This window comes from Mus musculus, chromosome 4, assembly GCF_000001635.26.
Source record: "Mus musculus strain C57BL/6J chromosome 4, GRCm38.p6 C57BL/6J".
In the NCBI taxonomy this organism is placed as follows: domain Eukaryota; kingdom Metazoa; phylum Chordata; class Mammalia; order Rodentia; family Muridae; genus Mus; species Mus musculus.
Window position 1 is genome coordinate 39,931,647 of NC_000070.6, and position 72,089 is coordinate 40,003,735.

Genomic DNA, 72,089 nt, shown 5'->3' on the forward strand with positions numbered 1-72,089 from the left:
TTTTTTATGACTGCTTTGTAACTTCTCCCCCCTGGTCAGTTTGATCATTTTAAATAAAGTGATGGTAAATTTTAGTGATCATTTTATTGTTTCTATTTGTAAGCATCTGGGTTATTTTACTTATAGTTCTATGACTTTTCTACAGTGGTTCATTCTATATGATGCCATAATTTCAGTAAGAGATCACCTCTACACATAATTCTCCATTAATTTGTGGGTAGAGAGAAATTTTAATGGAGCAACACAACTGCTCTGGCAAGGGGTCATTATCTAAGGACCTAGGTTGTGTGATCCAGCTGGAAAGTAGGCACACTACACACCTTTAATCCCTCTCGCTGAAATACAGACATGCCCTTTGTATGTACCTTTAAGATAAAATTAGATTATAGAAAGCAGCCATGTTTTAAAGTGACACCTAACTGAGGGCAGACAAAATGATAAATCAGAGAAAGATTTGATAGAATGAATCAGAGCTAGGATACACCCAACTCTCGTGAGAAAAGACAGCAAAGAGAGGCTACTTAAGAGGACCGCACAGGAAAGAGATGCTAGTTAAGAGCATCACAAGGAGAGAGTCAATTGCGAGTCAGAGAGTCCAATACAGTGGAGCTGAGTTGATTCATGAGTTCATATAGTTCAGTGCAGGTCATCAGAGGCACTTGAAGCCAGAGAACAACAAGGAGCCAGAATATTTGAACAAACTGCCAGCATTAAAGACCAAGCAGAGCAATTCAGTGAGAAGCTGAGAGAAACCAAATTGAATCAGTCATCTTGGCAAGGAGTTTGAGCCAGAACAGCTGAGTTGAACCAGCCAAAGTTCAGAATGAGGCTAGAAAGGGTGAGATCTTCATCAATAAGCCTCAGAGATGACATTTATGTCTAGCCAATAAAAGTTACATTTACAGTGGGAAGGTCGGTCATGCCCTGAACTATGTAAGTATCTTACAGTCCAGCTACCTCCTCCACATTACAAGGCCTAGGGTATTACAATGGCCCTTAATTTCCCTCCCTATCACATGCATCAGACATTACTTGAAAGTTTAACTTCTCTAAGGTATTCTCCCCGACTGGACAAGTGAATTTGAAGACAAACACTTATGCTTTTCTCCAGAAACTGTGGATGTTACTCAATATTGTTCACTTGGAGGGTGTGGAAATATCTTTAAGGAGTCTTGATTTTTAGTCAAGAAGTTTACTCCTGTTTTCTTGCATTTGGGATTCACAGACAATCATTTCTCTTTCTGTGAGTATCTAAAACATCAAGCCAGGAATCTAAGATCTCCATATATTTTCAGTACCTCCTTGGCTGTTGCCCCTGTTCACAGCTGGGATATTACACATTCTATTTATTTTTGCCTCCCAGTGATTTATCTATTGGTTTTAAGTTGGGCTATGTTTTCAAATATTCATAGACTTATTTATGCTATCATTCACTTGTTTGTGTGAAACACTATGCACTCTCTTTGATTTATATCTTGCAAAACTTAAAACTTAATCTTCATCACATTTTAATTGAGATTGAGCTACAAATATAAAACACAGAGAGAACAGATATCTATCACAGACAAGAGAATGTCATCAGGCTGAATTCACTCATCATTTCCTCTGCATTCTCAATATACTAGAAACCTTTGAGATATTATTTATGGGCTGGCAAACTAAGAACATCTCTTATTAGCCTTACTCCGGAGAATTTTCAATGCCATATTTCTATGTGCACAAGGGAGATGTATAAAAACTTATCTTCGTAAATGCACCATTATTACATTTAAATTGAATCCCATTAGGAGGCTATCATAATAATCCATTGGAAGAATAGGAGTATATATTAAATACTGAAATAGAAGGTAACCATGGAAATGAAGGAAAACTTGGAATTACAAGATGTCTTTAGGTTACAACTGAAAGAACTTGATAGATAGATGTAGAGCTCCTGATGAGAGACCTGCTGAAGACAAACAGTACCTGTGTGTTTACCTTGAAGGGTGGAGGTGTCATTGGTTAAAAAGAGAAATAATTGATAAATACATTGATGTGGAGGTATACTGGAAGGAACAAAAGTTTAGTTATGTGATACATTTACACTAAAAACTCTTCTTTCTAAATAACAGTCTTGGTAAAGAAGTTACTTTGTAGTAGAGTGCATCCTTGTGGAAACAAATGAATTGCAACTGAAATGGTAGCTACAGAGGGCAGAGATAAAGGAAGACTAACATGATTGAGGACCAAGACAAGATGTCAAATATCCGCTGCCAGAGGTGTCCTGAGACAACCTTAAGTACAAGGGGACATTTCGTGCAGAGGGAGAAAAGGTATTGAGATGACATTTAGAACATTTCACTTCTATATGTGATGCACCACAGCCACTACAGCCCTTCATGATGAAAGAAGAACAAAATCTATCTATCACCACATCCCTCAGGCTAAGAGACCACTGAAACAAAATGCACAATTGCTTGAAATATTCTGAATAGATTTGGCAGGAGAAAGCATTTCCTTCCGGGTACCACTCTGGCATCTCAGAGCTGGCGTCACCAGCACAGTCATTAGCATCTTAATTTAGCTGCGTATCCTTTGTGAAGTACGTGGAGTGCATTTTCGAAGGATTTTGCTGGCTAGTCTAACTGTGATGGAGGACTTCAAAACAGCTTGAAGCATTTCCAGTCCAATCTCATACACACACCCCATGAGACTAGAACCATTTCCTTACCAGACAAATATGACTGGGGATGCCTAAGTTACATACAGTTTATTGTCGAAGTCAATAAGCCACGTACACAAGAGTGACTGAAGCCAGGTTACCGCCTCCTCTGCCTTTGCCTGCAGACATGAAGGCTCAAGCAGGTACACTATGCCAGTCTTCACTCATGCACGCATACCCTACCAGTCACGTGGGAAGCCAGCATAGCATCTGGACATTTGAGTTTAGAGTTGGTTTCTTTCCAACCTACAGGAAATGAGCAAGCAATGAACAAAATCAACGCTGTGCTGGGAGCAGAAACAGAAGCATTGCTGCAGTTTTTTTTTTTTTTTTCTGCCCCTTCTTCCCACTACCGGGACAAGACAAAATAAAGAAAGGAACAAGCAAGAGATGGGTACCCATGAACGGCAACAGCCATTTCCACTTCGATGCCCAGAGAAAGCAGCGGCCAAGAAGGATGAAACCTCCCCACCATGTATTCTTTTTAAAATGCAAAACTCCCAGAAAAGCTAAGAATGTATCAATCGGTTAATTGGCTCAACAAACATGTCAAGCATGCCCTAATGCCTAACAAGGCTTTTTCATCCCCAGGTGAACACACTTGAGGGTCCCATGTGTGGCTGAGATGATACATCCGTGTGGCCACGCTGAGATACATCTGTGTGGCCACGTGTCACCACAGATTTTTCTCCGTGCTACCTCTCCCTTCCTTTTGCATCTTCCTTTTTCCTCTGTCCTGGCATCCTCCTTCAAATTATCTTACCAGGAAAAACTCTGACAACATTCACCACTTGTTCAAGCATTCTGTTTAAGACAGAAGTAGGGTCCAAAATTAAGAGAATGGAAGCAAAAAATGCAAACTTCAACAAAAGCCCAACGCTATACACATTAGCAAAAACCTTGAATAAAACAAGAATGGCTGCTGTCAACATTTTAAATATATACTTTAGATTCTTCACTTGCTTTTTTTGGATTACTTGAATTTTTCCATACATAATGACTAAATAACAGGAAATGGTTTTGAGTCCATATATTGGTTTTCTTTCTTTTCTTCTTTTATTTTCGAGAATATAGTATAATTGCAACATTTTCTCCTTCTCTTTCCTCCCTCTAAATTCTTCTTGCTCTCTTTTAAATCCATGGCCTCATTTTTAATTATTTGTTGTTATATACATATATGTATATGTACATATATATTCCCAACTATAACCTGCTCTGTCCGTATTATGTTATTCGTATATGTTTTCAGGGCTGAACATTTAGTTTTGGATAACCAACAAGTGAAATAAATTCTCTACTTGTTTCTTTATGCTGAGAAAGTCAATATAATAAAATATAATTCTAATTATTTCATCTCTCTCATGTCATTTTGGTAATTTTCAAATGATTTTAAAATAAAAATTAAATCCTTGAAGGAGTTTTCCAAGCTGTGTGGCCTCTTCTACATGTAATTTTTTAGGCATACTTTTGCTATCTAGCTCTAGATAGACTCACACTCTCAGCCATTCTTCTGATTCAGCCGCATGAGGCATGGTCTCTTATGCCATTCAGTAACATTAGTAGAGATCAGGCTACCATAACTCTGTTAGTAAATGGAATCTAAAAAGGTTGCTCTCAGGGAGGAAGAAAACAGAGTAGCTATTATCAGAAGATCAGAGGCTTAAGAAAAAAGACAAGGAGCAGATGAGGGTGTATGTGTGTGTGTGTGTGTGTGTGTGTGTGTGTGTGTGTGTGTGAGAGAGAGAGAGAGAGAGAGAGAGAGAGAGAGAGACTGACTTGTCCCTTCAAGAGCATTTTGAAATTGCATGTTTTGGCATTGGGCTTGCTGGGATATGGTCTTACTTTTTGGTGCAATCTTTCTATGTTTTTCTTCTCTCTTAGAATGATAATATTTGCTCTATTTCACTATATATCGGAAATATATGACTTTTTAATCAAGCATCTCCCTTGCCTCTCAAGCGAGACTGAACACTGGGGACTTCAGAGCGCTGTTGGAACTGTTAGGACCTGGACTACTTTTAGAGATTCACAAAATGCATTTGGGTTATGGGTGAGCATGAGACTTTGGAGACCCAGCAGCGGCAAAGTGTCAGCATTTATAAGTGATGTGTTTGAGTCAAGTGGACAAGGACGAGACTTGTGACTGTTAATCTTCACTGCTAACTAATCATAAATGTGGTCAGCATCATATTCAGTAAAAAGAAAAAAAGGAGAGAGCAAAAATAAATAACTGAAGGGCTGGTGAGATGGCTCAGTGGGTAAGAGCACCCGACTGCTCTTCCGGAGGTCCTGAGTTCAATTCCCAGCATCCACATGGTGGCTCACAACCATCTCTAATGAGATCTGACTCCCTCTTCTGGAGTGTCTGAAAACAGCTACCGTGTACTTACATACAATAAAAATAAATACAGCAATAAATAAATAAATGAAAAGATAAAAGTAAAAAAAGACTAAACTTTTTTATCTAATTTTTGCTGAATTTATTATCACAATGTTAAATCACATTTGGAGGAAGAAACAATACAGAATAAAGCAAGCTCTTTTTTTTTCTTTAGAAAAGCAGGAAAGAAACAAAAAATCCTTTAGAAACAAAACATTAAATTGCACATCCTGCTTTCAGTGAAATAGTCCAAATGGGAGAATCAAATCACTGTTGCTCTCATAGAAATGGCTCAGCAACACCAGAGAGGAGGAGTCACGGGCTTGTTTTCATGTCAATTATCTCAGATCTGCCTTTTCAGGAACATTTTGGAAGGGAGGAATGATGTCCATGATAGCTTCATCTCATGTTCTGGGAAAATAGAGCAGAAAATTACCCAGCCCTAGTGCATTGGATGTAGAATGCCTAAATTATTCAAACAAACCAAACCACCTAAGCTTGCGCCGACTTTTGAATGATTCTCTTTGATATGAGGTGCTTCTGTGCAGCAGGGGACTTGGCTCTAATTTTCAGAATTCCATTTCTCAGAATTTTCTACTGCACAGTCGCTTATGGTATCATACAATTGTCAAAGCCCTGGTTGATTTTTTGACTACCAGAATGGGGATGCTTATAGCTTCTGTATTTGAGTGTCTTTGCCTAAGCAAAGGGAGTTAGAAGGGTGTTCATTCAAACCCTCCAAAGCATGTATTGATCCCTTTGTATGGTAGCATGATGCAAAAGACATGGGATAAGGAGAAAAAAGTCATACCATCTGCATTTGAAGATGTCACAACCTAGTGATTATAGACAAATAGTAGCTCAGAGTGAAAGAACATCCTTTCAACTTCCGTAGAAACAATATTTGAATTGAGTCTTCTTAATCAGGGTCAATTGAATTCCCTCCTCCCCCAAGGATATGTGGCAGTGTCTGAGGATGGCTTTCATTATCATAACTAGAAGGGTAATGCTGGCACCGAGTGAATCAAGAAAAGAGATGCTGGAAAATACAGGGAATGCATGAGAGGCTCCATGGGAAAGAATTATATGACTCAAAACATCAGGTGTACCAAAGTGGAAAAACCTCATTATTCAGGATGGGAATACAAACCATGGACTTGATGCTGAAGTAGGGACCTTGTGGATTTAAGACAAGCCTGGCACGCATTGTCAAAAGCCTATCTCAGAAATGGAACAGAGGAAGAGAGAGGGAGCTCATATATGTGAATAGCTCATGAGACATGTTCATTCACTAGACATGAATACTGAAAACTCCCCAGGTGTTCAGTGATGGTGTAGGTATGAGACATAAAGTGTAAACAATACAGAAAAAGCCTCGGCCATCGTAGAACACACATCTTATTGGGATCAGTATTACCGTGTAGACCATAAGCCAGTAATCAACAAGTGGTCTAGTTTATTCTCCATTGCTGTAGTAAAACACGGACCAAAGCAACTTGGGAGATGAAAGGGTTAACTTTATCTTACACTTCCTTGTAACATTTCAGAAGTGACAGAAGTTGGAGAAGCAGTTCAAGGCAGGGACCTGGAGCAGAAATCAGGGAGGGGTGACTCTTGCGAGCTCACTCTCTGACTCATACTTAGCTTTCTTCTACAACCAAGGCCCACCTGCTTCAAGATGTGGCTGTCCACCATGCTCTCCCATATCAATTATCGACTGAGACAGTCTCTCAAAGACATGGCCACAGGCCAGTCTTATCTGGACAATCCCTCAGTTGAGGCTCCCTTGAACAAATCTAGGCTATGTCAGCTTGACAACTGAAGTAGGACAAGCCAATATGAAATGTGTCAAATAATGACAGTTTTAAGGGAGAAAATGTGGATGAGTAATTAGGCTATAGAACCAAGGTTGTTGGTGATAAGAAAAGGTTATAGTTAACTTACTAGTGATAGGGACTTAGAATTAATGAGGAGATCCATGGTCAAAACATTCCAGACAGACAGATTGGAATGTGTCGATGCCCTGAGACAGAAGAGGTCGCTGATACATTAAAAGGACAGCAGAAAAACCTATCTATCTGGAGTGGAAGGGGGTCAGAGAGAATGAGGAAAGAGAGCATGAGAGGTGGGAGGGTGGCTTCTTTATGTGAGTGTTATATTTTACTGTAAATGAAATGCAAAGATTTTGAACATAACCTAACATAATGGGAAGGTTTGGGACTGAGAATGGCTTACCTGTAAGTATAGCTAATAAACTGGCCAGCAAGACTGTTGAAAAAAAAAACACACAAAATCTATTGCAATAATTACATTAAGGACATGCTGGCAAATTGATAAATTCTTGTTTCACTGTACAAAGCTCAAGTCCAAGTGGATCAAGGACCTCCACATAAAACCAGATTCACTGAATCTAACAGAAAAGAAAGTGGGGAAAGTCTCTAATACATGGGCACAGAGGAAAAGTTCCTGAACAGAACACCAATGGCTTATGTGCTAACATCAAGAATCAACAAATGGGACCTCATAAAATTGCAAGGCTTCTGTAAGGCAAAGGACACTGTCAATAGGACAAAAGGGCAACCAACAGACTGGGAAAAGATCTTCACCAATACTGCATTCAATAGAGGACTAAAAACCAATATATACAAAGAACTCAAGAAACTCCAGAGAACCAAATAACCCTATTTAAAAATGGGGAACAGAACTAAACAGATAATTCTCAATTGGGGAAACTTGAAGGACTCAGAAATACCTAAAGACATATTCAACATACTTAGTCATCAGAGAAATACAAATCAAAACAACCCTGAGATTCCACTTCACACCAGTAAAAATGGCTAAGATCAAAAACTCAGGTGACAGCAGATGCTGGCAAGGATGTGGAGAAAGAGGGACACTCCTCCATTGCTGGTGGGATTGCTGGTACCACTCTAGAAATCAGTCTGGCAATTCCTCAGAAAACTGGGCATACCTGAGGACCCAGCTATAGCACCCCTAGGCAGAAGATGTTCCAACATGTAATAAGGACACATGCTTCACTATGTTCATACCAGCCTTCCTTATAATAGCCAGAAGCTGGAAACAACCTAGATGTCCCTCAAAAGAGGAATGGATAAATGTGTAGTACATTTACACAATGGAATACTACTCAGCTATTAAAAACAATAACTTCATGAAATTCGCAGGCAAATAGGTGGAACTTGAGAATATCATCCTGAGTGAGGTGATTCAGTCACAAAGGAACAAACATGGTACTCACTGATAAGTGGATATTAGCCCAAAAGTTTGAAATACTCAATATTCAATTCACAGGCCTAAGAAGAAGGAAGACCAAAATGTGGATGCTTCAGTCCTTTTTAGAAGGGTGAACAAAATACTCGCAGAAGGAAATATGGAAACAAAATGTGGAACAGAGACTGAAGGAAAGGTCATCCAGAGACTTCCCCATCTGTGGATCCATCCCATATACAGCCACCAAACCCAGATGTTATTGTAGATATTGGGAAGTGCTTGCTGACTGAAGTCTGATATGGCTGTCTCCTGAGAGGCTATGCCAGAACCTGACAAATATAGAGGTGGAAGCTCGCAGCCAATCACTGGACTGAGCTCGGGGGTCCCTGATGGAGGATTTAGAGAAGAAACTGAAGGAGCTGAGGGGGTTTGCAGCCCCACGTGGGGAGAAACAGTTTCAACAGGCCAGACCTCCTGGAGCTCCTGGGGACTGGACCGCCAAGCAAAGAATACACATGGAGCGACCCCTGGCACTGGCCACATATGTGGCAGAAAATGGCCTTGTTGGACATTAGTGGGAGGAGAGGCCCCTGGGCCTGAGGGTGTTCAATGCCCCAATGTAGGGTAATGCCAGCGAAGGAGGGTGGGAGTGGGTGGGTCGGGGATCATTCTCATAGAGGCAGAAAGAGGGGAGATGGGATGGGGAGAGTGTCCAAAGGGGAGACCTGAAAAGAGGAAAAATTTTGGAATATAAATAAAGAAAATATCCTATTTAAAAATACACGCTGGCTTGGACCAGGATATAGGATGGATGATATAGTAATGGTAGAGTTTGGATACCTGCTAAAAATAGAGGTGATAAGATGTGTTCATGGAATGTATATTCATTATTTTTTCTCTTTGCCATGACAAATGCCTAACCAAAGGAAGAATTCCTTATCTGAGCTCATGGTCTAAAGGGATATGATCCATCATGGCTGCAATGGCATGGCAGCTGCTTTGGTCCACAGTGGAATTATTCTGCATGTGACTTCCTCACATCTCCAGATAAGGAAACTGGGTTGAGCAGAGTTAACCACTCCTAAAATACTACATCTGCCAGCAAGTCCCCGTGTGCAAAATGTTCCACAACAGCTAAAACAGCACTACCAGCTGAGAATGAAATGTTCATTTCATATTCAATCGATAACAGAATAAGAATAGATATGGGGCATTGCCAAAAGAGATTGAGATTGGTGGTGATCTTGGAGGAATTCGTGATTATGGTCAGGTATAAACATTTTTTAGATAGAAAACAAGTCTTCTCACCTGTACGAAACAAGACAGATAATAAGACTTTATAGACCAGCATGTGGAGAAAGGAGTAAATTAAGGCAAAATTAGAGACAGAGATGAAGGCTGGAGTCTCTGAATTTGGGATAAAGACCAAAGTCAGATATTGTGTGGAAAGGGAAGCCATTTAAGGGAGAGACCAGTGAGCTGATATGTGTCTTCAAAGATCTTTTTGGTATATCCATGGAGACTAGATGGATGCCTATGACCAGCAAAAAGAGATACAGGTAGGAAGAGGTTGTTGGTCCAAGCAAGAGAGGCTGGCAAGTAGATAAGACAGAAAGAACTAGAAGGGACAACAGTATGCTTTACATCCAAAGGCTCTTAACGGTGGAAAGGGAAATCTAGTGGAAACCTTGTGGAAAGGGAAAGAATATTATGAAGATGATTCAAGCTACCAGTGGTTAGCAAGTAAAGCATCTATGGAATTGGTTTATACCAGTAACAATATCTTTCATGTCTACTTTAAAATAGTTCCTCTAAAACTTCCTGCTCATATACAGTACTAGATTTATGCTAAATTAAGTAATAAGAATTCATTAGACATCAATGCTGTGTCTCAGTAAGATAAGTAAGTACTGAAATATTAATTACTGAGACTAAATTTAACTTTATACTTAGATGTCTTTGTGTGGAGATGAGCCTGAGAACCTTGTTCATATAGTTGTCAAGTTCTATACAGTTACTCTATATTCTCCCCCTCAACTTTATTTTGTATGGTACAAAAGTGTGCAGACATTTGAATCTGTTCATATAAATGTGTTTTTTGTCACAATGAGAAACTACGTAACACTGGAACAAATATAATAGCACATCTACTAAAATCAATAAGGACAAAAGGAAATAACATTGTTGCAAACTCTATGAGAACCATATAATGTTACTTTATTGGGGAAAATTATGTAATCTAAAATGAGATGACTATTGCAGAAAAAAGGGAAGATGCCAGGCAGCCAGTATGGCTAGGGAAGCATGGTACATCGTGAACTGAAGTCTTTTGTTACTGGATACCAAGTTATAACTCCATGAAGTACTCAAATCTCCCAGCAACATCTAATATTTTTCCTTCTAAAATCCTAATTGTAAATAGGTTTGGGGGGGGCTTGGTGGTGGTAGTGATAAAGGTACTATGACTTTAACCCAAGACCTTGAACATGCTAGACAAACATATTACCACTGACCTCTCAGCCCTCTTTTTATGTTGTTATTATTATTATATTCTTGCCATTATCATTACTATTAGCTTATTAATTGTTTGGAGACAGTGTCTAAGTTACCTAGGCTGACCTTGAGCTCATTCCCTAGCCCAGATGGACCTTGAATATGAGAAGCTCCAGCCTCAGATCACCTAAAGGGTATCATTTGCACTTAAAACTGACTCAGATTTCCCAGAGGGGCCCTGGAAACTCACTAAAAAAAAAAAAAAAAAAAAAAAACTTTTTTGCATGTAAGCACAGGATTCAAAAGATAATTGGGCTTTGCTGAGAAGCTGAACTTCATGAGAAGTGTTATTAAACTAGATTCTTTTATTGTTGAAAATAGTTTTCACTATCCTGGGTTTTTTGTTATTCCAAATGAATTTGCAGATTGCTCTTTCTAACTCTATGAAGAATTGGGTTGGAATTTTGATGGGGATTGCCTTGAATTTACAGTCCTTCTGCCTCAGTTTCCCTAAGCAGCTAAAATGATAGGCATTCAACACAAGGCTGGACTTACACGACTATTGCTTTTATTTGGGATACTCCTGATGTTGGCATGTCCTATATTCTTGATACAAGTGATTTGGTTTTTCTCTTAAGCTATCTATAATTCATTAAAATTAGGTAGATAATATTTTTAATCAGAAATGAAACACTTATCTATTAACATTTTGCCTGATCCCTGAAGGACAGGAATTCTAAGATACTCTTGTTTTCCTGACAATGTAATTATTTGCATAGATTCAATAAGAATCTGTTCTTCTTGTGACAGAAAAATTAGAAATATTGACTACATAGCCAAGACTTTTCCTGGAACATCACATTTCAGGATGACAAGCACAAATCAGACATGAGCAGACCGTTTCCAGGAACTTGAGTCAACGTTCTGGGACCAATGCTTACAAGGCTCTCTTGCACAAAGCAGAGAAAGCACTTTTGGGCAGGACCAAGAACTTTAAGATGTAGAAATTTCTCCAAACACATGGGCTCTGGGGGTGAAATCTGATGGTAATAAGCTCTGGGCTCTATTTCATAATTTCAAGGGCTTTGTAAAGACTACACCAAACTCTTCTAAAAATTTGTATGATGACACATGCCTATAACTTCAGCACTAAGGTGTTGAGACAGGGGGATGATGAATTTAAAGTCAGTCTGGGCTTTATGGGGAGACCTTACCTGTAGGGCTGTTGGCCCACTCTGCCACTGGGCATGCGTGCTTGGGGAGGAGGAATGCTGGGAATATGACTGCACTTAAGCATGCCTCTGCCAAGGTTCTCAGGCTCTGGCCTTCTTCACGACTTTCCAGTGAGGATCTTGGTGAAAAGAGACAGTTCATGGCTCTAAACAGTTTATTGTCATGATGAAAAGTGGATGCGTAAAACCATACCCCACTTCTCAAGGTGGGCCTGAGATTAAATGCGTTTTGCAGGGAGGAATGTCTGGGAAGGAAAGCTTAGTGACTAAGCCCTCCAGGCCTCTAAGTGTCTCATTAGTAGGGAGAACTCTGTTTTGAGACTACTTAACTGTGGTCTCTTTTCCTAATGTCTTGGTCTGAAATGTTAAAAATGCCTCATCTACATGTGAAAGGGTGTTGCCTTTATGTGACTGATGGCCACAAATCTATTGGAGCTTCAGCTAAGTGACAGGGGCCTGGGGCAGAGAGCAGGCAGAACTCCAACCATCCCATACCTTCTGGATCTCTGGAGCTTCTAGTCTTTAACCTTACCAGGCTCCCTCTCATGGTCCACCTCCCCACACTTACCTTAAAAGAGAGCGAGACAGAGAGACAGGGAGACAGGGAGGGAAGGAAGGAAGGGAGGGAGGGAGGGAGGGAGGGAGGGAGGGGAGGGAGGGAGGGAGGGAGGGAGGGAGGGAGGGAGGGAGGAAGGAAGGAAGGAAGGAAGGAAGGAAGGAAGGAAGGAAGGAAGGAAGGAAGGAAGGAAGGAAGGAAAACTACCTGAAAAGTAGTTACTATTTGACTTATTTTGTGATTTGGATAATCTTACTTTGATTATCATTGATCAAAAATAGGGTGACTATACATAGAAATTGTTTAAGAGGAAAAAACAGTCTCTTTGTATTAATCTTTTGTGTTGTATTATGTTTTTGTTGTGAGTTGTGGTGGTGGTGGTGATGGTTTTCTGTTTTGGTTTTTCTTTGTTTAGCTGTTGTTTTGTTTTGTTTTTGATTAACTCTTAAGGAAGGGACCACAACATGCCTTTGCTCTCTACCAAAAAGCCTCTAACTAAACAGTAATCCTAAAATGTTCCAAGTAGTTAGAACATCCTATCCATAGCTAGATACAGTGAAGATCCAATTGTTTTGACCAGTTGTTGGAGTTCTGCACTTTTTGATCCTGATTTTTACAAGCTGCTACTTATGAGGGATAGATGCTCCATCCTCAGTGAAGCTCGGACCTTCTAATACCTGAGTAGCTACAGAGCCATGGGCATATAGCTCAGTGGTAGGGTGCTTGCCTAGCATAAGACCCTGGGTTCAATTCCCAGCAATTAAATCTTTTCTCTCTCTCTCTCTCTCTGTCTGTCTCTCTGTTTCTCTCTCTCTCTCTCTCTCTCTCTCTCTCTCTCTCTCTCTCTCTCTCTCTGTCTGTCTCTCTGTCTCTCTGTCTCTCTTTCTCTGTCTCTGTCTCTCTCTCACTCTCTCTCCTCCCTCTCCCTCTCTCTCTCTCCTCCCTCTCCTCCCTCCCCCTCCCCCTCCCCCTCTCCCTCCCCCTCCCCTTCCTCTCTCTGTCTCTCTGTCTCTGTCTCTCTCGTGTCTGTATGTGTGTGTCTGCACATTCGCATGTGTGTGCATGTGTACTGATATAAGGAATAAACACCTGGAAGAGATCTGCCTCCCTGTGTGTATCATCTTGGTACTCAGTAAGCATCCCAGAACCTGATGTAGCTGAAGAGACCCCCAGATGAGAAGAGTGATGGCTGAGCAAAAGCACTAACAATGAAATGCAGAGATACGCACATCTTCACAACCCTTCCCAGTATCAAAATTCCCTTAAGGCCCAGTTCCCCTTCAGGTTGCCAGCTATCATCTTTAACCAATGCCTCATCAGGAGGCCTTTTCCCTAAGCTACTGTCTGCTCTCTTTCTCCTCTAAAGTCATGTATTGTTGTATGCTAATAACCTACAACCTACATTCATAAAACATTTCCTGTAAATGCAATCTTTGGGGGGAAGTATCATTTTCTAAAATTAACTCTCTCCCTTTATTAATACTTGTTCCCTCGTCCTGGGAAATGAGAACACTGAGTGCCCTTTTCATTGGTTTCATTCATCTGTTAAGTATCTAGGGGCCCACACTTGAATCAATACTTGCAATCTCTCGGAATTAAATTGCCCTCTGCTAGAGAGCCAGAGGAAATGTCTTCCAATGATGAAATGGTCTATGTTTATCTCGGTTTTCTTCCTTGTTCTATTGTTTGGGAATGAGTACATGCTTTTGACAAATTTAAATGTCACTTGTGAGTGTTTAGCATCATCAGGGTACGGTGGGTCAGAAGGTGAGAGAGAAAAAAAATCAGAGTACTCCTAATTTCCAAAACCAGCATTGCTTCTGAAGGGTTTTTTTTTCTTCATTGACTTATCTAGCTGTGTAAGAAGAACTATTTAAATAACAGCTATGGCAACATTGGATTAAGTGAATAATTTGCCTTCTCAAAACTCAGATTATACTTACCTGGATAAAGAGGAATAGTGGTGCTCCCAGCAGAAGATGAGCCATCAAATTACTCATGCTCCCCATCTACAAAGTTGATATCTGGTTTCCACCCCCTATGGAGAGACAGTGTTGCTCTTATGGGTTGGAGCACTTTGTATCGTTTGGATAGAGAAAACAATGATTATTTGTGACGTATAAGTCCACCCATTGTTAATGGCGCATCCAATTAAAATAATTAGCCTGGACCACTCCAGTATTAGACTGAAAGTCTTTAAATCCCTGGCAGAGCAGAAAGCTTGTGACCTAACACTCACCTTCTATCTTTGTCCTTAGTCATTTGTCATCTTTGTAGTGAACTATGATAATTCAAATGTTTACTCATTGTTCTCATGACATCGTAGTCTCATTACATTAACTATAGCTGGGTTGGTTGTTTTGTATATACACCTGAGTGATTTCGCTCAGGACCTACCTAAGAAAAGCATATTTATCAGTCATAGTAAAAGGAAGAAACAGTAAAAGATTCCACATAGAGACTACAGTCCGACCATCTATGACAGTGACAATCAAGAGTAATCGAGGTCAGGTTTCAGCTTGATTTCCATTGCTGTGATACAAACACTCTGACCTAAATCAATTCAGAGGAGGGAAACATATACTTAATTTTTGCTTTCAGCTCATATTTCATCTTTGAAAACGTCAGGGTAGGAATCTAAAGTGGGAATTTGGATCACAAACCATGAAGGAGCACTGCTCGCTGTCTCACTCAAAGGCCCATACCTAGCTAGTTTTCTTATACAGCCCAGAGCTACCTGCCCAGGGAATGGTGGTGTCCACAATGGGCTCTGCTCTTCCATATCAATTAATGATCAATATCATCTCCTAAATAATCCCATAAGGCAGTCTAATCAGGAACTTGCTCAGTTAATGTTCTCCTCTCAGAGGACGCGAGTTGCATCAAGCCGATGAGTAAAGCTAACTATGCCAGCCAGTGATGCTCAACTACCGTATTTTCATCCCTGCTTCCAACTCAGAATCAAGCAGAGAAGGGTTAGTATGTTCTCCAAACCAATCACAGAATCACAGTCTACATCCAGCTTCCTCGGGCTATCAACCTTTAATCAGCACTTACCTAAAGACTCTCTCTCCATACTCCTATCCATATGAGGTGCCTTTGACAATACAAGTAGTCATATCTCGCTGGAGATATTAACCCTTGAATGAGTGACATCCATTATTCCCAAATGGGCAGCCTTTGCTTATTTCTGCTTTGTTTAAATGACAGTAAAGAAACATTAATGTTATCTCAGAAGTTGTACTTACAGACCAAATAGAATTGGTTAAAGTTAGAAACCTGGACAAGGGAGCTTTCTCATAGATCTGTGTACCCTTTGGTTCACATGCATGAACATGATCTCACTCTGCTGTAAGGTTCATAGGTCAGCATAATGGAATTGAGGTTTCTTACTCTGGATTCTGCCTTGTAATTCTACAATATACATTAGCAATTAGATATATGGTTTGAGAACCCCAGGAATCCTCAAGACTCTTTGAGAAGCTCTGCTATTTCAAAACTAATTTGCTAAGAAGTTGTATGCTGTTCTTCATTATATTGGCATATGTACTTATGATATAAAATCCATCAAGATCGGAAAAAAAAAAAGGCTGGCATGACACACCAGTCAAGGCAATGGCACCGAGAAGAGGCACCAGGTTAGACATGTACCAACAGTGATTGTACTTTGAGAAGAATGAGGAGCCAATGATGGGGGATTGAACTCAAATCCTTGAATGACCAGCCCATTCCTGCCTTCTTTGTAGTCATGGACTTGCAAAGGTAAAAGGAAAAGAAGAAACGAATTCTCCTAAAGATGTGCTTAATGATGGAGCAAAACTAACTTTAAGAAGTTTTATTTAAAGTATGTAGAGTTTTAATCAAAAGTTAGCTTGCATAAATTGTTCCTTGAGTGTATGCTTTGTAAGTTTCAGTATGACAAGATTGGAAGTGCATACCCACTGCCTCGCTGACAATGGGCACATTGACAAAGATTGTGTGCCTGTGCTGCATGCTAACCATCCTACTTTTCTATGGGACACCAGTTTGACTTAAAAGAAAATAACTGATAAATGGTTTTCAGAATGGAGTATTTGACAGGTATTGCCTTGAAAATGAACAAGGTAAAACTGTCACTTCCAGAAAACAACTAACAAAATCCGTAGCCACTGAGAGCATTTAAGCATTCAAGAAAAAGAATTAGAGTTTCCGAAACTCCCATCTATCACCATGAGCTTGATAGCTTTCCAATATATAAAGACTTCTCTGATCTGATGGGTAATGATTTAGCAAAAATGATTTTTAAATGGCCTGCAATAAAGTGCCAATTCTTAGAGGAGCTGATAACTCACTAAATCAGTATTTTTCATATAAGCCATATGCATTGTAAAAACTCATGTGTGGGTGAAAAACCCATTCAGAAGGAAATGGAGTTTTATGTTACAGCATATAATATATTCATTGAATAGGGCTTAAGATTCTATATTATAGGCCTAGGTGGTCCAGTGGTTAAGACCATGTGCTGCTCTTATAGAGGACCTAAATTTGGTTCCCAGCACCCATGGCGAGCAGCTCATAACTGGCTATACCTCCAGCTGCACCAGAATCTGATGCCTACTTCCAGACTATGCAGGCACCTGAAGTTGCCCATGCACATGCCAACCTGCAGGCGGACGCATATACACATAATTTAATATAAAATAAATCTTTTTTTTGTTGTTTTTTCGAGACAGGGTTTCTCTTAAGAACATATTTTTAAATGGGTCTAGATTGAAACTGGGCTTTTATAAACTGTATTTATTTGTGGGAATTATTGAAAGAAAACACAAACAATTATCTGAAAGACTCTCAGGGTTTCCTCATTTCCAGCAGCATATCATGTGAGATTCTGTCCTGCTTGTGTATGCCAACCCAATCAGCCACTGCATTAGGTCAAATGCAGACATAGAAGATGATCCAGCTGTCTTCTCTTCAGATAAATAAAGTTGAAATGTTGCCACTCTCTAAAATCCTTTGAAAAAAATCATTTTCATTTAAAAATAGGTTTTATGTTACCACATCATGTGCATATTCTTATTTTTGATGAATTGATAAATATGAAAGTACCTCTCAATTTTAATTTCTAATACAAAAAATACCTGTAGGTATAACCAATGTGTACGTGTGTGTGTGTATATAAAATGTGTGTGTGTATGTATATATATATATATATATATGTGTGTGTGTGTGTGAGTGTGTGTGTGTGTGAGTGTGTGTGTGTGTCTGTGTGTCTGTATGTGTCTCTGTGTGTGTGTCTGTGTATATAATGTGTATATATATGTGTGTGTGTGTATGTATATATAATATATATATGTTAATATGTGTATATATATATATACATATATATATGACATACATGTGTTTAGTCAGTGATCTATTGCTATGAAAAGATGCCATGACCAACTTAATTTTATATTGATTCTTTGTGAATTCCACATCATGCATCCTAATCCCATTCATCTCCCCATCCCTTCATGCCTGCCTTCTGCCCTTGCAACCTATTGTCCAAAAAAGAAAAAAGATCTCATTGTGAAAGCTTGTGTCACAGTGTATCCCACAGTGTACCCTTTTGTCTACACATCTTTACTTGCAAGCGTTCATTGCAAAGAATCATTGGTGTAGTTCAAGGCCTCAGGCTTCTACTACACTATCAATACTGAATCCTTACCAGGATTTCTCTCATATACCCTGCTGTTACCGTGTGTCATGAAGATCCTGCATTTTTGGATCTGGAGGACCAGCCCCTATATGCACTCAGGAAGTGCACAGATGTGGTAGATGTTGGGGTGAACCAACTCAAAGCTATGAATCTAGACCTGGGTGGTAGCTGAGTCAGTGAGTCTGCTAGCTCTCCTACACCCACATTACCAAAACCAGCTCTCTAGCACTGCCCTGACTAGCTCACCCAGTGCCTCAGTTGGCAAGAAGTGGGGCCAGCCTTCCAGTACCCATGACATCAGAGCCAGCTCTACTGTGCTGTCCAGGAATGGTGCAGCTCACTCTCCCAGTGCTAGTGTCATCAAGGGTCAGGGGACCAAGGAAACACTTATAAAAGAAAGCATTTAATTGTGGAATCAACTACAGTTTAGAGGCTTAGTCCATTATCTTCATGGCAGCATGCATAGAAACTGAAAGCTACATCCTCCTCCAAGGACAGAGAAAAGGACTCTGGGCTTGTCATGGGCTTTTGTAACATCAAAGCCCACCTCCAGTGATAGTCTTCCTCCAACAAGCCCACACCTCCTAATCCTTTCAAATAATACCACTCACTGGTGATCAAACATTCAAATCTATAGGGGGCTATTCTCATTCAAATCATTCTAAGGAGCTGGGGATTTACCTTAGTAGTTCAGTAATTGACAGAATTGAACTGGGCCACAGGTTAAATCCCAGTCGGTAGTTGTCGTCATCTTCATCATCATCGACATCATCATCATTATTTTTCTTAGGTCTAAAATACATTTTGGGTGATGGAGTTTCTGAAACAAACAAACAAAAAAAATGGGTTGAGATCTGATATTTTAGATTTATCCAGTAGATTTTAGCTTCACCCAGTCTTAAAACATAAACATATATTTTCAAATGAACTACCTGACCTTCAGAGAAGATCAGTAACTTATAAAAGGCGCATGATGCTAAAATAATATATGCACTCAGGCAAGCAAACCAGGAAAAACAGAAGAGATGCTGATTGAAAGACAAATGTGCAAGGATCTGAAGTCTGCAGGACAGCTTTCTGACTGGTCAGCTCCAGGGCAGCTTTAGAAGCTCACAAGTTCAACTGTGGAATCTCATTATCAGTGCATGCTAGCCTGAGCAAAGGTTGCAATGTGTTTGCCTGAAACACTCTTTTCTACATTGGCTGAACACTGGAGAGTCTAAATGCTACCCTTCCTAGCCAAGCAGATTAGTTACCCTCAGATTCTGAAGATTACAGTACCACCTTTCCTTCTCCAGTGAATGCCTAGTCAGAGAAGTGGGGGGCTGTAGGAGCTTATGTGGAGTGTCTACCTGAAAGATGACATCGCACACATTGAATCCTTGCCACAGAGAATGTAAGGAAAGAAGTCCCTTTATGTTTAAAGTAGAACCAAGCTCTAGGAAGGCATAAAGAGGTCTGTGAACTGCACATGGAGGGTTGTGGGGAGAGAAGAAAGAACACAAAGCTGCCCCTCACTTAGGAGGCTGGGTCCAGGCAGAGGCCAGCCTCTGAGACTTAGGTCCAGATGCTCAGCTATCAGCACTGGGACTGTTAGGGCCTGACAGCTAAGCAAAACTAAAGTCTAGCTTCCAGGAAAGACTACTCCATGGATACCTGCATTGGAAGTCACAAAGGTTTGGTTTAGATGTTTCCAGGAGCAGGAGGTAATGAGCCAGGAAGACAAAGATCCAAACAAGATCTGCAAATGAGAGCTGCTGTTTAAGAATGAAAATACTGCCTTTAAAGATGATTAACATTCTAGAGTGCTTACCTCTCCACTATCACTGAATATGAATTCTTAATGTATGAAATTTGCATACTTCATAATTCTAGATTTTTGTCTTTTCAAAGTGTCTAACTAAATATTATAAGAGAAACTAAAATGCTACTCTATTAGGATGCAAGTTGTCTAAAAGATTTTACCTTAGTAAAAAGTCATTGTACAAAATAATTGTGTATTCACTGCTATAAAGGACACTTATTCAAATAACATCTCCTTGTTGGAGGAAACCTCCTCTGCCCTGGAGAGTTCTAAACCATCGTGTTGAGGGACTTCTGTTAGCAGAACACTCTTGGGTAACTGATGTCTTGAAGATGAAGCCTGATTTGGGCTAGCCTAGTTTCAGGAAACACATGCCATGGTCTGTTCTTCTGAGCTCTTTGCTCCAGAGCTTCCCATCCAAACACTGCCTGTGCTTTTCTGGTTATCTGTGATTGAGCAAGCTTGCATCTTCCCAAAGTAATCAAAAAGCTGCTGTTGGCACAAAACCAGGTCATGATCTTAAAAATTTCACAGACATGCCAAAGTGAAGAGAGGAGAGCCCATAGGCCTCAGTCCTACACAAAAAACCACAGCAACTAAGAAGTGCTGAGAGTGGGAGAGCTAGGCTTCCTCAGCAAAGAACACATGGACTGGTTATCCAATAGCAAGTGCTTCGCCCTGAAAACATGCATGCCAGGAACATTATACAGATGAAGCAGGTTATATTTAGTAATATACATGTACATATATTCATACAACAACAATTACTGAGAAGAGAAGCCATGAATTTGAAAGCGAACAAGGAGGGATATTTGGGAGGGTTTGGAATGAGGTAAGATCAAGGGGATATGATATAGTTATTTTATAATCTCCAAAATAAAACAAATAATAAAAAAGAACATTATTAGTAACACATTGATGCTTTAGATTTCCCCCCTTCTTTTGTCTCTAATTTTAATGGAGAAAGGCCATGTTCGGTGTTGATCATTTTTTGGAACACAAAAAAAAAAAGAAAAGAAAAATGAAAAACTAGACATATGTTATTAGACGCGTTCTCACGACCGGCCAGGAAGAACACCACAGACCAGAATCTTCTGCGGCAAAGCTTTATTCTTACATCTTCAGGAACAGAGTGCAAGAAGCAAGAGAGCAAGAAGCAAGAGAGAGAGAAGCAAGAGAGAGAAGCAAGAGAGAGAAGCAAGAGAGCGAAGCAAGAGAGAGAGAAGCAAGAGAGAGAAGCAAGAGAGAGAAGCAAGAGAGCGAAGCAAGAGAGAGAGAAGCAAGAGAGAGAAGCAAGAGAGAGAAGCAAGAGAGCGAAGCAAGAGAGAGAGAAAAACGAAAACCCCGTCCCTCTTAAGGAGCATTCTCCTTCGCCTCGGACGTGTCACTCCTTGATTGGCTGCAGCCCATCGGCCGAGTTGACGTCACGGGGAAGGCAGAGCACAAGTAGTCATAAGATACCCTTGGCACATGCGCAGATTATTTGTTTACCACTTAGAACACAGCTGTCAGCGCCATCTTGTAACGGCGAATGTGGGCGCGGCTCCCAACATCTCCCCCTATCCTTTTAATAAGAGCAAATAGGCCACCCATATTAATGAGAGTGGAGATAGAGGTCAAATCCCCAGTGTGTAGGTAAAGGAGCCATGTACAGGATTAGCTCTTAGGCTTACAGGCTTTTACCCAGAGCGACCCTGACCTGCTCCCGTGTCGTTTTGCCTGGGGGAAGGGAACTAGGACACTGAACCTTCATGAAAGATGACATGTCTCCCTAGAATAGGCTCATATATGCCGCAGAGCCTTTCCATTGCAGTGCTTAGCCTTGCAACTCTCTCGGGCTGCTGAAGCACACTCACTCCATCTCGTGCAATGAGACTAGCCTCGTGGGATATAAGAGCTGAGTGGCCAGCGACCTATTGCCTAAGCATAGATAACCATATATCAGGGGGAGCTCCATGTTCTAGTCCTGCAAGCGCCTGGGCAATAACCACCTTGTCTCTCCTAGTTTAGGCCTTAAGCTTACAGACCAATCAAAGAAGCAACACTAATCCACAGCAAAGTGTATCTCCAAATAATATTAATCCCACCCATTTTTTAAAGAAAGAAAATGCTGAGGAGATCCAATTGGGTAATCCTTTGGTCAGGGACAGGTCCAAGCGCGTGGAGTTGACCTGAAGTCTCAATTCCCGAAGGATCTGTTCAAATTCAGCCATCCAATTCTGTAACATATACTGAAAAAGACTTTTTGACAAATTAGCTGTCCTAGTAAATTTAACATACTGAATGGAAATAACACACAATCCCGGAAACTTTTGTTCACATCCCAGCTGAGTTATTTGTCATAATACATCTAGTTGTATCTGGACAAGATCTATGAGTTGATTAACCAGCATGAGACCTCTCTGTATCTTGACATTAGCTGAGGCCTGTTTATCTATGACTGTAGTCACTGAGGCTGACAAAGTGTTAATGGTGTCAGTCATCTGGACCTGTCCAGACAGAGCCAAGGCTGTCTGAATTAAGGCCAAACCCAGTTCCTAGTTAGTGGTAAAAAAGCAGGAGAATACTTGAGCATTATACATCACCGTCATTGGGAGTGGGAATGTCGACATTATCCCCCAACGCTGCTCTCTCTTTATTATTGACGCCCTGGACATCACCAAGACGAGGGACATTAGTATTCCCTTGGTCAGTCTGGATTTTTCGGGTGAGTCTTTCTGGTAACCAAAATGGGTTGTCTTCATTCTGTGGGAAAACACAGATAGCTCCCCTGGATCTTATCAAAATAGGATCCGGGCCATACCATTTATTATCAAGGACATTTTTCCATTTAACCATCTCATTGGGCCTATCTGGCTCTGAACAATGACGTTCAGCCGCAGTATGGCCATGAGCATCAATATTTAAAAAATTGAGTGTAAAGAGTGCCAAAGACACAGACACTCTTGGTGCTCGGGGTACAGTCTCCTCAAAAGTTCCCCTCTTCTGTTTTATAAGATAGGCTTTGAGGGTACGATGCGCACGCTCAACAATACCCTGTCCTTGAGGGTTGTATGGAAGTCCAGTCAGGTGGGTTACGTCCATCTGACGGCAGAACTGCTGGAATTTTTGAGACGTATAAGCTGGTCCATTATCAGTCTTAAGGAGTCTGGGTTTCCCCCAAGCACTCCATGCCTCAAGGCAATGTTGAATCACATGTGAGGCTTTTTCTCCGGTTAACGGAGAAGCAAACATGATGCCAGAACATGTGTCAATGGACACATGGAGATATTGAAGTTTTCCAAAGGAAGAAACATGTGTAACATCCATTTGCCAGACCTGTAGAGGTCGAATACCGCGTGGGTTAATTCCCACATGAGGAACTGGCAAGAACTCACAGCAGCTTTGACATTGAGTAACAATGTCACGGGCTTCTTTTCTTGTCAAGGAGAAACGACTGCGTAATGTTTCAGCCGTCACATGAAAATTGTTATGAAAATTTCTTGCAGCCTCTACCGGGGATGATAGGGCAGCAGCCACCACTTTAGTGGCCTTATCTGCCAAATCATTTCCCAGAGCCATGGGGCCAGGTAGGCCTGAGTGGGCTCTAACATGAGTAATATAAACAGGAGATCTTCTAGATAACAAAACTAATTGTATCTGCTGAAAAATATTGGCAACTCTACTGGAAGGCTTAATCACTCCAGCCACTTCTAAAAGATTTACTGCATTAACCACATAACAGGAATTTGACACAATATTAAGGGGTTTTAAAAAGGTTTTTAAAACTTCTAAGACCACTAAACATTCTACCACTTGAGGTGAATTTTCATTATACTGTTTGGATACCACTTTACCATTAGCCACATAGGCACCTATGCCAGTTTTTGATCCATCAGTATATACCACAATCCCATTTTTAAGTGGGTTTCTTACTGTTATTTGTGGAAACACAACAGATTGATTTTGGGCAAACTGTAAGATTGGATGTTTTGGATAATGGTTATCTATTTTTCCTGAAAAGGAGGTAACTAAAACTGCCCAATCATTAGATGCGGCTGCCAAGGTTTGAACCTGTGCAGCGGTATAAGGTACAATTAAAAGATATGGACTTTGCCCAAAGTGGGTGATTGCTGCTTTTAGACCTTTAAGGGCAAGCCGTGCAATTGCATCAGGATACCAATCTATTATTTTAGCTGGGGATACGTTTGGATGGATCCACAACAATGGCCCATTCTGCCACAAAACTGCAGTTGGCAATTGTGCTGTCTTAAAGACACACAAACTGAAAGGTTGCGAATCCTCAATACGTTGTAATTGTGCATTCTGTAAGGCTTTTTCCACCTTTTGTAAGGCCTGGTTAGCAGCTAGAGTAAGAGTCCTAGGGGAGGAGATATGAGGATCTCCTTCTAAAATACTAAACAAAGGTCTTAACTCAGCAGAAGGAATCTTTAAAAAGGGTCTGAGCCAATTAATATCTCCCAACAGCTTTTGAAAATCATTTAAGGTATGGAGGTGATCTCTTCTTATCTCTACCTTTTGGGGCACAATCTTATCTGGGGACACCACAGAGCCCAAGAATTGTCCTGTATCAGAAATTTGGACCTTTTCTGTGGCTATCTGTAAACCCCACTGACTTAAAGTTTTAAGTAGAAAAGGATATGCCTTTTGTAGCATGGTAAGGTCTTTATGGCACAGGAGGATGTCATCCATGTAAAGGAGCAAAATTAAAGAGGGGAATTGTTCCCTCACTGGCAAAAGAGCTTCTTGCACATAAAGTTGACACATAGTAGGACTATTGGACATCCCCTGTGGTAAGACCTTCCATTGATACCTCTTATCAGGTTTAGCAGAATAAGCTCTCTGACCCGTTAACAAGTCAAAAGTCCAATCTCTCTGCTCTGGAGTTAAAGCAGCAGCGTTTGCTCGGTCCTGCGCCTGTGCAGCCTCTCGCCACAGAGATCTCCATTCCAAATATTTGCCCATATTAGGGAGAGCGGCTTTTGCAATCATTTGCCAGTCGGCAGGAGTTAGTGCCATGCCGGCAAGCCTGTCTAACTGCACCAAGGTAAAATTAGCATTAATTCCATATTTAATCTGCACATATTCTACCGGAGCGTGGACACGCCCACCCTCGGCTCCTTCAAAGACTGGAAATGCCTGTTGTATTTTCCTTTGTTCCTCTCGGGGAATGAATGAGTCTGCGCACTGCCTCTCTGCGCACTGCCTCTCTGCGCATTGTTGACGCACTACGGGCTGACGCACTACGCAGGGCGGGGACTCCGCATAGGGCGGGAGTGCACCTGGTAGCCGATTGCCCTGAGGCCAATTAGCAAACTGGCCTTCGCCAGCCGCTTTTGGCTTTTTCCTTAAATGACTAGTTAGCACTTTACTTGGCGGCTGGTATCCTTTTCTTTCATAATGAGCCGCTTTTTTCTCCCAGTCTGTTTCTTCAGAGCACAGGCTCCTTCTCCTAGAGACCTCCGCTAATTGATCTTTCTTCTTTTCCCTTTTTCCTCTTTTTCTTCTAATCTCTCTCCAGGTATTCCTACCTAACCTTAACTTTTCCTCGGGTTCAAGACCCTTGGAAAGGCCTGTATACTTATTTTGTGTACCATATTTCCTTTTTGTTCCTACTCTCTCTCCCCGCTTTACTTCTGATAGCTTACCCTGAATTTCCTCTAGAATCCGCCCTATCTTAACCACTTGATAACATGTGAAAAGGAACAAAAGGGCTTCTAACACTAGAAAAAATTCAAGGCCAAACATTTTCCACTTTACTTCTGATAGACTGTCCTGAATTTCCTTAGAAAGTTCAAGATCAGACTTACCTCGTTCCCCAGCTGAAAAGTTCTGAATTCATACAGTTGAATCCTTCTTAACAGTCTGCTTTACGGGAACCTTTATCACCGTCGTTCCCCAGCTGATGAGTTCTGAATTCGGCAGTTGAATCCTTCTCAACAGTCTGCTTTACGGGAACCTTTATCACCGTCGTTCCCCAGCTGATGAGTTCTGAATTCGGCAGTTGAATCCTTCTCAACAGTCTGTGTTACGGGAACCTTTATAAACGTGATCCGCAGTTCTGGTTCCGGAATGAGGGATCCTCCTTGCGCCAGTCCCGAGTTTTTTTCTCGTCCCGGAATTCGGCACCAATTGTTATTAGACGCGTTCTCACGACCGGCCAGGAAGAACACCACAGACCAGAATCTTCTGCGGCAAAGCTTTATTCTTACATCTTCAGGAACAGAGTGCAAGAAGCAAGAGAGCAAGAAGCAAGAGAGAGAGAAGCAAGAGAGAGAAGCAAGAGAGAGAAGCAAGAGAGCGAAGCAAGAGAGAGAGAAGCAAGAGAGAGAAGCAAGAGAGAGAAGCAAGAGAGCGAAGCAAGAGAGAGAGAAGCAAGAGAGAGAAGCAAGAGAGAGAAGCAAGAGAGCGAAGCAAGAGAGAGAGAAAAACGAAAACCCCGTCCCTCTTAAGGAGCATTCTCCTTCGCCTCGGACGTGTCACTCCTTGATTGGCTGCAGCCCATCGGCCGAGTTGACGTCACGGGGAAGGCAGAGCACAAGTAGTCATAAGATACCCTTGGCACATGCGCAGATTATTTGTTTACCACTTAGAACACAGCTGTCAGCGCCATCTTGTAACGGCGAATGTGGGCGCGGCTCCCAACAGACATATTGTAGAACTTGGGTAGTAAAAAAGTAGACATGGGTAGAAACATCCACTGTAGCCAAAACCAGAAACTCTCTGAATCCATGGTTTTAGTAGACTGCCTTATGCTACCAAAAACTAGAGGTTTGTGTTTTGTTTTGATTTGTTTTGTTTTGTTTTGTTTTGTTTGGGTTTAACTGGTTTGGGTTTTTTATTAATTATATGCTCTTAATGGACACTTTACAAGGTAAGTTTTAGCATGTGGCACTTAAAGCTTGCTTGTCATATAAATTAGTGACAGGTTTAAGCAGAAGTAGTGAATCTGGAAAGGCTGAGCTGCTGGTAACAGACTCCAGGCCTCTTCCCAAGATGCGTGCTCAGGCACTGCTCTCCTGACCTGGCTTGCCTCTGTGGTTTGGCCTCATGTTGACTAGTTTTGTGGTACCACGGTGAGCCTTCCTCAGGCAACAGTGGGTGGGCAATAATCTTGCATCTCACTGTTTTGCACACAAATCTGTTGTGCGGCTGATTTCACAGCATGAATAAGGAGTTCCAGCTTCAACTTTTGGCACCATATCCAATGAGCAGTCCTTTAGTCCACTCTCCATTCAGGAAGCAGAAGGTGCTGGGCAATTGACCTTAAAATCATGCAATTAGCCACTGGGCCTTAGAAATCACCCAGCCATTGGATCTGAAGCTGGCTTTTAACTTTTTTTTTTTTTTTACCCAAATTGGACACGAGTATCAATCAGATTTTGTTAATTTCTTAATAAAAAGACCTAAGAAAATGTGGTGCACTATTGATTGCTTCAGTCTTCCAAGTAGAGATGAAATTGACTGAAGAATGAAAATCAAACACATACTTAGTAAGCAGAATCAAGAAAAAGGGATAAGATATGCCTGAGAGAGTGCGAGACATGAACACACAGACCACACAGGAACCAAGAAATTCAGAGTGCAAAGGTTAACTAGATAGATGTAAGCTGGAAATGGGTCTAGAAGCCTGTAGGCTAGCCTGGAATATACTGCAGAGCAGAAACAGGAAGAGACACCCACCTCAACCTCAGCAAATGGAGGTTAGACCAGACCCAAGAAAGCTGTTCTCTGATCTCCACAGCACAGCATACCTGCAGTCATACATGGAGGAGGGGGAGGGGGGGGAGGAAGGGAGGAAGGAAGGAAAAGATCAACAAAAACAAACATGAATTTTTTATTATCTTGTAAAAAAAAGTAGTTCAATCATTTTCCAATATTGCTGGTACTATAACCAGTAGGGACTATTACAGCTAATAAACACAAATTTCTGCAGACCAGATCTGACATCCATGACTTTAGAACTTTCCAGCTGGTACATACACAGAAACAAGTTTAGAAACAATAGTTAAGCAAGGTCTTTACTTGTTTGGTTACTATACCAGGGTGTTGCATGGATGAAATCTTTCGAGGAAAAAAGAAGAAGGAAAAAGGAGGGGGGGGTGGAGATCAAAGAATAGAATAGATTAATTCCTCCAGAATCCAGGCAAGAAGACACTAAAGGCACGGAAGCAGAACCCACAAGGTCATCCATGTAAAATGCACAGTAAATTCCAGTGAAAGGTTATTGTTGAAGGTAGGGTTACAGAATTTGGACCATGCCCCAGAGTTTAAAGAACTAGAATGTGGACACAGTGTGTTTTATGTGGGATCTGTAAAGGATGATAGTAGATGGCGTTGTCAGAGTTAGACGTTGATCTGACTCATGGCTGTTACACTCATGAGCTCACTGCACTGTGTGTACCTGCCCAAGGCCTGCACAAAAGGCCCTTGGACATTCCATCATGGATCAGAAAGTACGACATTCATCATGGGGTACATACTCATAAGTTTCCCACCCTTTCCTGGGAAAGCTATTGACAGTCAATGGTGGCCAGTAGAGGAAATGTGATTTTCTTCAGTGGTGTATAGCCACTGGGATCTTGCCCATGCTGTAACAAATAACCCACTTCTGGAGATCAAACAAGCAATGCTAATAAAACTTTGTGATTAGAAGACAGAAATCAATAGAGGGCAGGGGTAAATAAGGGGGACCTTGATAGGAAGAAAGTGGATTCAAGGGAAGTTGAAGAAGGGAAACAGAGGTGAACATAATCACAATACATTGTGATTATGTATAAAATGATCAAACAAATCAAAAGAACAAGTAAAAATGCAATTGACACAATGAGAAAATGCTGCCTGGAAGGAACACATAAGTCAGAAAAATGAAGAATCTCTTCAACTATGTACATTTTTTTTCAAAAAGCAAAAATTGATTCTATATCTCTTACCTATAAAGCATCATAAGATAAAATCTAAAAGATATAGTTAGAAATATACCTTGAGCCCTTCCAGTTGGCGCCAGCACTGGGTCACCTTGGGCTCGGAGTCACCGGACACCCCCAAGGTCCCCAGGGGACTCTCCATGGGACCTCTGGTGAGTGAAACACACCTTCTGTTCCAATCCAATCCCGCTGGACCTGAGACAGCATTAGTTAGGGAAACAGAAAACCCAGCCTGACCAGAATCACAAGTCCCTTCCAGTGGGCCCCAGCACCGGGTCACCTTGGGCGCTGAGTCATTGAAGGAGGTCCCTAGAGGAGACTCCAAGAGATCTTAGGACCTCTGGTGAGTGGAACACAACTTCTGCCAGGAGGCAGGTTCGAAAGCCAGATAACTGGACACCTTCCCTGCAAGAGGAAAGCTTGCCTGCAGAGAGTGCTATGACCACTGAAACTCAGGAGAGAGCTACTCTCCCAGGTCTACTGATAGAGGCCAACAAAATTTCCGGAGGAACAAGCTCTAACCAGAGACAATTATAACTAACTCCAGAGATTGCCAGATGACGAAAGGCAAACGTAAGAATCTTACTAACAGAAACCACTCACCATCATCAGAACGCAACACTCCCACCTCACCCAGTCCTGGGCACCCCAACACACCCAAAAATCTAGACCTGGACTTAAAAGCATATCTCATGATGATGGTAGAGGACATCAAGAAAGACTTTAATAACTCACTTAAAGGAATATAGGAGAACACTGCTAAAAAGTTACAAGTCCTTAAAGAAAAACACGAAAACACAACCAAACAGGTAGAAGTCCTTAAAGAAAAACAGGAAAACACATCCAAACAGGTGATGGAAATGAATAAAACCATACTAGACCTAAAAAGGGAGGTAGACACAATAAAGAAAACCCAAAATGAGGCAACGCTAGAGATAGAAACCCTAGGAGAGAAATCTGAGAGCATAGATGCAAGCATCAGCAACAGAATACAACATCTTCAACAAAATAATAGAAGAAAACTTCCCAAACCTAAAGAAAGAGATGCCCATGAACATACAAGAAGCCTACAGAACTCCAAATAGACTGGACCAGAAAAGAAATTCCTCCCGACACATGAAAATAAGAACAACAAATGCACTAAATGAAGATAGAATATTAAAAGCACTAAGGGAAAAAGGTCAAGTAACATATAAAGGCAGGCCTATCAGAATTAAACCAGACTTTTCACCAGAGACTATGAAAGCCAGAAGAGCCTGGACATATGTTATACAGACACTAAGAGAACACAAATGCCAGCCCAGGCTACTTTACCAGCCAAACTCTCAATTACCATATATGGAGAAAACAAAGTATTCCACGACAAAACCAAATTCACACATTATCTTTCCACAAATCCAGCCCTTCAAAGGATAATAACAGAAAAAAAAATACAAGGGCGGAAACCACACCCTAGAAAATACAAGAAAGTAATCCATCAACAAACCAAAAAGATGACAGCCACAAGAACAGAATGCCAACTCTAACAACAAAAATAATAGGAAGCAACAATTACTTTTCCTTAATATCTCTTAATATCAATGGACTTAATTCCCCAATAAAAAGACATAGACTAACAGACTGGCTACACAAACAGGACTCAACATTTTGCTGTTTACAGGAAACCCATCTCAGGGAAAAAGACAGACACTATCTCAGAGTGAAAGGCTGGAAAACAATTTTCCAAGCAAATGGTCTGAAGGAACAAGCTGAAGTAGCCATTCTAATATTGAATAAAATCGACTTCCAACCCAAAGTTATCAAAAAAGACAAGGAGGGACACTTCATACTCATCAAAGGTAAAATCCTCCAAGAGGAACTCTCAATTCTGAATATCTATGCTCCAAATGCAAGAGCAGCCGCATTCATTAAAGAAACTTTAGTAAAGCTCAAAGCACACATTGCACATCACACAATAATAGTGGGAGACTTCAACACACCACTTTCATCACTGGACAGATCATGGAAACACAAAATAACAGGGGCACAGTGAAACTAAGAGAAGTTATGAAACAAAAGGATTTAAAAGATATCTACAGAACATTTTATCCTAAAACAAAAGGATATACCTTCTTCTCAGCACCACATGGTACCTTCTCCAAAATTGACCATATAATTGGTCACAAAATAGGCCTCAACAGATACAAAAATATTGAAATTATCCCATGCATCCTATCAGATCACCATGGACTAAGGCTGATCTTCAATACCAACATAAATAATAGAAAGCCAACATTCACATGGAAACTGAATAACACTCTTCTCAATGATACCTTGGTCAGGGAAGGAATAAAGAAAGAAATTAAAGACTTTTTAGAGTTTCATGAAAATGAAGCCACAACATACCCAAACTTATGGGACACAATGAAATCATTTCTAAGAGGGAAACTCATAGCTCTGAGTGCCTCCAAAAAGAAACTAGAGACAGCACACACTAGCAGCTTGACAACACACCTAAAAGCTCTAGAAAAAAAAGGAAGCAAATTCACCCAAGAGGAGTAGACAGCTGGAAATAATCAAACTCAGGGGGGAAAATCAACCAAGTGGAAACAAGAAGAACTATTCAAAGAATCAAACAAACAAGGAGCTGGTTCTTTGAGAAAATCAATAAGATAGATAAACCCTTAGCCAGACTCACTAGAGGGCACAGGGACAAAATCCTAATTAACAAAATCAGAACTGAAAAGGGAGACATAACAACAGATCCTGAAGAAATCCAAAACACCATCAGATCCTTCTACAAAAGGCTATACTCAACAAAACTGGAAAACCTGGACGAAATGGACAAATTTATAGATAGATACCAGGTACCAAATTTAAATCAGGATCAAGTTAATGATCTATACAGTTCCATATCCCCTAAAGAAATAGAAGCAGTCATGAATAGTCTCCCAACCAAAAAAAGCCCAGGACCAGATGAGTTTAGTGCAGAGTTCTATCAGACCTTCAAAGAAGATCTAATTCCAGTTCTACACAAACTATTCCACAAAATAGAAGTAGAAGGTACTCTCCCCAAATCATTCTATGAAGCCACAATTACTCTGATACCTAAACCACGGAAAGATCCAACAAAGATAGAGAACTTCAGACCAATTTGCCTTATGAATATAGATGCAAAAATCCTCAATAAAATTCTTGCTAACCGAATCCAAGAACACATCAAAACAATCATCCATCCTGACCAAGTAGGTTTCATCCCAGGGATGCAGGGATAGTTCAATATACGGAAATCCATCAATGTAATCTAGTATATAAACAAACTCAAAGACAAAAACCACATGATCATCTCGTTAGATGCTGAGAAAGCATTTGACAAAATCCAACACCCATTCATGATAAAAGTCTTGGAAAGATCAGGAATTCAATGCCCATACCTAAACATGATAAAAGCAATCTACAGCTAACCAGTAGCCAACATCAAAGTAAATGGTGAGAAGCTGGAAGCAATCCCACAAAAATCAGGGACTGGACAAGGCTGCCCACTTTCTCCCTACCTATTCAACATTGTACTTGAAGTCCTAGCCAGAGCAATTCGACAAAAAAGGAGATAAAGGGGATACAAATTGGAAAAGAAGAAATCAAAATATCACTTTTTGCAGATGATATGATAGTTTATATAAGTGACCCTAAAAATTACACCAGAGAACTCCTAAACCTGATAAACAGCTTCGGTGAAGTAGCTGGATATAAAATTAACTCAAACAGGTCAATAGCCTTTCTCTACACAAAGAATAAACAGGCTGAGAAAGAAATTAGGGGAAAAAACACCCTTCTCAATAGTCACAAATAATATAAAATACCTTGGCGTGACTCTAACTAAGGAAGTGAAAGATCTGTATCATAAGACCTTCAAGTCTCTGAAGAAAGAAATTAAAGATCTCAGAAGATGGAAAGATCTCCCATGCTCATGGATTGGCAGGATCAACATTGTAAAAATGGCTATCTTGCCAAAAGCAATCTACAGATTCAATGCAATCCCCATTAAAATTCCAACTCAATTCTTCAATGAATAGGAAAGATCAATCTGCAAATTCATCTGGATTAACAAAAAACCTAGGATAGCAAAAACTCTTCTCAAGGATAAAAGAACATCTGGGGGAATCACCATGCCTGACATAAAGCTTTACTACAGAGCAATTGTGATAAAAACTGCATGGTACTGGTATAGTGACAGACAAGTAGACCAATGAAATAGAATTGAAGACCCAGAAATGAACCCACATACCTATGGTCACTTGATCTTCGACAAGGGAGCTAAAACCATCCAGTGAAAAAAAGACAGCATTTTCAACAAATGGTGCTGCCACAACTGGTGGTTATCATGTAGAAGAATGCGAATTGATCCATTCCTATCTCCTTGTACTAAGGTCAAATCTAAGTGGATCAAGGAACTCCACATAAAACCAGAGACACTGAAACTTATTGAGGGGAAAGTGGGGAAAAGCCTCGAAGAGATGGGCACAGGGGGAAAATTCCTGAATAGAAGAGCAATGGCTTGTGCTGTAAGATTAAGAATTGACAAAAGGGACCTCTTAAAATTGCAAAGCTTCTGTAAGGCAAAAGACACTGTCAATAAAACAAAAAGGCCACCAACAGAATGGGACAGGATCTTTACCTATCCTAAATCAGATAGGGGACTAATATCCAACATATATAAAGAACTCAAGAAGGTGGACTCCAGAAAACAAATAACCCCATTAAAAAATGGGACTCAGAGCTAAACAAAAAATTCTCACCTGAGGAATACCGAATGGCTGAGAAGCACCTGAAAAAATGTTCAACATCCTTAATCATCAGGGAATTTCAAATCAAAACAACCCTGAGATTCCATCTCACACCATCCAATATGGCTAAGATCAAAAATTCAGGTGACAGCAGATGCTGACGAGGATGTGGAGAAAGAGAAACACTCCTCCATTGTTGGTGGGATTGCAAGCTTGTACAATCACTCTGGAAATCAGTCTGGCGGTTCCTCAGAAAATTGGACATGGTACTACTGGAGGATCCCGCATTACCTCTCCTGGGCATATATCCAGAAGATGTTCCAACTGGTAGGAAAAATACATGCTCCACTATGTTCATAGCAGCCTTATTTATAATAGCCAGAAGCTGGAAAGAATCTAGATGGCCCTCAACACAAGAATGGATACAGAAAATGTGGTACATTTACACAATGGAGTACTACTCAGCTATTAAAAAGAATGAATTTGTGAAATTTCTAGGCAAATGCATGGACTTGGAAGGCATCATCCTGAGTGAGGTAACCCAATCACAAAAGAACTCACATGATTTGTTCTCACTGATAAGTGGATATTAGCCCAGAAACTTAGAATACCCAAAATAAAAGAAACAATTTGTGAAACACATGAAACTCAAGAAGGAAGTCCCAAGTGTGGATACTTTGCCCCTTCTTAGAATTGGGAACAAAACACCCATGGAAGGAGTTACAGAGACAACGTTTGGAGCTGAGACAAAAGGATGGACCATCTAGAGACTGCCATATCCAGGGATCCATCCCATAATCAGCCCCCAAACGCTGACACCATTGCATACACAAGCAAAATTTTGCTGAAAGGACCCTGTATAGCTGTCTCTTGTGAGACTATGCCGGAGCCTAGCAAACACAGAAGTGGATGCTCACAGTCAGCTATTGGATGGATCACAGGGCCCCCAATGGAGGAGCTAGAGAAAGTACCCAAGGAGCTAAAGGGATCTGCAACCCTATAGGTGGAACAACATTATGAACTAACCAGTACCCCGGAGCTCTTGACTCTAGCTGCATATGTATCAGAAGATGGCCTAGTCGGCCATCACTGGAAACAGAGGCCCATTGGTTGTGCAAACTTTCTATGCCTTAGGACAGGGGAATGCCAGGGCCAAGAAGTGGGAGTGGGTGGATAGGGGAGTGGAGGGGACGGTATGGGGGACGTTTGGGATAGCATTGGAAATGTAAATGAGGAAAATACCTAGTAAAAAAATTAAAAAAAAAAACACAGATTCAGCACACCCAGCATGAGAACACAGAATGTCAAAGCAAATATATATATATCTTGATAGCATAATCATCTATGGGATGAAGGACTTGATTTTTCCAAAAATGTTGGAATGATTAGTTAGGAGCTCCAGGCTTCCTCCTTGGAAATCAAATCTACAGGAGGCAGAGGCTGTTGTTTGCAGTGAGCATTCATAAGGTCCACCCCAGTGACATCAGTGCCTGGCACATGGCCTCATTCACTTACTGTCTCCATGGGTATCTGTAAAATGAGGAACACTGCTGGTCCTCCCTCTCTCCTCACTGTGACAAACACCTTTGTGCATTAACACCTAGGTGACTAGGAGGAAGAGAACAGAGTGTCCTTCACCAGCAGAGATGTAAACTCCATCTTAAACTCGACAGCAGTCCACGGTGGCTTCTCCTCAGAATTTCCCATTTCTAGCATGATCAAATACAATATACACCTGTTTAAAACTGTCATAAAACTCATCATTTTGCACAATTAATCTACATCATTAATAATCTTAAAACCAGAAGCTTGACCTCCCACTTCTCCTGAATGTCTTGGTCCCAGGAAAGGAGCATGATGCTGCCAAGTAGCACTGACTCTGACCCTAACAGAATACATGAATGCATAATCTTTATGTCCAAAAATGGACTCTCCTTAGACAATTTTATCCAGTCAGCTGCTGATTTTGATACATCCAGTATCTCAAAATGAGGCTTGTCCCAAATCTCTCTGTAGAACTGGTTAAGATCTAAGAGGTTTTTATACCCTGCTCTCCGGAGTGAGTGCTCACAAGAAGACATGCAAACTTAGGGCCCCAGATTATCTTTCTAGGAATTTCATGACCTAATGACTTAGAAGACTCAGGGACATAGGTGATATACCAGGAATAAACAGAGAACCCACAGACAGTAAACCAAGATGCCCCTTAAAGATTTTTTTAAAGAAATAAATGAACTGAGAGAAGTGAAAAGGACAGAAGAGATTTTGTGTGTAAATTGCTTGATGCCCCATGAGCAACCAAATCCTGTTCAGGATAGTCACATAAATCCTTTTTTCCAGGCATTGGACAAGAACATTAAAAGACTCTTCAGTATTTCATTCTGGTTTGCAAGCCTAATTGCAAAGAAGGTGCCAATCTCTGCCATTTCATTATGCTCAGAATACCTTCAGCAAGGCAGCATCCATCCCTGAATAGAATGGAGACATTATTTCAAGGGACATATGGCCTGATCATCTCTTTTTGTTACATGTTCTCTATTATCCTCTATTCTAAGTCCCAAGCACTTTTCCATTTTCCGCATGCATTGGCTCAAACTAAATTTCAAAATATTCTTTAAAAAAATTTGAAACCGCATTCTATTTTTCATACATGCAAATGAAGCTCACCCTGGCTTTTTAGAATTCCAGCATAACTGCTGTGTCAGTCCTGATGCCTTCTCACTCAGCTTTAGCTGGGCCAGCATCATCAAGCTCTCCTCCTTTGGTATGCAGCACACAGATTATTTCCATTTAATGACAAGTTTTAGTCCTGAATTTTAATGGGATATAGTCTAACTTTTAATTGCTTTGAAAAATGAGAGGTTCTTTTAAAAAAAAGGATCTACACATATTTGGCACGATCATCAATATTTTAAAGAGAAAATTCTCATACTAGAAAAGCATAAAAGACTTGTCAGTTAAAGCAAACAGGGAAGAACAGCTTCAGGATTAAATTTGCATTATTTCACCTCAGGTTGGGGCAATTAATATGTTAAACTCTAGTTGACATCAAAGGCAAAGGGTGTGTTAGACTTGTCTCTTAAATTATTAATTGCCTAAAATGATTTAATTATGAATTCTCTGTTTTCCCTTACTATAGAAGCGGACTTCCTGTATGTCACACTGTTTTTCTTTGGTCACTGAATGTTGAAGATTTTCCCTCATTGATACTGAATAACAATAGATTCTTCAAATTGCTTCATTCCATCATTCTCCGAATCCCTGAAGCTCTGTGCAGCTGAGCCCTGGCGCTCACCAGTTGTCACAGGCCATGCTAAGCCAAAGGCAAACGATGCCTTTCCTCTGAGAAGCAGGTGAGCTTCCACCCACATGGCATCACCATCTCTGGTTTTCTTTTACTTATGTATCTGTTTATGCTGAAAACGGTTTGATAATAAGACTAACAAAGGAGGGGCCCATATTACTGGAGAAAGATAAACAAAAACTCTTCCATTGAAAGAGGGTTTGGAGGTTTCGGGGTGTTTTTGGGGGAGGTTGTTTTGTTTCATTTTGTTTTCTGACCTAGGTAGGCTGGGGTAAGCCCCCAGAAGCTTCATTTCTGCAAATGATAAGCCCACAGTGCTTCCATGAATCTCCCATGGAAGATAGAGGCACTTCCCTTCAGGGAAGCAGACACGATAACAGCTTAAATAAATCTCAGGTTCAAGTTACTCAGTTTGGTAATTTCTCATCTATCTCCATATTTTCAATGGTTAAAAAGAACTTTGCATGTGTGAAAAAGTCTAGTCTATCATAACAAATACTGACACCTCTCTTCTAGGAGTATCAATGTCTTAAGTTGGTTGGTTATTTGATTTGCTTTTTTTTATTGGTTATTTTATTTACATTTCAAATGTTATCCTCCTTCCTGGTTTCCCCTCCTCAACCTTCCTATCCCATCTTCCCTCCTCCTTGCTTCTATGAGGGTGTTTCCCCACCCACCCACCCACTCCTACCTTGCTGCCCTCACATTCCCCTACTTGGGGGCATCAAGCCTTCACAGGACCAAGGACCTCCCTTTGATGCCAGATAAGGCGATCTTCTGCTACATATGAAGCTGGAGCCATAAGTCCCTACATGTATACTCCTTGGTTGGTGGTTTAAACCCTGGGAGCTCTGGTTGGTTGATATTGTTGTTCTCCTGATGGGGTTGCAAACTCCTTCAGTTCCTTCAACCCCTTCTCTAACTCCTCCATTGGGGTCCCCCTGCTCTGTCTGATGGTTGGCTGCAAGCACCCACATCTGTATTAGTAAGGCTCTGGCTGAGCCTCTCAGGAGACATCTACATCAGACTCCTGTCAGCAAGCACTTCTTGGCATCAACAGTAGTGTCTGCATATGGGATGGATCCTCAGGTGGGGCAGTCTCCCGGTGCCCTTTCCTTCAGTCTCTGCTCCACATTTTGTCCCCATATTTCCTTTAGACAGGAGCAATTCTAAGTTTAAAAACTTGAGAAGGGAGTGGGAGTCCATCCCTCAACAGGGAACCATGCCTAACCTCTGGATGTGGTCTCTACAGGTTCTCTCTCCCCTTGGTTAGGTAGCTGTTATCCCTGTTGGGTCCTGGGAGCCTCTTGCTTTCCTGGAGTCTAGAACTTTCCATTGGGTACCCCCAGATCCCCATTCCCCATTGCTACAGGCCTCTGTTCAATTTCCTGATCTTCTGTACATCTCCCCACACCTGATCCTGACTCCTCTTTTTTCCCTCTCCCCCTCCTCTCAAGTCCTGCCCACCCTCTACCTCCTGTGATTATTTTCTTCCCCCTTCTAAGTAGGACTGAAGTATCCACGGCCTTCCTTCTTCTTGACCTTCATATTGTCTGTAAGTTGTATCATGGGTATTCTGGGATTTTTTTCCTAATATCCAAATATCAAGAGTACATACCATGTGTGTCATTTTCTGACTGTGTTACCTCACTCAGGATGATATTTTTTAGTTCCATCCATTTGCCTGCAAATTTCATGAAGTCATTGTTTTTAAATAGCTAAGTAGTACTCCAATGTGTAAATGTACCACATTTTCTGTGTCCATTCCTCTGTTGAAGGACATCTGGGTTATTTCCAGCATCTAGCTATTATAAATAAGGCTGCTATGAACATAGTGGAGCATGTGCCCCTATTACATGTTGTAGCATCTTCTGGGTATATGCCTACGAGTGCTATAGCTGGGTCCTCAGGTAGATGTCCAGTTTTCTGAGGAATTGCCAGACTCATTTCCAGAGTGGTTGTACCAGATTGTAATCCCACCAGCAATGGAAGAGTATTCCTCTTTCTCCACACCCTCACCAGCATCTGCTGTGACCTGAGTTTTTTTTATCTTAGCCATTCTGACTGGTGTGAGGTGGAATCTCAGGGTTGTTTTGATTTGCATTTCCCTGATGACTAAGGATGTTGAACATGTCTTTAGGTATTTCTGAGTCCTTCAAGTTTTCTCAGTTGAGAATTATCTGTTTAGTTCTGTTCCCTATTTTTAAATAGGGTTATTTGGTTCTCTGGAGTCTAACTTCTTGAGTTCTTTGTATATATTGGATATTAGCCCTCTATCAAATGTAGGCTTGGTAAAAATCTTTTACCAAGCTGTGGGTTGCTGTTTTGTCCTATTGACAGTGTCCTTTGCCTTACAGAAGCTTTGCAATTTTATGAGGTCCCATCTGTCAATTTTTGATCTTAGAGCACAAGCCATTGGTGTTCTGTTCAGGAAATTTTCCCACGTGCCCATGTGTTCGAGGCTCTTTTTCACTTTCTCTTCTGTTAGATTCAGTGTATCTGGTTTTATGTGGAGGTCTTTGATCGACTTGGACTTGAGCTTTGTACAAGGAGATAAGAATAGGTCAATTTGCATTCTTTTTAAATAAGTAAAAATCTCAGATGCAATTCCAACTCCTACTGAAAATTACTCATTTTATTTTCCCCATTTCTCCCCATAGGCAAATTATTTATGCAGTGTTCGAGCATATTTTCTCCATAGTTTCCCTTGTTCATGTTTAACTACTTGTATTTTCATGAAGATATTGTGTCACGAGTTTATCAAGTTCCCATATATAGTAGCATGCTAAAAGCATATTACCACTTGATTTCATTCTCAGTAGGATGCTTTGAGTTCTACCTATCTTGCCGGGTAGTGATGTCAATGATTTTTGAACACTTGACAGCATTCCTGTGTCTACCTATGCCACAGCCCACCCTTTCACGCAATTGATAACTCCCAATCTTGTTTCAGTTCTTCCCCTCCATGAGTGTGCTTATGACATACTGACCTACTTCAGTTATCCCTTACCTCATCCCTATTAATAGCACCAGTGTTTCAGGATCTCTTCCAGTTATACTCCCAGGTATGTTGTTATTATTATTTATTTGTTTAAATATAAAGGCACACTCATTATCATCCTTATTTACACTTCTGCTTAGTCCTATCAATGTAAATGTTTCATTTTTCCTCATATCCTGCTTATAATTCTCCCCTGGTCATCTCTGATTTTACCTCACACAGTCAAGTCTTTTCTCAGTAGCCTTGTGGTCATTAGCTCCAGGATTCCCATGAACATGAAAATGAGAGGATGCCCCAGACGCTTAAATGAGTCAGCTTATTTGTATATAACCCATGCTCACCCTTGTACGTACCAGGGATTGACTATATCTCTTTCAGTCTTCTCGTCGTGGTTGTTTCCTCAAGAACTTGATACTTGTGACAGAAAAGTGATCTTTTGTGGGCATTTTTCTTTTCTCCCATGAGAAATAATCCTGTGAATAAGTTCTGGTTTTACCTCCTGAGTCTTTGATATCCTTCAGATGTTCTGAGTTCCTGGTGCCTGGGCATGAAGTTTCCTTTTCTTAACTTTGACAACAACCCTAACTTAATGCTTCCTGTTCTATATCTCACCCAGCATTTCTGTGTCTGGGACAGTAGAAAGCTATCTCCCTCCTTCCACTTTATTGTGACTGTTCCAAAGCCTTACCTTTGAGCTCAAAGCCCTGCAGCCACTCCCATGCCTACAAAATATTTCTGTCATTATAAAATAAAAGGAACTCTATTTTTAACAACTGCAATGTTTTCAAATTTTATTTGCCCATTTAATCTGGCTCAATACATTTTCATCCTTTAATTTATTTCTCTCTGAAACCTGAAATCCTTCCCCACATCTTATTCTTTTGATGAGATGTATTGAAAGGTAAAATTATGGCCTCTAGAAAATGTGTAAGGTTTGGTTCATAAATCTAACTTACATGAGCATTTTTATTTGAAAGCAGCTACAGAAGTATTACTTTCTAACTTTATATCGTTGTGCTTTTCTTAGGATTATGTTCTTTCATGAAATCCAAAATAGTCTTTGTAAAATACCTTTTAGAAAAATAAATCCTGTGAGAATTTTTAGGAAAGGGTCAAAGTGAAATATGGAATAAATAGGAAATTTTCCTTGACTCTTTTTTTTTTTTTGCTTGAGAGCTACAAAGACTGTATGAATGTGTGTGTGTGTGTGTGTGTGTGTGTGTGTGTGTGTGTGTGTGTGTGCGCGCGCCACAATAGAGGCATAACAGAAAAAGTACAACATTATTAACCCCTTTGGTATTACTTCTTAATAACGTCATTAAAACTGGTGGAAATAAAATAACATATTGCATTTGCCAATGCTTTTCTGACATCAAGTAACATTTGGAAACTGTCTCAGTACATTCCAAGAACTGGTAATAGCAGGCTATTACCAATTTGGACTGTATTGATTTCAAAAGCTATCAGATTAAAATTTTAAATCCTCCTTAAACAGAAGCATTTACAAGATTTTAGGATAAGTTGCCATCTATTATTCTTCCTCCCCAGAGCTAAAGAAACGCTGTAATTTGGGGACACTCCTAGAAAAATTAACAGCATTAAAAAATGGATAACAAGACTCAACTAAAGATATTAGCATGTACTTTTCCATTTATTATTTTGCATACTATTGGTTAATTATACTTGATTTTATACCCAGTGCTTCAATATAAGTCCCACTTCCTCTGTGGATAGGAAGTCACTAAAGGATGCTATGCAGAGGAGGGAGTACTGAAAGATGCCTCTGCCTGAGCTCAGCAGATGAAGTGTTTACCTCAAGGACACTAGGACCTCTGTTTTATTCCAAGAATTCATTTGCCATCTACAAGAGCAGGCTTGTACTACACTACTGGGGAGGCACAGTCAGGAGGATCCTTGGGCATCCTGGACCAGATAGTTTAGTCTAACTGACTAAAGAGAGATCCCAAAGGAAGTGGGTTATGTTCCTGAAGATGACACTTGCGGTTGTTCCCTGCCCCCCCACACACACACACACAGAGAGAGAGAGAGAGAGAGAGAGAGAGAGAGAGAGAGAGAGAGAGAGAGAGAAAGAGAGATGTTCTGTCCTTCTTCAAAAAGTTCATGTGGCCAAGATGTGGCTCTCACCAATAATGAATGAGGTTTTCTTTTTTTAATTTCAAAGTAATTTACATGAGATGTTTCCTTAAATATCTTTTCTATGACTGCAGAACCATAAAAACAGCTGTAAGCTGACATTGTGGTACATGATGATGTAGTACGATGGTTATCTTTTATCACAAGTAGATTTCTGAATTATCACCACAGCTGCTAACATGAACAACTTAATCCTCACCAACCAGTCTTCCCAACCACTTCATATGTGTGCTGCTTTGTCTGTGACACATATACATCTTCTTTGACTCCATGGCATTCTAAAGTTTGATGCACATATGCCTTGCTTGGAGTGCCAGTCTCTGATCACAGCTCTCATGGGCCCTTTCCATCAAAAAACACAGTCCTTCAGCCCTGAGTCATACTATTGCTAACATAGTAAAAATAACATCTTCTGCACATTTTCCAAGCTTTCTGAAAGTCATAATTTGTTGGATGTTGGCTTTCTGGGACACAATTATGACAATCTTTATCTCAAATCGTGCACCATTTTGTCAGTTGGGTTTTCTGTCTTAACGATTCCCTGAACATTATTTTTCAAAGCCTCTACTCAAGTTTTCAGGTTGGGGAAATCATTTTCAATTTTCAAAAGCACTTTCTTTTTCATCAATGGACCACTTTTATAGTATTTTATTGATGGTTCAAATAAGAAGTATATTGTGTTATCTAATAATAGGTGTATCTCTCTGCTTTTAAAGGTTTGCTTTCCTGATGCCTCCAGTTTTCCTGCATGTTGACATTCTTTTTTTTTTTCCGTAAATTCTCAGTCTTCCATTTGGAAAGCCTTTCTTAGGTAACTGGTAACTTAGCAGCGTTTTTGCATGAGTAAGACCCTAAATGTCTGTTCTCTTTGTGTATTGGTGCTTCATCTTAAAATTGTTTAGGGGATAATCTGTTTTTCTTAGGAGCACCCCAAATGTCTTTTGAGATGTTTTTCTCCCTGTCTGGACTGCTGCAGGGACAGTGAATATGCTTCATTGTGTTCCTGTCATCTTCTCCCTTGCTTCATTCTACCCTAACTGGCTTTTATCTTCTTGCAATTCTCAGCCCAAACACCCTCTCATCACATAGGTTCATCTACTTCAGCCCGCATATCTAACCTGGTTTTTCCTAAAGATAATAGAAAGGATACTTTTTCCTCACTTGGCTGCCCTCTCATACCCTAGGTTTTGCCTCACAGATACATTTCTTTGTGCGTAGAAATTTCTTGGCTAGCACTCTGACAAGTTTGTCTCACGGAACGGCAACCGTAGGATGCGAAAGGATTAATTGGTCCCTAAACAAGAAATCCTTCTGGGGAAGATGGTCTCATAAAGAGTTATGGTCATTCATCCCAGACTCAGTGCTATCTCTGCTGTTTGGAGAGCATGCCTGGAATTGCTGGAAGGCTCACTTTAGAGGAAGAAAACGGAAGTCCATGTAACCACAGCAATCTGAAAGGTGAAAAATACACACGCTGGAGGAAAAGCAGCACAGTCAATGAAATGGTGACAGAAAACCTGGATGTCTACATGAGGAAGAATGAAACTACAGCTTTATTTCTCAAATCAACTCCAAGTGAGTCAAAGACATCATCTCAAAGCCTGAAACAATAACGGTAATTTTTTTACATGTCTTTTTAATAGTATTTGTTAATTGCTTGAAAATGCCATACACGTATTTCATGTGTTTTGATAGTATTTACTTCCCTCCCTCAGTTCCTCTAAGATGCATCCCCACCTCCCTACCCACACAACTTCATGCTCTTCTTTTTCTTCTAAAAGCATAGAGTCCTATTTTGTACTGCTCAAATCCTCTGGGGAATGTGAGGTTAATGTCTGGGGTGTGATCTACCTAAAAAGGAGTCACACCCTTAAAGAAAACTGACCCTCCCTCTCCCAGCAGCTAGCAATTGCCAATAGCTCCTTAGCTAAGAGTGGGAATTCATTTCCACCCCTCTGCTGGGATATTGTCTGGTGTGAGTTTGTACAGGTCTGGTGTATGCTGTCACACCTACTGTGAGTTCATACATGTATCCACCCTGTTGCACATAGAAAACATACTTTCCTTGCTTCTACCATCTCTGGCTCTTATAATCTTCCTCTCCCCTCTTCTATGAAGATTCTTGCGTCTTGTGGGGAGTTGTATCATACTGATGTCCCATTTAGAGCTGAACACTCTTGGTCTCTTAATCATGGCCCTTTGGTCAGTTATGGAGTTCTCTGTTGATCACCATGTATGCCAAGAAGAAGCTTTTCTAATAAGGACTGAGTGATACACCAAATGGTGGATTTACTAAGTCATCAGAGGTTGGTTTAATACTATTTCTATTATCAGAATAGTAGAAATGGCAGATTCTCCCCTAGAGTCTATAACCTATCTAGCTATAGGTTGTTGTACCTCATAATGGTGACAGTGATGACTTCCATCTTGTGGAGGGGTCTTAAATCCGATCAGAAAGTAGTTCGTTGTTCCAATAATATTCATGCCACTAGTGCACTGGTGGGCCTATCTTGCCAAGTCATTTATTATTGCAGCTCTAAGGGTTTACAGCTGGGTAAGATTTATAATTATGTGTCTCCTCTAATAGCACACAGAGCATCTTCTAGCACTATGAAGGCTAGCCAGTAGGGAAGAAGCTTTCAGATGAGTACCATATTTCTTTCTACCTGGTTTATGATTCAAATGTATGATGTCTTTAGCAAAAAATCTCTTACTGTAAAATCCTGGTCACCAAGAGCAATGGGAACATCCTGTAATGTTTGTATGTCTGTGAAACTGATTTCTATTTTTCACAAAGATTTGCAATAATTGGCTTTAAGCACTTAGAAGATAATTCTCCAGTACATGTCAGTTAGAAAGGATCAATAAGAGTAATGGTCTTGTCACAAAAAAAAAAAAAAGGTTCCATAGGAATCCCCAAACAACTCAAGCAATAGTTTGCTCTCCACAAACTGACACATTGCTGAAGACAACACCTATACAACTCACTGAACATGGAGAAGTTGGACTGCTGCCTACATAGAACCTTTATTCCTATGTTCTCGTGTCTTTGGAATGGTAGGGTACTCTGTGGACTACCAAAACAGAAATGTTAACACCACCTGAGTCACAAAACCTTATATCTACAATGCTATCCTACTTATAAGATATGATAGGGCAATGGTATCACAAAGCTTATGGGAGTAACCAACCAATGCCTGGTTTGACTTAAGGCCCACTTCATAAAATGGAACCCATACCCAACACTGCATGGAAGGCTAAGAAGCTGAGGGTAGATAGAAATAAAATAACTTCTAATGGCATTCTGCTGTACTCATAGATCTGCCCCTTATTCAGCCATTATCAGAGAAGCTTCCTTCTGTAACAGATGGGAACAAACATAGAGACTCACAGCCAGACAGTATTCAGAGAGTGAGCGACCTTGGAACATGCAGTTCTAAATGGGATGTTTCCATCAAATCCCTCCCCTCAGGACTCAGAGAACTAAGAGGAGAAGGAGGCAGAAAGAATGTCAGAGCCAGGAAGTATGGAGAACACCAAGAAAATAAAACCCTCTAAGCCAACATGAGAAAAGCTCATATGAACTTCCATGGACTGAGACAGAATCCACAGGGTCTGCATGGGTCTGCACCAAATCCTCTGCATGTATAATTATGGCTCTGAGTTCAGTGGTCATTATGGGATTCTTTAGTGTGCAGGACAAGTAAGTCTTGGGTTTCTGTGCCTTCTTTTGCCTTTTCCCTTTTGTTTGTTTTTTCCAATTCAAATGTGTTAAATTTTGTTGTATCTTATATTATATATAACATATTATATTATGTATGATACATTACATTATATATTAGTTATATTATATATTATTAGCTCTTAGAAGCCTATTTGTTTTCTAATGATAGGGAGTGGATATACATTGGAGGGGAGATGGGGAGGAACTGGGAGGAGTAGAAGGAGGAGATACCATAATCAGAATATATTATGTAAGAAATCTATTTTTAATAAAGAGGAAGAAGAGTCATGGTCTTATGTTATCTATATGTTATCTATATATCTTACTACATGTATTTAGTTTGTGTGGCAGAGGAAGGGAAGGATGCATGTTTGGCACATGTGGTAGTCGGAAAACAACTTGCAGGAGTCAGTTCTCTTTTCACCCATGGAGAATGAATTCAGGCAAACAGCTTCACCTGCTGAGCCATAGCTCTGGCTGAAAAAAAAAACAAACAAACAAAAAAAAAACCTTTTGAATTCTGTAATCCTATATGCAGACTATATAAAATTTTATTGCTATGAGATTTTAGCTATTTTATAGTAATTCAAGCATAGCTGTAAAGTTTGGTGTATGGAAGATTATAAATTAAATGTGGTTTAAAGCAACTAAGTGATTAAGCTTTACTCATTATAGTGTAATGATGAAGACAGTAAATAATAAGCAGTTTAATTATGTTTCTGACACACATGACATGTCACTTATGCATCATAATTATTATTTGGTTTAGAGTCTTTAGTCTACCTTTTGTTGAAAGTGGTTGGAAGGATCATTTGGATCTAATGCATTTTTATTAAAGAACAAGCATTCCTTTCCCTAGAATTGGAAGGAGTTTATTTACATGTATTACATTTCAGTAAAGACATGAGAGGAAATGATATTAGTGAAGGAATGAGTTCATAGGACATCAAATGCAAACTGACTACTGTCCAGAAGAAGATGATCAAGAAGAGAGCACCATTTTCAAAAGAAAAACCTCTGTTGTGAGACTCTGACCTCTGAGCATAATGACCATTACCACATTAATCAGAGTATCTGTGGTTACCCACAAGAGACCCTCAAGATCTGGACTATGGAGTATTATTAGACCTTCATCTGCAATCCCCATTCCCTTCTGTCCTCCCACCAACAGGATGCAACTCTCAGCAGCTGCTAGAACATATAAAGGATGAAATGTTAGTGAGGGAGGTACTACAGCTGTGCAGCTGTGGGGAAGCGGACCGCCGTGCTGGGGTAAGATATTTTGGTGACACCACTGTTTTGGAGTCACTTGTGTGCCAGTAAATAACCTCTCACTCATACTTCTCTTAGCAAGCCAAATAAATTTATTGGTTCACTGAGCTAGACATGGGTAGAACCATTCCTTTGGTCCCTCATTGATGCCTTATCTGGGATTAATAGATATTTTATTCATGATTCCCCAGGAAATCATCATAATAGCACTTTAAAAGGAGAAAGAAGGAAGAGGAGGAGGGAGAGGAGGAGGAGAAGGAGGAAGAGGAGAAGGAGGAGGAAGAGGAAGAGGAAGAGGAAAAGGAAGTTTCAAAGAAACAGCTGCTAATTTTTAAAAGGTGTTGAATTAAGGTTACCTTTTGGATTTTGTCAACAGCTTTTTCTGCATCTAATGAAGTGACCATGTGATTTCCTTTTTGTCTTTCAGACTGTTTATATGATAGATTACATTGATGGATTTTCATATATTGAAGCATTCCTACATCCCTGGGATGAAGCCGACTTGATCGTGGTGGTTTATGTTTTTGATGTATTCCTCGATTTGGTTTTGCAAGTATTTTATTGAGTATTTCTGCATTAATGTTCGTAAGAGAAATTGGGCTGAAATTGTATTTCTTTGTTGAATCTTTGTGTGGTTTACATATCAGAGTGACTGTGGCTTCATAGAATGAGTTTGATAGTATTCCTTCTGTTTTTATTTTGTGGAATGGTTTGAGAAATATTGATATTAGCTCTTCTTTGAATGTCTGGTAGAATTCTGCACTGAAACTATCTGGTCCTGGATGTTTTGTTTTGCTTTGTTTAGTTGTTTTTCTGTTTGTTTGTTGTGTTTGTTTGTTTGTTTGTTTGTTTGTTTGGGAGACTTTTAAAATCAGATTCTATTTCCACAGGGGTTATAGGACTGTTTAAATAGTTTACATGATCTTGATTTTAAGTGCTCTCTGTCCAGAAAATCATCCATTTCGTTAAGATTTTCCAATTTTGTGGAGTGCAGGCTTTTGAAGTAAGACCCAATGATTCTTTTAATTCCCTCAGTGTTTGTTGTTATATCTCCCTTTTCATTTCTGAGTTTGTTTATTTGGATACTGTCTCTTGTCTTTTGGTTAGTTTGGCTAAGGGTTTGTCTATCTTGTTGATTTTCTCAAAGACCTATCTTGAGAAATCTATCTATCTTTGTCTATCTTGTTGATTTTCTCTTGGTTTCCTTGACTCTTTGTATTGTTTTCTTTGTTTCTAATTGATAGATTTCAGCCCTGATTTTGATTATTCCTTGCCTTCTACTCTTCTTCAATGTGTTTGCTTCTTTTTTCCATTCAGGTGTAGTTTTAAATTGCTGATATGAGAACTTTCTAATTTCTTTATGAAGCACTTAGTGCTATGAACTTTCTTCTTAGCATTGCTTTCATTGTGACCCGTAAATTTGAGTATTGTCTTTTGGAGTGTGGAAACAAAAACATTTCTTGGGAAATTACTAAAGAAACCCTGATAAAACAGTAGTAGAATAACTCAAGTGTTTCTCGAAACTAGAGATCTCCTCAAGCCAAAGACTATTTTGGATGAAAAGTTAAATAATTCTGTTTAATAACCTGGTACTGATGGACCCATTAGTTGCTGCTTCTATTTCACCCCATAGCTGTCTTGGGTGAGCAGCTGTGGGACAGTACAGGCAGACCTGGCTAATAACTCTAGCTTTACTGGCTCCTGTATAAATTCTTTCCTCTTCTTTGTCTTCAGTAGCATAAGAATTGAGTCAAAGTGAACAATAGGATTTCTCCCAGCCCTAGAACTACAATGCTCAAGATTCAAGAAAGAATCAAACTGCCCCAGATATAGCTGTGAGACTATGCTGGGGCCTAGCAAGCACATAAGTGGATGCTCACAGTCAGCTATTGGATGGATCACAGAGCCCCCAATGGAGGAGCTAGAGAAAATACCCAAGGAGCTAAAGGGATCTGTAACCCTATAGGTGGAACATTATGAACTAACCAGTACCCCAGAGCTCTTGATTCTAGCTGCATATGTATCAAAAGATGGCCTAGTTGGCCATCACTGGAAAGAGAGGCCCATTGGACTTGCAAACTTTATATGCCCCAGTACAGGGGAACACCAGGGCCAAAAAGTGGGAGTGGGTGGGTAGGGGAGTGGGGGGAGGGTATGGGGGACTTTTGGGATAGCATTGGAAATGTAAATGAGGAAAATACCTAATAAAAAATATTTAAAAAAAAAGAAAGAAAGAAAGAAAGAATCAAACTGCCTAGCCCTGCGTGACCTTGGAAGGGATGGTGTGAAACTATTTCCCAAAGAGCCAGCAGGATGTGGACCTCCACCAGTGTTGATGGTTGCTGTGCATAAGGCTTGTTTATATGATAATGTACATAATTTACTTTATGTTCCTACTTTGGGAGGTGTTTTCCCTGCCAAGGTCCAGCCTTGGCTTAGAGAGGGGCTCATGAAGAAGGGGCTTTTGGGTGCATCTCTACTCAAGACTGCTCCCTACTTGTGATAGCTCTCTTGAAGAGACAGGTCTCTGCCAGAGAAAGCTCTCATGTACTAGAAAAAGTTCTAAAAGTTCTCTGGATAGCTCATGGGTTTTTCTGACCAAAATCAGAAAAGCTGTTAGAAAAAAATTCTTGGAGATTTCAACTAAATTTAGAAATCCTGCTAGAAAAATTCTAGAAGAGCTGTGTTTGCTCTCAAAGTAGCTCTTTCTGGGTAGCTCTCTCTTGAAGACCAAAGATCAGTCTTTTATTTACATAAAATTCTTGACAAACAATGCTCATGCTTTTAAATTATTTAAACATTTTTTCAATTTGTCTAAAATTCTTTTGAGCATAAGAAAATCAAATTGAATATATTTCCCACAGGTCAAAACTAATACATTAATAACCATTGTTTAGTCCTTAATTAATAAAATAATATTTTATTTTTATTACTATTTTATTATCTACTTAAGCCAATTTTTTTCACACAAAAGTTGTTACCAGATATATAATTAACATGGTATCTTCTTCCCTGGCTACCTAAAGCAGATAAAATAAATAATTCCCAAGTCTTCCCTCTGCTTGCCATAATGCATCACAGGTGACTCTCCAGTTAAAGGATTCCTTCCAGGACCAAGATTCCCTGAACACCTTTGCCTCTTTTCTAGGTCTTTATCAACAGACCACCAATATGCTGCCAATCAAACTATTACAGGACTAATATGTGCATTACTCTCTCTCTTCTTCTCTGTAGTGACTATTCCACCAATCTATTGCCAAAAGGAAAGAAAGTTTTGATCAGTCATCAGAAGTGATGCAGTTGAAGATCTCTGACTCTCCTGATGGAGCAGAGGAGGTACTGGAAACTCTCAATCATCTCCAGCTCATGACCAGGAGAGACCTACTCCATATTACTGGCTTGTGGTTCTCCAACCCTAGTATAGAAGCTTTTCATGGTGCTACCTTGGCTCTCAAGAGATCTAAATGATTTTTTGCAGCCTTTATATTGGGGATCAGAGTTTTAATAGGTGTGGTTTCTAGTTTTGCCTTATCCATTACATCCTTGCTTAAAGAGATTCACACAGCACATCATGAAGATCAATTATCCAAAAATGTGTCAATAGCACTCATGATCCAGGAGACTATTGACAAGGAGCACCAGAATAGGCTTAAGGCTTTATAAGAAGCAGTTCCATTTATGGGAAATCAGATTAAAATATTAATATCAGGATCTCAGTGCAATCTCATTCACTGTTTGGTTAGGTTTGTGTAACTCCCTTGGAGTATAATACCTCTGAACATGACTGGTATAAAATTCAGTTTCATTTAAAGGGGCTTTGGGACAATTCTAATTTATCTTTGGATGTAGATTGCCTACATCATAAGATCATGGGCATTAGTAATTCTATAATGGGACCCACTTCTATTGAGAAAATGTCTGCAGCCTCTGCTGTTTGTGAATACACCCTCTCATCTTCCTGGATGACCTTGATGATAAATGGAAGAGTTGCAGTTAGTTTATTCTTACTAATTTGTTTCTCCTTTCAGTCTGCATCAAGTAAGTCATGCACTCAATAACTGCACTTATGATCAACATTCACACTCTCAAATTAAAACAGAAAGTGGGAGATGCTGAGTCCTGTATGGCGTTGGAAGGGACAGAATGACAGTTTCCTGCCACTAGAGCAGATCCAACAGGGTGTGGGCCTCCACGAGTGTTGACAGTTGCTGGGTATGAGGTTTATTTGTATAACATATGTAATTTACTTCATATTCCTCCTTTGAGAGATGTTCTTCCTGCCAAAGCTAATTACTTCATGGTGAGTAGAAGTAGCACAAGTTCAGGAGGCAAGGGTGTGTCTAATGTAAACTCTGTGACTATCAGGACAGCCTTTAAGGCTGTGGAAAAGAACTCTAAAAGCATGAGTTAAAAAATACATAAACAGGATTTCTCAACTATGCAAAATATAGAAAAGCAATATGAATTGTATGAGGAGCTTCACAGATCTAAAAGAACAAAGGCAGCTGTACTAATAAGCCAGCTTATTAGAAAAATGCAAAGGCAGATTACTGAATTCAAGGTCAGCCTGAGACAGAGCAAGTTTAGGTCTAAGCATGGTGGGAATGGTAATTTCAGGACAGGATCCCACCCAGCTAGTTTATTGTCTGTGCTTACAAAGGCAGATAGCTCTCTGAATTCATCTGCAATGTTTAAAAAAAATGTACTTGCTGTCTCTAAGAATCAATGGACTAAGGTCATAAGATGCCAATTTGTGGGATAATAAAAAGGGAACCTGGAGTAAATGACTGAATTGAAATGGAAATAAAAGACTAGGCTTTGGTGTGTGTATGTGTGTGTGTGTGTGTGTGAGAGAGAGAGAGAGAGAGAGAGAGAGAGAGAGAGAGAGAGAGAGAGAAGAGAATTGGGGAACTGGAGAACTGGAAAATTGCTTGGAGAACAAACACAGGTCTTTTAGAATTTTTCCTGCAGGATTTCTGACTTTGATTTTAAAAAAATACAATTTTTTCTTGCAGCTTTTTTGACTGTAGTCAAAAAGCCCATGAGCTATCTAGAGAGCTTTTAGAATAATTTTTTTCTGGTATGTGAGAGCTGTCTCTGGCAGAGAGCTTTCTCTATCAGAGAGCTATCTCTAGCAGGGAGCTGTCTTGAGCAGACCATAGATCCAAGATCTATCTACAGAGCTATCTGGAGAGCTGTCTGGAGCAGAACCCAGACCTGTCAGGTCTCATGATTGACTTCGAGTTGTTCTTTCACTGCTCCCAAACACTCCTTCCTCGGGACCCCCTCTCCAAGCCAAGACTGGATCTTGGTAGCAACTGAGTAAGAGAATTTGTCTACGTACAATGCTGTTGATATTGACATTTATTATAGTTATTAAGTTTTATATTATCTCTTTCGAAACATAGAAGTTATAGTAGTGTTTCCACTTATGGAAACAGGAAATTAGTGACTGAGACCAACATACATACATACACACACACACACACACACACATATTTCTATCTTCTTAAAGACATCACAGGGGAAAAAAGGCATTGAATAAAATCTCAAGCCGTGGTCCAGAAGGTGAGAACCCTGTGGTTTTTAGTGTTGCTTCCATCTGAAGACTGTTACGCACTGAGAAGTGTCAGGTAAAAGTTGAATATCTAGATAGCTCTTTTCAGTGCACTCAATAGGAAAAAGTTCCAGTTGGAACCTTTTGGAAATGGAAACCAGTAGGACCTAGTAAGAGTTCATACTTTTAGTTGGTGCCCCAAATAACTGTATCTTAGGTGAAATGGTGGGGAATAAGTACGTTACTCCCAGTTACAGGGTTTGTCACTCTACTCTCAAAGAAGGCAACAAGAGCCTCTGACATTAATTACTCTTATTACATCATTCAAATGATGATTGTGACAGTAGAAGGTATAGGATACTGATTTATGAGTTGTTGCTCAGGAAAGGCCCAGAGGTCTCCAAAACAACATGGGCTAATGCCATTCCTTTTATTTTCCCACCATAACTACATGCTATGATTCTTTTGCTGAAATCAATCTCAAATTGACCAGGTAACATCCTCCTGAATGGCTATTTTCATAGAGCAGGAAGGTGCTATGCCAGCTGCTGGGGAAGAAAACCATCAATGGTCTTGTCTTGCACTGGATCCCACATGCTGTATGTAATACCAACCTGCTATGCAGGATGTTCCCACTGCTGAAATAGTGACACAATTGTTATAGGTAATAAACAGTTTTCTGGTTGGATTTGAAACCCATTCCACAGAAGGAAATTTCATGCCTAGTACTGTAACTGCAGTCAAAAGCCTATGGCTAGAAAGGTCACTGTGTGAGGGTAGATTTTGCTATTGTTATAATTTCCATAATATTAAACTGTCTTTTAAATGTTAATATTTATACCTACAGACCCAGACTGCTCTCAACCTTGGTCAGAGAAACTTCTTTTTGCATGGGCTAAAATCAATGGAGAGATGCATAACTGGTCAGAGATGATGAGAATGTGAAATTGAGAGTTCAGCCTTAAAGAGGACATCAGTATTGATGCCCTTCTCAAACGCTCAGGGACTATCATAGAAGAGGAGGCACAAAGAATATTAGGCAAAGGATGAGGAAGACTTCTGAACTGACTATTGCACTCATGAACCCTCAGATGCTGTGGTTACCTACACAAGATCAAATTAGCCAAAATCCTGGCATTGATGGCAAAAATGATCTTCTAACCTCACCATTCACTGGGAAGAGATTGGCAGTAGATAGTACTAGGTGAAGAAAAATAGCTCTTTTTTGAAAATATGGTTACTAGTGGGCTGAAGCTCCAATGAATGGCCCCACACCCATTCACATATGGGCAGGGAGGAAGTGTGGGAAATATGGGGGAAGTTGCAAAAGGAAAACAGAGATAGATATCCTATTTCATGGTATACATGAATGAAATTCTCAAAAAAGTCTTTTGTAATGATGAATTTGATTCTTATGGCTTCTAGAATGTGAGTTAATATTCTTTATCAGTTTTAGAGAAAAGCTATTGTAGCTTCAAGTACTCTTGTTCATTCTCCCACTTTCCCATCAACATCCACAAGTGCTAGGCTTTGGAAGGTAATATTTTTATTTTTATTTATGTACTTATTAACATTGTTTCTCATTTTCCCACACAATTCACTATCCACTTATGAAATTTTCCTTTTTTCTTGAATAACACCTACCCTTTAATATTATCTTGTATTTTAATTGATTGAGTTTTGCTGATTGTCTAAAAAATTCTTTATTAAAGCCATTCAGTTTTGAATGGCTTTTAGCCGTTTTGTATAGAATTCCCAGTTAAAAGTCAGTATCTCTGATGTTGTTGGTCTTTCAGCCTTTTGTAACATCATCCTATTATCATCTCTGACTTCCTTATTTCTGTTGGGCAGTTGGCCATATGTCATCTGTTCATCATATATAGCCTGTATTTTTCCTCTGGTTGCTGTGTGTGTGTGTGTGTGTGTGTGTATGTGTGTGTGTGTGTGTGTGTATGTATGTGTGTGTGTGTGTATTTTTGTGTATGTGTACGTGTGTATGTATGTTTGTGTATTTGTCTGCATGTGTATATATTTGTGTGTATGTGTGTGCATTTGTCTGTGCATGTGTTGTATGTATATGTGCATGTGTGTACGTATGTGCGTATATGTGTGTATGTGTATTTATGTGTATGTGTGTGTATGTATATGTGTGTGTATTTTTATGTGTTCATATTTAGCAGAATCATAATGTTATTACATTGTACTTTTGGTGCAAAACAAATAACTCCAAAATGAGTGTCAGAAGTTTACTTTCTATCACCTCTAGAAAGTTCCATCTTGAATACCCTGCCATTCACTGAAAGCATTGCTTAGGAAGAGACATTTTATGAATACTATCAGAGACCATCTAGAAGATAACTTGAAAGACATACTCACCCTGGAGACCAACTAGAAATTTCCAAAATTCTAGCTATCAACTTTCAATTTTTCAAGTTCCAGTGCTATTAACTTGTCCTTCCAAATTATGTTCAGCTTATATGATCTTGATCTTCTGCAGAGACCATTGCTGAGCTTGGGTCGCGTCTACATCTTCATTTTAAGTTCTGAGCTAGCTGTACACGTTAGCCTCCTGATATATCTACTATGACAACCACTATAGTAAGTTCCCCTGGTAAAGATGCATTCTGGATAATTTCTATTGTTGTCTCTAAACTCACTAATCTTTGCTCCAGAAATGCACTAATCCTTGCTTCCATTAATCCCCCAAATATAATTTTCATTCTAAAACTCATGTGACTCTCCTCTAAAAGTTCAATTTTAGTCTTTTGTGTCCTTAAATGTATATTTATAGTAGGATGTTGATGTACTCATATAACTATTCTGCCCACTACATCACCTTTATCATTGTATTGCTATTGGATAATGTTTTTTTTTTCGTGGCTACCAACTGAATTTTTCCTACTTCATTGTACATTTGGTAATTATATTTGCCTCTGGACATTGTACATTTTGTATAGTTAGGTCTTGAGAGGTTTATATGTTTTTGTATTCTTTTAAATATTAGAGGACTTTGTGATCAGTTTGACACTTTTAAAGTTTTTTTAATTTTGTCTGATAGCTCCAAGAGGACTTTACTCCATGTTTTTCAATAGTATTAAGGTAACACCTTTCTAAGGACCCAATACAGTGTGTTAAATGTTTTCTCATTCTAACTGGAGGAAAAACAAACTGTTCTAAACTTGTTACAAGTATCAGCTTATTTACTCCTGACAACATTCTCCTGAGGATAGGGTTACTCTACAATTATTAACATTTTATACATGAAGAACGTAATGCAAAGAGAAAATAAAGTTGCATAGCTACTAAAATGCAAAAGTATAATTTGAACAAAGGCAAACTTGTTCCAAAGCTTGTACTAATAAATCATTTTGGCATTGTTATTGTTGTGTTGTCATTATTATGAATGGCACTCAGAGAGATCAGGAGCAAACATAAAACCTGCCATCAACGAATAGGGTAGTAAGTTGTCGCAAAAGGAAGAAGCTTACCCTGAACACAAGCAGCAAGTGACAGAAATATAAACACATAATCAAACTCATGAGTGATCACAATGGCAAGGTCGAAGAACAATGAAACCCAAGATAGGGTTCTGTAACACTAAAAATAGTGCTAATACTCAAATATCCCTGGCAAACTGTGGAGATGGCTTTGTTCATACGGTACATGGCACACAAAAATAAGGGCCTGAGCTTATATTTCCACCACTCCTGTAAACGCAAGGCATAGTGTGCCTATCTTGAACCCCAATGTTGGGCAGGCAGATCCCTGGAGCCTAGCTGAGTCAATGAGCTCTAGTTTCAATAAGGGGTTCTGCTGTGAAAGAAATAAGGGAAAGAGCATTTAGGAAGATACAAGACATCAATTTCTGGCCTCCACACCAACATGCACACGCACACACAATGTACTCACCCACACATGTGGGGCAATGGGCTATTCACAGACAGCCTGGTCTCCAGTCGGGTTGAGGTTGTGAACCCCGGTGAAACCCAGTGGTGGTGATAATTCACCTACATGGAAAGGAAGGCGTTCCATCATGTCTCCTGGACACCTGGTTCCTATCGAAGTTACTGCCCCCACAGCCCCCACAGGAGAAGTGTGTGGCTAATAGTCACATACACAATGTCCCAAGCTTCTGACATTCAGGCTAGACTCCTCCTAGTTACCTAGCAACAACAAGATAACAAACCCACCATAAGAGGGGCTGTTTGGCCCTTCTTCGTCCTCTCACTCTCTCTCTCCTCTCTCTCTCTCTCTCTCTCTCTCTCTCTCTCTCTCTCTCTCTCTCTCTCTTACTGTGTTCTTACTGTAGCCTTTCTTCTCTCTCTCCTTTTTCCCCCTTCTCTCCTCTTGGCCATGGCCAGTCTCGCTCTCTCTTTCTACCTTTTCTCTTTCCCCCTGCCTTCAACAATAAAGCTCTAAAACCATAGACTGTCTCTGTTCATCTAGGCCTACTGTGCTACTGTGCTTGGACGATGGGATAGACTTTCTCCTAATGAGCCATTTCTAATCTCCCGATGGAAGGCCTTCCTGTGCTACAGCCATGGACCAGACTTAGGACTCTCACATGCATGGGAACCTCTCCCCTCTCTCTGCCCTCCCTCTGCCCTTTCTCCTATATCTCCGGGGCCGAAGGTGTCGCCCCAGGGCCCCTGGTATCAGGGGCTGCCCTTTGCCCACTCCCTGCCATGTGGGGTCAGTGGCTTAGATGTCCACCCGGGGCCCAGTGGAAATCATCCAGCAGTCCTCCCACATCTGCCTGCCCAGAACACAGGAACTCTGGCCGGACATGGGCTGTCTCCCTCCCCCCTTTTTCCCTACACCCCCACACCCCTCACACACACACACACATACACACACATGCATACACATACACACACAGACTGCACACATTAAATAAATAAATAAACATATGGTGAGGATTTCTTCAGGCTTTACACTCTTTATCTTGAGAAGGGTATTTCCATCTTTTATAAATATCAAAAAATAGTTGAGAGGTTGGGCACAGTCCTTTTGGTTCATGGTAGGCAAGCCCAAACCTGGCTACTCTCACTCTATAACAGATGAGAAAACTCGGGACTCTCTGAGGTCACTCCGGCAGCATATCAGGTTTAACATAAAGGCTGTTATGAGTTATGCTTCTATTGCTGTGATACACAATGAATGGCACTCAGGGAGATCAAGCCAAAAGCAACTTGAGGAGAGAGTGGTTTATTTCGACTTATAGTTGTAGTCCATTATGAAGATAAGTCATGACAGGAACTCAACCTAGAGGCAGGAACTGAAGCAGAGTCTATAAAGGAGTGCTGCTTACTGGCTTGCTCTGCATGGCTTACTTGCTTTGCCTTCTTATACATTCCAGGACCGTCTGCTATGGGCTAGGCCCTTCCATATCAATTAACAATCAAGAAACTGCCCTACAGACTTACCTACAGACAATTTAGTGGATGCATTATCTCAATTGAGGTCCCTCATCCCAGATAACTCTGGCTTATGTCAAGTTGACAAAAAGCTGACCAAGACAACTACTAATTAAAAAAGTATTAGAATCTAGAACTTGAGTATTGTGGCTCCTGGTCCAAGAGTTCAGGAATAGACTTTAAGTTCAATGATAGCTTCAAAGCACGTGGCATGGGACACCTTAAAAACCAAAATGGTTATCTGAATATTTCATGATGTAACTAGGGGATCCAACATCTTTGACCCACTTCCAAGTTTTCAAGATATTTGTGTGATGTGGCCACCGTGACAAATTCTCCTTAATAGCCAGAAATCCTTTCCTGTTTTAGAAAATAAAGAAAATTATTATCAAAGAAAAGTACCCAAGATGTGTCAGCAAGAAGACTGAATTAGAACAAGGTTTCTAAGGCCTGTACTTGTCTGGTGTTGTTTCCTTGCTTCCAGTAGATGGAAATGATCAGAAATCAAAGATCATTGACTCTGCAAACATTCTCAAATTTCTTTTTTCTATAGTTACTTAAAGTTTCTCAAGATTTTACAAAATTATAAAAATACAATTTTTAAAGTTCAAATCTTGGGTACTGTTGAGATTCTTGGTCAACTTGACTTTTGATTCACTGTGGGTTAGCAGCTAAAGAGCAGACTCTGACATGCAAGCTCATGGATTTGCTGAACTGCTAGCCAGAGCTTTACCTTTGTACATCTGCCATGAGACCAATTAAGGAAGCTTGAGAATTCCCATCGATAGTGGTAAGTTTTTCCCATGAAACAAAAAGAGCTTTAAATTTTACATTTGCTTATTTAATGATTGCTGGGCAGGATCTGCTTCAGGATGCAGATAGAACCTGAGGTCTTCTCTAAAGGTGTTTCACTCTTCTTGAGCCTACAGGCACGTGCAACTTGTTCTTCTCAGAAAGAAGGACAGCAGTAATGGGAGAAGCAGCTCACAATATCTTCTAAGGCCTCTCCTCAGGACCTCCTTATTGGCATAAGACCAATGGGGTGGGGAGGATATTTCATACCTTCTAGTGAGGGTTTTTACAGAGTCATGTGATAAAGCACACAGCCACGTAAAGAAACATATATATTAATATACTAATAATATAAATTAATCATATTAGTATATTAATATATATGGCTGAGAAAATGGAAACTACTATCTGTTCACAGTTTGCTATGCAAAACAAGTTCTTAACATCTTTGTGCTGATAATGTGTGTATGTATGTATATATTATGCATATATATATGTATGTATACATGTATGTATGCATATATGTATCACATTGAAGGAGGTTATATTCCTAATGTTCTGAGATCATAGAAATCTGATTTGATTCCTGCCAGTCTTTGTGAGTTTTTGCATGTCATAGTAATGAGAGCAAGTGTTTTCCCCAGCAGAACTGCCTAGAGGCTGAGTGTCATACGAACTATGATTAGTTCCTGGAATCCTAGGGAAAACTGTTAGGTTCAAATAATGGTGAATCCTGGCAGAAGTCATTTAGTGGAACACCTAGCAAAGTTTAAGATCCACATGAAAACAAGATTGCTTTTAAATTCTCAATGCTTGCAAACTGCTCGGCCATATACTCCTGAACAAAGATGATGCTCACTGCTGGGTGTGCTACGCCCATTGTCATCAACTCATCTGCTCAAAACAAATCAGACACAGCCCCACGCAGTGAGAAAACAGCTTCTCATTTCACATACACGTGTAAGAGGATATAAACGAATATAAAAACGTGGAACAAAGAAAGGAGGCTCTTTGGCTTTTTTAAAGCAGAAGTTCAAATGGTCCAACTCAGTGTGCCTTTTAAAATCTCCCACTAAAAGGGAAACACTAAATTGGGTCAATGTCACCTTCTGCTACTTTTTAAAAAAAATGACTAAAAAACTTAAAATTGAAAATTGCTTTTTCATTTCTGAATAATGGAGTATGGTGTCTCAGTACTTTGTCCCATTTTAAATGTCGATGCTGAAGATGACTTTCTCTCTTTCCATTTCCATCAAACCTATTAATAGCTACAAAAAAAAACATTCTTTCTTCTATTTTCTGCAATTCAAGCCCATTTGTCCTATATCAACTCTGTCTCCATGAAGGGAGATCCTGCCAAGCAAGCACCATTGAGGAGTCATGTTGCCATGTAAAGTGTCTGGCATTTGTTCCCTGAAAATAGTTCTCAGAACTGCAGCCTCCTCCTCTCCTAACTGCTGCTGCAGCTTCCCATTTCCAAACATTGGAGCTGCCACTCTCCCTGAAGCTCAGAGCTAATCAAGTCACTCTGCTAGGAAAGTTGCAGTTCAAGGGATTCTTCTCTCCTGCCCTTCAATGCCTGCACGTACTCCACACTACCCAGATGAGAAAGGCGAGAGAAGGAGGTGACTATTTATCTTCTTCTAGTAATCGAATCAGTTCGAATGATGCTCTTAGGATGCAGTTGCTATCCAGTAAAGCACAAAAATCTAATAGCCTGATTTGGGGTAGCATGGCTGAGCCCCTAGAATGTTTCTCAAGTCTAGCTGCATCCTCCACATTCTCTTCTCTCTGCCCTTTCAGTACATAATGCTCTCCCAGCTCTTGAGTCATACTGCCAGATAAGCCTATATCCATTTTTAATTGTGTGTGTGTGTGTTGTGTTTGTGTGCAGGTCTTTGCATTCATCTGCAGAGCAAAGTGAGCATCTTCTTTGGTTGCTTTTCAGTTCTGTTGTTTCGTTTTGTTTTGTTTTGTTTTGTTTTGTGTTGTGTTGTTTTGTTTTGTGACAATCTTTCACTGAAACCATGGCTCACTAACTGGACAAGATTGGCTGCCTAGCAAGCCACCAGGAGTCAACTGCAGTTGACTGACCTAGACAATGAGGTTGTATGAGGTTGTATGTGCAGCTTTTACATAGATGCTTAGGATCTGATCTCGGGTCCTTAAGTTTTCACAGCAAGCACTTTGCCCACTGGGTCATCTTTCCAGCCCATCGTTCTTGTTTGATGTCTCATTGTCTGTGAGAATCCTACCTGGTCCAGGAACCTTTATGATCCTTTATATTGAGCACATACTGCCCTGGTTCAACATCTTTGAGCACCCTCACAGTGACTGCTCATCCTGACTTCCTTGTCTCTGGAGAGGCAGTATAACTCTCTCAGTCTAAATGAGATGAAATCTTGAAATTCTGTATGACCAATATTTGTCCTTGATTCCATAATCAAAATGAGATCTGCCTTGCCTGTCTCATCTACAGTGAGATGCAGTACATTTCCATATCCTTCATGACCTTGTGAACTGCTCAAATAAACAATGAATGAGCCTCTTTGCCTCCTCTACTCCTCATTTTATCCCATACTTGCAGAGCCCTAAGAGTCACTTGCATCTCTAAGACCCTGTTCATTTCTTCTACTAAGTCATTGATGTACTCTGTGATTCATGCTAACCAGACTGCTTACTGTTCCTCTGTATTCCCTGAGCATTTGTCTCCTAAAACTTCAGTGTCCATGCCCTACAGCATTACCTGTGTGAACATTCTGCCTGCCTTGGCTATGAATTCCTAATCCTTCAAAGACAAGTACAATCTTTCTCAACACTGCCCCTGAGCTGACACCCTGACAAGCTGTTTTATGTCCCAACTCTGCTTCAGACCTCTCTTTTCTCAGCATTTGACATGAATAAACTGTGAACTTATTTTTGCCTGCATGGTTAAACAATGGCTTTGTAGCATGGAACACATGATAAGGCCAGTAGGTACCGTGAAAGAAGTGAAGACAAAATAAACTGGGTCCCTAAGGAAAAACAGCTCTACAGAAAGGTATCCATATATGCATCAATTCATATAAGCGCTCGCTGAGTGCATATAGGGCCTGATGAATCTAATCTTCTTTTAGATCGAAAACTAAAAACTGTTTTTTAGAATATTAGAGGACATCATGTAGAAAGTGTCCTCTGTGCCTCTGTATAATTACCAGGAGCCCTAGAAAATTTATGTGACTCTTCTTCCAAAAAACAATTTAGATTAAACCAACCCTGTTAGCTCATGTCTGTAATCCCAGCACAGAACTTCAGAGATCAACCTAACCTACTGTCATAGTTTGAACATTCTTGACCAAAGGGAGTGGCACTATTTGGAGGTGTGGCCTTGTTGGAGTAGGTGTGTCACTGTGGGCATGGGCTTAAGACCCTCACCCTAGCTTCCTGGAGGTCAGGCTTCCACTAGCAGCCTTCAGATGAAGATGTAGAAGCTTCTCCTGCACCATGACTTCCTAGATGCTGCTATGTTTCCTGCCTTGATGATTATGGACTAAACCTCTAAACCTGTAAGTTAGCCCCAATTAAATGTTGTCATTCATAAGACTTGCCCTAGATCATGGTGTCTGTTCACAGCAGTAAAACCATAACTAAGACAGAAATTGGTACCAGGAGTGGGATATTGCTGTGATTGGCCTGACCATGCTTTTGTTTGGAAGAATGTGGATTTGGAGACTTTGGATTTGGAATGCAGTGGAATGCTTTAAATGGGGCTTAATGGGCTATCCTCGTAGGAATATGGAAGACTTTGTTGCTGATAATGATTTGAATTATGCAGACCTGGCCCAAAGTGTTTTAGTGGAGAATTTCAATATGTGACCTAGAGACTTTTGTGGTATTTTGGTGAAGAATGTGGCTGGTTTTTTGGCCTTGTCTGAAGAGTCTACCTGAGGCTAAGGTAAAGATATTTATGTTAATTGTATTGACAAAGGAAATATCAAAAAAACCCAGCAGAGACTTTGCTCTATGGTTAAGTCTCATGCAGAGCACTTTAGACAAGCATAGCAAGCTTAGAAAGGAAAAATATAAAATATATGGTTCAAGTATCAAAGGGGCACCAGGAGGTGAAATGAAACTGAATCCTGTATTCTAGGAGATAGCAGATTAAGAGAGTGTTACTTTGGGGCAAGATCCTACTAGTTAAATTTAGATTCAGACATGGTGGTACACACATTTAATTCCAGGAAATAAAGCCAAGCATATACCTAAGTTCAAGGCTAGCCTGGGACAGAGCAAGTTCTAGGTGAAGAAAAGGTTAAATCCAGGCATGGTGGTACACACCTATAATCCCAAGAGACAGGCATGCAGAACTCTTGAGTTCAAGGTCAATCTACGTAGCAAGATCCAGGTCAGCCAAGCTTAAGCAGTAAAGGAGTTGAAAAACAGAAAGCTGGCGATAATCTAATAAGACAGGGGACCATGTTCCAGTTCCTGCAAGGAGCAGAACCCAGCAGCTTTGGCCATATGGCTCTGGTTTTAGAGTGAAAAATAGAAGGGACTTCTGGGACAATTGATGCTTGTTAGCTAGAACTAAGAAATTAACAGTGATTAAGAGACCAGCATCATTGAGGTAAAATCTTCTGGGAAGTGTTATCTGAGAACAAAAAAAAAAAAAAAAAAAAAAAAAAAGAGTTGTACCCTGTGTTGCAACTGTACTTGGTAATGTATAAGATTCACCCAAGTGGTACTGGTTTTGAAGGCATGAAGGGGTAATGAAGAACAGTTGAGGCTTGGCATTGTGAGAGGCCATGGAAGGCCATTGGTGAAGGTGCAGTCTCAGTTGCATGACCCAGGACTGAGGGGATCATGCAAAGGAGTTGAGACTTGACACCATGAAAAGAACCTATGAGAGGTTATTGCTGAAGCCTAGCCGCAACAGAAGACCCCAGCATATTGGAGATGCCATTGCCATGGGATGACCACTAAGAACAGCAACAGCAGTAGACTAGGTTAACCTGAGCTTAGGGTGCTACAGAGGGCAGAGCTGTAGAAGTGATGCCAGCCCTTTGGAGGAGCCCAGAAGATCATGTGTGGATCCCAGACATTGAAACAAGAAGCTATAACATTGGAGTTGCCTTGGAGACCCCAAGATGTTTGAGATGCCAGAGTCATGGGCTATCTGCTGAGGAAAGCTGCTAACAGGAAGTGGAACCAGCCCAGGAGAAAGAAGTTTGTTACAATCAACAAAGATAAAAAGGAGTTGGAGATCTGAAGACCACTTTGACATCAAACATGGAGATGTAGAGTTTGGAGTTTGCCCAACTGGTTTCCTGTCTTTCTTTGGAGATTACAGGTAAGTTATTGGAAAAATCTCAGAAGAGACTTCGAACTTTGGACTCTTTTATTATTATTATTATTATTATTATTATTATTATTATTAGGTATTTTCTTCATTTACATTTCAAATGCTATCCCAAACGTCCCCCATACCCTCCCCCCCCATGTCCCCTACCCACCCACTCCCACTTCTTGGCCCTGGCATTCCCCTGTACTGAGGCATATAAAGTTTGCAAGACCAAGGGGCCTCTCTTCCCAATGATGGCCAACTAGGCCATCTTCTGATACATATGCAGCTAGAGACACGAGCTCTGGGGGTACTGGTTAGTTCATATTGCTGTTCCACCTATAGGGTTGCAGACCCCTTTAGCTCCTTGGATACTTTCTCTATCTCCTCCATTGGAGGCCCTGTGTTTCATCCAATAGCTGACTGTGATCATCCACTTCTGTGTTTGCCAGGCATCGGCATAGCCTCACAAAAGACAGCTATATCAGGGTCCTTTCAGCAAAATCTTGCTGGTGTATGTGATGGTGTCTGCTTTTGGAGGCTGATTATGGGATGAATCCCCGGGTGAGGCAGTCTCTAGATGGTCTATCCTTTCGTCTCAACTCCAAACTTTATCTCTTTAACTCCTTACATGGGTGTTTTGTTCCCAATTCTAAGAAGGGGCAAAGTAACCACACTTTGGTCTTCGTTCTTCTAGAGTTTCATGTGTTTAGACTCTTAACATTGTTGAGACTGCTATAGACTATGGGGAGATTGAACATTGGACTAAATGTATTTTGCATTATGCTATGTTTAGGTATGGTCTTCATATGTTTAAACAAGCCTATAGGGCCAGGGAGTAGAGTGTGATGGTTTGAATATGCTTGACCTAGGGAGTGGCACTATTTGGCGGTGTGGCCTTGTTGAAGTAGGTGTATCACTGTGGGCATGGGCTTAAGACTCTCACCCTAGCTTCCTAGGGATCAGTCTTCCACTAGCAGATGAAGATGTCTCTCTGGATGTTGCCATGTTTCCTGCCTTGATGATTGTGGACTGAACCTCTGAACCTGTAATCCAGCCATAATTAAATGCTGTCATTCATAAGACTTGCCTTGGTCATGGTGCCTGTTCACAGCAGTAGAATCCTAACTAAGACATGTATATAATCTCAATATGTTGTCTCAGCAGATTAAGGCTTATGAGGCAGCATACTGGTCCTGTACACCTTGTGGTTCTTTGTCTGTTTGACTGGCTTTACTTTTCACAATATTGTGTGTTTGCAAACATTCATGGATATACCACAGTACATGGGTGGAGATCAGAGAACAATGATGGGGAGGTGGTATTTTTCTTCATCATTTAAGTTACAAGAATCAAACTCAGTTCATGGCACCTAGTGGCAAGCATCTTTACACATGGAACCACCGTCCTGGAACCTTCCAGTTGGTTCCAGTCACTAGTACATGAAAGCCAGTGAAGCTGGTAGTTTGATTTTTATAAAAGGGAATTTTTATTCCCTACATCCTAGAGATACTGCACTGAATATCTATGATACAAACAAAAAGCAATCCCATTGTTCTCTGTTCCCATGGAGTTTAAGTTGTAATGGAAACCACCAAGGCTTCACCAAGGCTGACAGGAGTTCTGGTCACTTTATCTGCCTCTTCCTCCAAAAGCCAATTTAAATTAAGCTAGACCTTGAATCTCATAGCTATAACCCCAGCATAGAGCTTGAGAGGTCAGCCTAACCTACATAAGGACTTCTAGGCCAGGATTGGCTACAAAGGAAGACCTTGACTAAAAAAAAAAAAATGATGGTATTATATTTTATGACTCTGTCTGTATAAATATCAATGGTTAATACTGTTTACTGGAACATTTCCTAGGCTTATGAATTTACCTTTTATGTTCTGATTTGGAAAGATGTTAAACATTTTAATGGAACCTGAATAGTATGATGAACTCTAAGCACAAGCTGTCCCTCATAGGGAGGAAAACAGCAAAAGAAATTTAACACGGAAACAAAATATTTTGAATAGTTTCTGAGAAATTTTTAAATTGCAGATATCAAAATATTCCATATAGCTTATTCAAATGGAATCTCTTAAGCAAAGATATTCTCTTATGTAGACACGGTACCATCATGTCTTTAATTAATATTTTTCGGCCTACATAACAATGTTTGTTTAATCTTACTGCACATTCTTTGTGTTATGACTGAATACTTATATTTTGCACCAGTGTAATATTACCTAGTTTAAGCATCTATGTAATTTTCCAGATGACTTGTGACTCTTTTAAAAATAATCAAATTTTTTTTCTTGTTGTGTGATAGGTCTCTCTGGATATTGCCAGCTCACCTCAAATTCAAGACCTTCCTGCCTTGGCTTCCTAAATACTGGGATTACAGTTGTGCACCACTGCACTCTAATGTGGGCACTTTTACAGTATTTCTGTGGATAAACAACCAGTGATACTTTATTAAGACACAGATGTCTCTGTATCATATTCTTTCAGTGTCTGCCATTTGAAATTTTTTCTCCAAAACATGTTTATCCAGTACTCCAATTTGGAGAGTTTGATATGCATCCAGGAACCTAGTTTGAAAAATTAGGACAGAAAATTACCACTTGTATAGAAAAGTACGTAAGATACTTTTGATAGTATCTGCACATTCAGAAGTATACTGGCAATCCTGGATCCCCCATACATAGTGTGGGTCATGTATTAAGGAGAATGTTATTTTCCTCATAATTAGATTCAGGTCACACAATTTTTTGGCAGAAATACAACATAAGTGATATTATATTCTCAGTACATCACATGAGAAGATATATGGTGTCAGTTTGTCTCAAAGTCCATCCACAAATTCCACAAGATCACAACACCTTTAAAGCTACAGTTTTATCATGCATTTTTAGCAGAGAAGTCAGAAACTCTCCTTTTCTTCTTTAATGTGCTTTGTTGAAAAGTGACTATAAAAGGAATGAGAGAGAATCTTATGTTCACACGGAAACCTGCATATAACACTGAACAGCAGTTCTAGTTGAAACTGTCAGAAAAGAGGAGGAGGAGAAGGAAGAAGAAGACAGTTAAGGAGGAGGCACGTGGGTACCATAGAAATTAAGAGAGAATCTCAGGTACAGAAGATTCCATAGAGAACATCGGCACAACAATCAAAGAAAATGGAAAAATAGAAATGAAAACAGAACAGAGAAATAAAAATGAATGAAGGCTGGCTAGACTCAGTACCTTGGATAGTTCCAAGGCTTTCTGCTTACTGAAGAAAAGCTGATCCCAGTAGAGTGTGTGGTTCCAATTATGTAACATTCTGAAGTGATGAATTATACAAGCGGTGGCAAGCTGTGGGACTTTTACAGTTATTATGGCCTTAGATGAGAAATTAGCAGAGAGGAAGGCAGAGATAAGATGAAGGATGAAACTACGAGGGGTTGGAAGTTTCTTGACTATGTGGCAAATACAACTATGTTAAAAAACAAAACACACAGACACACAAATTACTGGTGTAAAACTGGGGAAATCTGGCACTAACCTGGCTCTCATGCACTTTATCAAGAGTGGCCACGGAAGGAAACTGGGTGAAGTGCACGCCAGGTCTCTGTTACCCCTTTAATCTATGTGAACTTATAATTAACTTATAATTAGAGTAAGTCATCACAGGGATTGTTGATAAAAGTTAATCACACTAACACAAGCACACATACCAGTTTGATGAAATTTATGATAGTTGGTCCATAATTTGCTCATACTTGCCTGTTATAGGATGAAGTGGGAATTCTCAGTTTCATTAGAGACTCAGTTGTGTCATGTGATGTTTTTCTGGAAACTGTCTTGTGAGAGAATGTTCTGGTGAGAACACACATGTGGTGTTTTTCTGGAAGCTGTCTGGTGAAAGGGTCTGTGATGTTTTTCTGGAGCAGACACCTGAAAGGATGCCTGATATTTAGAAAGATTATAAGTATAACCCCAGAGAGTGGATCATACTCTGGCATTGGTTCATCTTGTTGGTTTCATTGGGCTTCACTGTTGCTGGTCTTCACTGACAACACCCTTGCGTTGGTTCAGTTTGCTCTCTTCTCTGATCTTCACTTGCCATGACTTCATGGAGAAAAATTCACCAAAGAACTTCTGGTAGTGTTCGAACTTCTTACCACGTCAGTGGACTGGTGCTGATTGCTGGAGCATCGTGGTTTCTTATGGATCAAGCTAATGATGATGATTCATGTTTGGTATTTGCTGGTGGACTGAACTGCTGACAAGATTGGAATCTCCGCCAAAAATCTACTTCTAAACAGGTCTACCTGCCCCTATCTTGTTAGCCATCTTTCTCCCTTTCTTTTGTTTGGTGGTCTATAAGGGAAGTTGAAGCATCCAAGAACTCTTATTAAAGTAGGTTTTTGAAAAATATATGCCTACAATGTGATATTTATTTTTACAATAGCATGTTAACTTTATCTCTCTCTCAGGCACAACTGCTATTGTTAGCATTTTCTTGATTATATATAACATTTTGTCTATTCTTATTACTTCGTCACTAATGACTGGAAGACACCTATAATGATGCAGCTTTCAAAACACATGGGAAAGAGAATACAATTTATTAGAGAGAAATGTGAAATTCCTTGCCCAGTGTACTTGGGTATTTGTTTTTAACACTTTAAGCACTAGTCTGGGTGCTAAGGACACACCTCATATCTTCAACAATAAATGAAATAAGGTCCCACCTTCACAAGATCAAGGTCACAGTTAACTACATTATAAAGATGGGCAGATAGAAGACAAATAACAATATTTCACATAACACTACATACCATAAAGGAAAGTACATTCAGGCAATTCTTGACAGAATGAAGGCAACACTAATGTAATCAGAGTAGAGGTCTGAAGGCTTGTCTGAGAAGATGATAGAACAAACTAGGATGACCTAATAGAGAATAAGTGATGTGTTACTATTTAGCCATTCAGACAGAACTAACATTGATTCTTCCAAGACAGATGTTGTTCATTCTTGATTCTCAGAGCCAATCAAAAAAGCAATGGGTCCTTAACCAAAACAGAAACATTTTTTTTTTAATATTTAAACCAAAAGCCTAAGGTACTTGGTTAAAAGGAAGGGAGAAAATTAAATCTTAATACACGCTCTTTCATTCTTCTCGTCTCTGATTTCTAGGCTTCTACAGATTTAATAGGAGGGGGAAAACTTGCCATTTTAATGAGCACTGCAATTGAGAGATGTACCACCTGGAAATCAGGCCCCTCTAACTGGCTGTGAAGTCAATGTTTTCCTGATTTGAGGTCAGTGGAGTCTGGTGTCTGTGTCTCCCTGGGAAAATCCTTCTATGTAAAAGCATTTGACTCACTGTGGCTGCATGAATCCTCCCAAGGAGCTCAGTCTTCAGATCAGATCTGGCTACTCCTTTTCAATTAAGTGTCTTTCAGTCTTGATCATTGTCCTTGTCTTCATTCATGTCAAATGGTTCTCCCTGTAGAGAACAGCAGCTGTTTATTCTGGGCTAACTCAGATAAACCTTATTGAAATAACTGCTTCCCCTGTGCAAATCCATCCATCACCTTTGCCTTGACAATCAGCCTGGTGCCCTGGACATTTCTGGGTCCTAAAGGACTAAACCTCCTCTCACTTTGATGTTGCACCATCATCTGCTACATGTGAACCACTTAGTGAGCATCAATTGATAAAATTGTAAATCCTGAGGAAATGGGTGTATAGTGTAAGTCTAAGAGGTTTTCTTGGAGACAACAGGGCAATGAAAATGGTTTGGGGTTTTAGACTGATGCAGTGCTGGGTCACGTTCTCTGAGTCGACCTTACAGCAATTGACATAGAAAGCAAAAAGAGGTTTGAGATCTGATGAGCCTCAGACGGGTTTAGCATAATATCTACATGGAAGCTATCTCCCCCGGCTTCTAAGTTCAGTCTCATACTATGCTAGCTAGCAAAGGGAATAAGTGGGCCCAAGAGACTTGCAAGAAGACTATTGAAGAGTCCACATAGTCTCTGCATTACCTCCATAAGCATGGCCTTCACTAGGTATGGTATAATCTTGAGGCCAAAGGAGAGCCAATGAGCCTGGTAAGGCACCTATTACTGATGAGATTTAGTGAGAACCATTGACTTCTCACGTGTGTGCTCTAGATATACATAGGAATACACATGTAGGTACACTTAGCATAATGAGTCCTAAGGTAGATTGGTAAAACAAATAAGCAGAGGCAAGCACTTTGGCAAAGTAAAATCAACCTTCTTTGAAAAGTCAATGAGGGCAAACAAGCCCAGGAGAGATATAGATATATAGATAGATATATAGATATATATGTATGTATATAGATAGATATATAGATATATGTATGTATGTTATATATATATATATATATATATATATATATATATATATATATCCTCCCTACCTCCCCCCAACCTCCCAATCAAAAGAAAATTTCAAAGAAGGAAATATATTCTGTGTTATGGCATAAATGCCTGAGTGTGCTAGAGCTTATACGCTGACCCCTCCCTTGGAGATAGACTTCTCTCTAGCAAGTACACAGGACACATTTTAACTGCTTCAACTGTGAGGGATGTTATCAGGGCTGTGCACACCAGCCAGCACCAACAGGAAATTTAAGACCCAGAAGGAGCTATCCATTCCCTCTGACTAGAAGGGAGACATCTACACACCTCCACATGGGCCGCTTTCTCTGACTGTTCCTGGGTGATGACACCCAAAGGACTAGGAGGCATGGCTGAGAATTCTCAATCCATTTCTAGTGGCCCCAGCTTGTATCCAGGTCTGTGAATTGCCATGGAAGTGAACTGCAGCCATGCCTGAAATCCATTCATCGGGGCAGATCTGGTAGGATAGGCTCCCAACAGCTATGCTTCAGACACAGACTGGTGCACAGAAGTAAGAACTTTGTTTACTACAGGGTACACAAAAATATAGAGGGCTGTTGTGTGTGCAGGGCCAAAACTCCAGTGTGTTAGTGACTAACAGCAAATGAGGCCTTTCAGAGTAGAACTGCTAGATGTTGTATGAGACTCACAGAAGACATCTGGGATCCCTGTGTTCTGCTCATGAGAAGATGAAAGAGAATTTGTCAGCAAGGTTTTAAAAAAATAATAATAATTAATGCAAGGAACTAAAGACTGCACTAAAACCACAGAAAGTGAAAACTGTATTTGAAAATATTGTTAAAATTTAAAATACAAAAGTAGCCAAATCAGTAAACTTCAGGGAAAGCAAACATCTCAGACCTGTTGTCTTAGTTACTGTTGTATTGCTGTGAAGAGATACCATAACCAAGGCAACTCATAAAAGAAAGTACATAACTGGGGGCTTGTTTATAGTTTCAGAGAGTTAACCCCTGACCACCGTCAGGAAGCATAGCACTTGAGCAGTAGCTTGAGAGATTACATCTGATCCACAAGCAAGAAGGAGGCAGAGAACTAGTGAGTGGGCCTCCTGTGGGCTTTCAAAACATCAAAGCCCCAGTGACACTTCCTCCAACAAGGCCACACCTCCTAATCCTTCCTAAACAGTTCCACTAACTGGGAAGCAAACATTCAAATACAGCCTTTGGGGCCATTCTCATTCAAACCACCTCAAGATGCTCACACACACACACACCCTCAGGAGTCTCTCAGCTCAGCGGACGATACCCCATGCAGAGATGCTTTCTGGCTCTAACAGAGCACTAGGGTTAGAGAAGTATCTTTTTAGCTCTTGCATATATAAAAATGGACAGAAAACACTTTAGCCTTTCAGTAGT

The 72,089-nt window shown here is 40.2% G+C and overlaps 1 long non-coding RNA gene and 1 other non-coding gene across 3 annotated transcripts; both read right to left on the reverse strand.

Annotated features, from left to right (window-relative positions):
- Positions 1-5,227: 5,227 nt before the first annotated feature.
- Positions 5,228-21,062, reverse strand: Gm34132. 2 transcript variants are annotated; one of them, XR_390477.2, is made up of 6 exons: positions 19,927-21,062; positions 18,952-19,090; positions 14,833-14,990; positions 14,537-14,631; positions 12,020-12,156; positions 5,228-5,492 (listed from the first exon to the last, which is right to left on the reverse strand). It is a non-coding gene; the product is annotated as a predicted gene, 34132 (long non-coding RNA). The 2 variants fall into 2 exon arrangements; XR_390478.2 differs by lacking the exon at positions 14,833-14,990.
- Positions 21,063-49,850: 28,788 nt separating this feature from the next.
- Positions 49,851-49,912, reverse strand: Gm26087. Its single transcript, XR_003955468.1, has one exon. It is a non-coding gene; the product is annotated as a U7 small nuclear RNA (small nuclear RNA).
- Between the last annotated feature and the right edge of the window lie 22,177 nt (positions 49,913-72,089).